The following is a 67427-nucleotide window of genomic DNA, read 5'->3' as shown; positions in this document are numbered from 1 at the left end:
AAGACACTTGCTCAAGGCCACACAGCTATTAAGTAGTGAAGCCAGATTCCAGACTCATGTTCTCAGCATCCTGCCTCCCAGTGTATGATGAGGGAGGGGACCCAAGGGAGGTGATGATGAGGATTTTTTTTTTTTTTTTTTTTTAGTATCATTGAGCGTAATGAGATAACCGGAGGAGGCAGTACTCATTCATTCAGAATTTATTTTTTGTCTAATAGTCAGTGAGTGCCTACTGTGTGCTAGATCCAGTGATGGGTACTATCGATAGCCGTAACCAATAAAAGAGTAGTACTTAGAATATATAGTATTAGTGTCCAGAATATATAAAGAGTTCCCACAAATCAATAAGAAAAAAGATAGGACATGCAATTTTTTTAAATGAGCGAAGACTTAAACAGGCAAGTCACAAAAGGGCAAATCAAAATGGTTAGTAAATGTGTTAAAAGGTTTTCAGCATCATTGATTCTCAGGAATGAAAAATAAAACCACAGTGAAAGGTGAGAGAGATACAGTCCCTGTCTCCGTGGCTGGACGAAGTACCAGCCCTGTGCCCAGCAGGGATAAGGGACCACAGAGGTGGGGCTTGTGCTTTTGCTGGGGAGACGAGACCCTCTTGAGGGCAGAGACTACAGGGACTGGTGGGACGGTCAATATTAGGCTCCTTCCTTCATCCATTCATCATTCAACAAGTATTTATTGAGCACCATTCTCTGCACTGAGAATATAGGTACAAATAAGACAGACAAAATTCCCTGAACTTTCAGAAAACGATGAACAGGATAAATGAATGAAATATATTTTCCACCTGAAAGAGGTGAAAGAGTGAGTTGTGTAGATACCAGGGAGCATAGCCAGTGCAAAGACCCTGAGGCTGGACTGTGCCTAGTATATTGGAGAAACAGGGATGGGGCCAGGCCTGTGTGACTGGAGGGAGTGAATGAAAGGGAGAGTGGCAGGAGAGGAGGACAGGGAGATGACGGGGGCAAATCTGTAGGGGCCTGTGAGCCGAGGGGAGCACCTTGGCTTTTACTGCGAGTGAGTTACGAGCCCTGGGAGGGGTTGGAACAGAGGATAGATGTGACATGGCTTCTGTTTTACAGGATCACTCTGGCTGCTGTGTTGACAAGAGAACGTGGGGGGCGAGGGCGGAAGCCAGAAGACTGGGAGGAGGCAACTGCATTAGTCTAGGTGAGTGATGCTGGGGCTGGACCAGGTGATACCAGAGGAGGTGTTGGAGAATAGAGGAATGAATGAATGAACAAATGAACAGATGCATGACGATGGGTGCAGCCCACTGAACTACTGAATCCAGAATAACCCCTGGAAGAGGCAATCCGAAGGGAGGGAGCAGGAAGTCCCCTTGACACAGAAAAATGTAATTTGGCATAATTTGATCCTCATCACAACCTGGCCAGGTGGATAGAATGTCCCCATTTGCAGATCAAGCATCTGAAGTCCAGGAAAATGGAGTTGCTTAGGGGATTGAGCTTTTTGGTTATGAACTTGGGCTTGGGAGTCAGACCTGAGTGTGCAGCCAGTCTCTGTGACTTTGCATGTGTTACTGAAAAATGAAATCCAAATTCTTTCCCCATCTATAAGGCCCTGCACAGTTGACCAGTGTCACCTCTTTTACCTTCCCACTTCATGTTCTCCCATCGCTCATTCCACTCCAGCCACACTGGTCTCCAGCTGATCTGTGAGCCTGAGTCTGCAAGTCTACTCAGAGCCTTCCGTGGCTGCCACCTTAGTCAAAACAAAAGCTCAAGTGCTCCCTGCAGCCCACAAAGCCATGCTCCATTTGCTTGTCACCTCCCTGCTCTCACCTCCTCCTGCTGACCCCGTTATTCACTCTGTTCCAACCACACGGGCCTCCTTGCTGTTCTTCAAACATGCCAAGCATCTCAGGGACTTTTGTACTGGCTGTTCCCTCTGCCCGGAACACTCTTGCCTCACATCCTCATGTGGATGCTTTTTCCTGTCATTCAGGTCTCAGATTCAGCTGCACCTGCTCAGCGAGGCCCTCAATAAAACTTTTCTTGTTTTATTGTCTTCATGGGACTATTAGAAGTTATATTAGATACTTACACCTTTTCCTCTGGATGGTGTGCTTCTGGACAGCACCGACAGAACCCCAGCTAGCCAATAGAGCACCTAGGAGTGAATTAGGAAAAAGCAGCCCTTCCTCCCAGCTCATGCATCACCATACGAGGGTCTGATGCTTTTGCACAGGGAAAAACCTGTGTAACTGCACACGTGGCACGAGTCAGGGACCTTGCTTGTCTTATTGAAAGCAGGACCTAAAACAATGTATGGACTATTTAAACACCCCAGAGATATTTGTTTGATGGGAGGGAGAGAGTGAAAAAGAGAGCAAGAGTGTGGGGGAGAGGAAAGAAAAAAAGGTATCAGTCTGGATAGGTTTTGCTGCAGGAACAACCCCTAAAATTTTAGTGGCTGAACTCAACAAAGGTTTAATTTTCTTTTCTGCTCCATGTCCATTGCAGCGAGGTGAGAAGTTCTGTTCGTTGTAGTCACTCAGGGCCTGTCCTGATGGAGCTACCACCACATCAAATGTGGCTGGTCACCCTGCCAGGGAGCAATAGACCTCTGGAGGGTCTTGCTCTAGTAATTAAATGCTGCAGTCCAGAAATGTCATGTGTTACTTCCTCTTGCAACTCATTGTCCAGAACTAGTGACATGTCTGCCCAGTGATGAGGTCAATAAATGCCATCTGCCTATGTACTTTGAAGGGAGAGTCAGAAATATTTTGCTCACAGCACTAATGACTGCAACCTATAGAAAAAGAAACTTAACCACTCTGATCTCCATTTTCTCGTCTGTTAAATGGGTGTAATTGTAGCATAATATGATCCCTCCATCACGATGTGGTATGGGGATTAAGTAAGGCCATGGAGCAGTTAGCACAGGGTTGTAATAGATATGAGCTGCTATTACTTCTGTACGAGTGAGTGTAAAAGTGTGGGAACTGGGATTTGAACCGAGGCTAGTCTGTTCTCTGAATATGTCATGGGGCCTGTAGGGTGCTAATGGTGGGGGAAAGGGAGCCTGGGGCCAATGCCCAGGCCCTGAGCCCACTTTTCTGCCCTGCAGATCTCCTGGGCGCACCCCCTCTTTCCGCTGCTCATGCCGCTGGGACTGGGGCGGCGGAAAAAAGCGCCGCCTCTGGTGGAAAATGAGGAAGCTGAGCCAGGCCGCGGTGGGCTGGGCGTGGGGGAGCCAGGGCCCCTGGGTGGAGGTGGAGCAGGAGGGCCCCAAGTGGGCTTGCCCCCTCCTCCCCCAGCCCTGCGGCCCCGTCTCGTGTTCCACACCCAGCTGGCCCATGGCAGTCCCACTGGTCGCATCGAGGGCTTTACCAACGTCAAGGAGCTATACAGCAAGATTGCTGAGGCATTCCGGCTGCCAGTTGCTGAGGTACCCACCAGGGAGCACTGGGGCCCTGATGGTGGCCTAGAGACCTGGCTGGGCGTGCCTCCTGGTCCTGAGCTGGGGGCTCAGGTGCTGAAGCTGCAGATGCTGAGGTCTGTGCCCCAGTGAATTATGGGGAACTGGAGGCGACTGGGTGCTGAGTTTCCATCAGGCATTGGGAAGTCTGCTCCCCAGTGGATTATGGGAACTGATGGTCAGGACTGGATGCTACATTCCCACCATGTATTGTTTGCGCCCCAGTGGATTTTGGGGGCTGGAGGTTAGGTGCAAGATTCACTTCTCCATGATGCATAGGGAAGCAAACCCCAAGGACTTTGGGAAATGAAGGGAGGCCAAGAGGGCAACCGTAGGATTGAGCAAGAAGTAGCTACAGGGGTCTCAGTATGCCTGGTGGGTGTCGGTGCCCCTTTATTCATTCCACAAGCATTTACAGAGCACCACAGTGGGCCAGGCTCTGTGCCCTGCAACCAGCAGGGAGTATTTGCTAGGACAAATGCCAGTCCTAGCAGAGCTGACAGTGGAGGCCCTACCTTGGTGTGGAGGAGGTCAAGCACGGGAGTGGGGACCTTCAGGCCTTTCTCTTCTCTCTTCCCCCTCAGGTTGGGGCTGCAAAGGGCAAGGGAGGGAAGGTGAGGGTTGAGTGTCTCCCACCTCTGCAGGTGATGTTCTGCACCCTCAACACCCATAAAGTGGACATGGACAAGCTCCTGGGGGGCCAGATTGGGCTGGAGGACTTCATCTTCGCCCACGTCAAAGGGCAGCGCAAGGAGGTGGAGGTGTTCAAGTCCGAGGAGGCTCTGGGGCTCACCATCACGGACAACGGGGCAGGCTACGCCTTCATCAAGGTGCTTGAGGTTAGGGCGGGCTATAGGACCCAGGGGCGGAGCCACGGGGCTGACAGCTCCTCTCCCCGCAGCGTATCAAGGAGGGCAGCGTCATCGACCATATCCAGCTTATCAGCGTGGGTGACATGATCGAGGCCATCAACGGGCAGAGCCTGCTGGGTTGCCGGCATTACGAGGTGGCCCGGCTGCTCAAGGAGCTGCCCCGAGGCCGTACCTTCACGCTGAAGCTAACAGAGCCCCGCAAGGCTTTTGGTGAGGGTCTGCCACCTTAACCACCATAATCACCCTGTTTACTTGGGTCCAGGCTGCAATTCCAGAGGCCACCAGCAGGTGGCGCCCAAACACAGCTCGCCAAATTAGAAAGGGGCAGCTCCGCCCTACCTTGGGGAGGGGATGCTGGCTCTCCGCCCAGCCTGGGAGGAGGGAGGGGGCAAGGAGGAAGTTGCCCCCACACCCAGCTTCCAGGAGCCATTAGCCCAGCCAAGCGCCCCCAGCCCTGGCCAGCCCCCCACCCCCGAGAAGCCAGGCTTGGCTGCCTGTGCCAGGCCCCCCACTTTTCAGTCTGGCTTCACTAACTCTCAGGAATGAGCTGGAGGCCCCTGGGGTTGGGGTGGGGGTGGGGGACTCTGAAACACTTCCCCAGGCAGACAGGGCTGGTCCTTGGCCCAGCAGCTTATACCCCCTTGGCCTTGGGGAAAGCAGCTAGAGACGGAGGCCCCACCCCCTTCCTGTCCCTCAGGCCCTGGGAGCAGATGTGGCCGCTCCAGTCTCCCCTCCAGCCTTTTTCATTCCCAGCCCCTGGGTGCCCCTTCCCCATCTTTGCCAAGCCTGAGTCAGAAGACCTGACCTCCTAGAGTCACCTTAGCCCCCACCTGCCCCTGGAGCCTGCAGAAGCTTGGAGAAGGTAGAGGGGGGTCTAGAGCCAGGATGCCAGGGTTCCTGCCCAGAGCATGCTGGAATTGGGTTTTCCCCACCCTCACCCCTCCCCTGCCTCCCACAGACATGATCAGTGTGCGTTCAGGGGGTGGCCGCCCGGGCTCTGGCCCCCAGCTGGGCACTGGCCGAGGGACCCTCCGGCTCCGATCCCGGGGCCCTGCCACAGTGGAGGATCTGGTGAGTGTTCCAGCTGGGCCTGAGCCCCCTTCCCTGCACATTCACAGGTGGCAGCGTCAGCTGATAGCTCAGGGGCTCCAGGCACTGGATTCAAATCCACCTCTGCCTCCCCCCAGCTCTGGGACCTTGGGCAAATGGGCCTGTTTCCTCATCTGTAAAATGGGGGGTGGATAATAATACTGACATTGTCAGAGTTGTCGTGAGGATGAACTGTGGGTTAATATACATAAAGTGGCAAAAAGAGACCTGGCACTTAGTGAATACAATTACAGTTACAGTCACGTTATTATAATACCACTGTCTCTTCTCTCCCCTGTCTCTAGCCCTCGGCCTTTGAGGAGAAGGCGATTGAGAAAGTAGATGACCTGCTGGAAAGTTACATGGGCATCAGGGACACGGAGTTGGGTGAGTAGGTGGCACTTCATCTGGGTAGGGATGGGAGTCTGGGGGAGGGGGCTTCTAGGTCCTGTGGGCACCTCTGCATCTGTGCCTCCATTCTGCTCCCTGCCTCACCCTCCAGCGGCCACCATGGTGGAACTTGGGAAGGACAAGAGGAACCCGGATGAGCTGGCCGAGGCCCTGGACGAGCGGCTTGGTGACTTTGCCTTCCCCGATGAGTTCGTTTTTGACGTTTGGGGTGCCATTGGGGATGCCAAGGTCGGCCGTTACTAGGCCTTCTGGTGGACCTTGTGATGACCTGGGCCCGGCCTGGTGGGAGCTCCTGGGGTGGGGACACCAGTATCTGGCTTTGGCCTGGCCCAGCAGCTCCAGGACAATGCAGCTCGGAGGTGGGGCTGAGCCCCTACCCCAGCCCAATTGGTACCACCCCCTCCCTGGTTCCCAGCCTGGCTGGGGTCCCAGCTGCCCCCCACCTCAACCCCCATTCCCCACCTACCTCAGCCGGGTCAGGCGTGGGGAGGGATGAGCCAGATTGGACAGCCAGCTCCCGCCCCTAACACTTTCCACATCAGCTGCCAAACTGGTCCCTCTGTCTCCCTGGGGCCTCAGGTTCTATTTGGGGGTCCTGGCCTCCCTGGTTTCCTGTTGCAGGGAATCTAAAAAGGGGGCTTCCCCTTCAGCAAATGCAATAATACCCTCCCACTATCCCCCTCCAGAGGAGCCCCCTACCTCTGCATTGAAACACAAATCTGCTGTGAACCCCCAACCTCCCCACCCCACGCCTGTGTTTCTTTCAGCCCAGCCTCCAACAGACTGGGCGGGTGGGATGATGGCGGTGGGCTTTTGTATCTGAATTTGCTGTCTGGAACATAAAGACTCTATCTGCTGTTGGACCTGTGTGGTGACTGAGGGGTGGGAGGGCAGGGTGGGCCTGGGCTGGGAAAGAATGTAACAGCTGAAATCCATCCTCCTCTGGCTCCAAATTGAATTAGGAGCTGGCCTGGGCCGCCTGCCCCCTCCCACCCGTTCCAACTGATGAGGCTCCTGGCCGCAGGCCACCAGGCTTCCAGGCAAGGCTGGAGCTCTGGGCCTACTGAGGGTTCAAGTCCTGCTCCCTTTTGAGCAAGGCCTCCAGCCATGTGGCCCTATGTGAACAGTGGGCCTGAAGCTGCTGGCTACAGCCCAGGGTCATGGGAAGCACCAGGGCCAGGAGGTTTGAATGCCTGGCTTGGAGAAAGATGGGGGTGGGGGCAAACAGATCCTTGGGTCTGCTGGGGCAAGTGCTATGGGGAGGAGTCCATCCCTGACACAGAGAGCAGTCGTGATGTGGCCCCCAGCTGATTGGACATGTGGGGTCTGTGGGCACTTATGGCAGGCCATGCTGTATACTGGGTATAAACCCGGCCTGCTTGTTTTGACAACCTACTTCATCCTGGAGAATTAAAGGGGGATCAAGGAAGGAGGGGTGGGACCCTGGCCAGACCTGGAGGGGAGAGCCAGGATTGAAAGGAAGGCAGCCAGCCAGGCCAGAGGTCCCTGCAGGAATGTTTGGGGGTGAGCTGAGAGGAGAAGTGTGAGCCCAGCCCATTCCCCATTTCCACTGGGCCAGCAGTGGGCCTCGGGAGTGGAGGAGGTGGGGGACTGCTGGGTTGGGGGTGGCTGTCTTCTTGGGATAGGGTGGGAGTGGCCGATGTTAGCGTTACTCTGCATCCCTGGGCACCTGTGGTGACTCGTGTCTGTGCCAGGAGATGGCTCCGGTTTGAAGGGTGTGGTATGTGTCTTGATACTGAGAGTAGGACTGTGTTATCAGAGTTTTGATGGTTTGTGACCATGTTGAGGGCTGTAACTATCTGTTGAGGGAATGGGGTGCAACAACTATCTTTGTGTGCCAGGGTGTTTGTGGGTGTAACTGGTAGTGTGCCTGGAATGGTGGCCGTGTGACTGCATGACTGTGAGAGTGTGTGTGTCTAGATGTTCCTGTTTCTAGGGTAGGGGCGTGATCAGCTAGATCTTGGGGTGTCCAGGGATGCCATTCCTTGTGTCTTGGGTGTGTGGAGTCTGCCTGTGGAAGTTGGATTGTTGGGAAGTGTCTCCGGGTGATTTGGATATGGCTGGGAGACTGTCTCAGCAGTAAAGATCTCGGGGGGCTGTATTTCAGGGTGTTGAGAGAAGTGGCCCATGTTAGACTCAGTAACTGGGCGCATCTGGTGCTAGGGGTGTGACTGTCTCAGTGAGTTCAGGGGTTTGACAGTGGCTGACCCCAAGATGTGGCTGGCTGGGGACAGGTTGTAATGGTGGCTGGTATCAGGGTATTAGGGGATACGATCGTGAGACTGTGTGTGTGTGTGTGTGTGTGTGTGTGTGTGTGTGTGTCCCTACTCAGGGCAAGAGGGGAGGCTGCTGCTGTGTGTGGCTGTCTTTGTGGCCTGGCATGTGTGTTGCTCACCACATCCTAAAGCATGATCTAGGAGAGTCCCCTGGTCAGCGGCCTCCTGCTCCCCCCTCCAGGGTATGACTTCTGTTGCCCTGGCCTGGGCTTTAAGCCCCTGTGTAAATAGTGGGCGGATCTCCTGGCTTGCCTGGTCCTGACCCAAGCTGGTCCACCACCCAAGGCACTGCCCATCACCGCCCACCCAACATCCATGAAGGCTCTAGCAGAGTAAGGGGATGCTGCTGCCTCCACAAGGGCTAGACCCCTAACTTCACAGCCCCAGAGGGCCAACAGCACCCCCTGCAGCCACCCCAGCCTTCCCTGGGTGACGCTCACATTTTCCAGTGTTTAGATTTTATCCGCCTTATTAATGAGGCAGGCAAGAGGCCCGCGCCAGGGGGAAAGGGGGTGCTCTGCCCCGCCAGGGCGAGGGGGTCAGGACAACTCCCTGGGAGCTCCCCTTCCTCATAGGGGTAGCTGGGACCAAGAGTGGCCCCCACCTATTGCCAGGAACATAGAGAGGTGGTCTCTGCCACACCAGGCCCCCTGTGGGCTGGCGCTAATTGGAGCGGCCCCTGGAGGCCTGAGCAGGGAGCAGGAGGAGGCAGGGAGCCCAGGAGCCGCCCCTGGAGGAAGGGAGGGAGGGAGCAGCCAGCAGGAGAGCTTGGGCACAGCAGGCGCGGGTGCCGCGGACAGCAGGCGCGGGTGCCTCGGACAGCAGGAGCCAAGAAGCAGGCGATGGGGACTCAGTGTCCCATGGACCACCCGGTAAGGCTAGGGCTCGAGCATATCGGGTGGGGCTGGTGGGGGCTGAAGGATGGGGCCATGGCTCCCTCTTTCCTGTGTTCCTTGACTCTCAGCCCAATCTATCCCTGTTGCTCTTACCATCGGTCCATCCTCCCTTCCTATCTGACCCAGCGGGCAGTTTTGCTCCCTGCCCTCACCACCAGGGTATCAAGCTGGCAGGAGTTCTGGAACTGTGGACAGAGTTCTGGAAACGCAGGGTGAAGCAGCGGTGGTCAGGGGTAGGGCCTGGGTGAGACAGCAATGGAGTTCAGTGATGGGAATGTTGTGGACAGGGATGTGGTTGTGAGGACAGAAATGCAATCATGGGGATAAAGATATGGCCATGGGAACAGAAATGGGACCATTGGGACAGAGACAGTATAATGGGGAAAGAATGGGCCCACAGTGGCAGAAGTGGGGCTCTGTGGGCATCAAGGATGGGACTGAGAACAGGTGACATGACTGTCAGAGATGGGGCATTGGCGTCAGGTGAGGGCCTGGGGTCAGAAATGGTCAGTGAGTATCAGCTGGGGCCCACGACCAGGAATTTGCTGTGGTGTAAACAGCAGGTAGGTCCATGAGGCCCAGAGATTACAACAGATGGCATGGGCTGGAGCCACAGGAGCCACAGTGGGCAGAAAAGTAAGCAGTGAGGACAGAGTGAGTTCAGGAGCAAGAGCTGGGATGGTGAGAGGCAGAGGAGGAGGAGGAGTCAAGAACTGGGCAGCCAGAATCATTGGAATTGCTGTGAGCTAACATGGGCCCTGCTGATCTGAGATGGGACCACCGGCTGGTCTCAGACTGTGGTTGCTAGGTCCCGGGCCAGCTTCATCTTCCCCTCTTCTTCTTCCCAGCCCCACCCCTGGCACCTGACATGAGCCCTTGTGGGCCCCTCAACCTGAGCCTGGTGGACGAGGTGACCACGTGTGCGGCGCCTGGGGCGCCCAACGTGTCGGCTGGGCCGCCGTCGGGCCTCTCAGGCGGGTCACCAGCGCTGCCCATCTTCTCCATGACGCTGGGCGCCTTGTCCAACGTGCTGGCACTGGCGCTGCTGGCTCAGGCTTCGGGCCGCCTACGGCGCCGCCGCTCGGCAGCCACCTTTCTGCTCTTCGTTGCCAGCCTGCTGGCCACCGACCTGGCCGGCCACGTGATCCCGGGGGCGCTGGTGCTGCGCCTGTATGCAGCGGGGCGTTCGCCGTCCGGAGGCGCCTGCCACTTCCTGGGCGGCTGCATGGTCTTCTTCGGCCTGTGCCCGCTGCTGCTGGGCTGCGGCATGGCGGTGGAGCGCTGCGTAGGGGTCACGCGGCCCCTGCTGCACGCTGCCCGTGTCTCGGTAGCCCGCGCGCGCCTTGCTCTGGCCGCACTAGCCGCCGTGGCCTTGGCTGTGGCGCTGCTGCCACTGGCGCGCGTGGGCCACTATGAGCTGCAGTACCCTGGCACGTGGTGCTTCATTGGCCTGGGCCCGGCGGGCGGCTGGCGCCAGGCCCTGCTCGCCGGCCTCTTCGCGGGCCTCGGCCTAGCCGCGCTTCTCGCAGCGCTGGTGTGCAACACTCTCAGCGGCCTGGCCCTGCTGCGCGCCCGGTGGCGCCGCCGCTCTCAACGGCGCCCTCCGACCTCCGGTCCCGACAGCCGCCGGCGCTGGGGGAAGCGCGGACTCCGCTCAGCCTCCGCCACGTCCGTCTCGTCAGTCGCTTCGGCTTCTGCCGCCTTCAGAGGTGCTCTAGGCTGTGGCTCAACGCGCAGAGCCCGCGCCCATGATGTGGAGATGGTGGGCCAGCTAGTGGGCATCATGGTGGTGTCGTGCATATGCTGGAGCCCGCTGCTGGTGAGGGGCACACCCGCCCCGACACACATGCTTCTTCCAGCTCCTGCCTTGGCCTCTCAACCTTTCCATCCTAGGATACCTGGGTCCTCTCTCCCTTCCGTGGCCAGGGTCCCGACCCCTCGATTCCCCCCCACACCCGTCTTTTGCCCTCTCCCTCTGACGTCCCACCTCTGCTCCCGGCCCCTTTATCTTACTCCTCCCAGGGGCGTTTGTAGTTTACCCCAAAGCACATAAGCCTCCTCCCCAGCCTCACCTCTCTAGGCACCGACACTTCATTCCCTGGCTCGCTTTCACCTCTCCCACACCGTTTTTCTTCTCCCCCTCAGCCCCCTGCCTTTCGGGACACCTGGAACTTCTCTCCTTTCTGGCCCAAACCCCTACCCAATGAAGGCCTTTGTTTCTGCCGCACCCTCTAAGGCCGTCTTTCCACAGCTCCTTTTCAGGAAGACCCCATTTATCTCTCTGTGATGCTCCTGCCCCCTTACCCTCCAGCCATGCTCCCGTCCATCCCAGCCATACCCTTCGCCGGTACCCTTCCCTTACACCCACCCCACCGCTCACACCCACTTCTCCGGCAGGTGTTGGTGGTGTTGGCCGTCGGGGGCTGGAGCTCCAGCTCCCTGCAGCGGCCGCTGTTTTTGGCCGTGCGCCTAGCCTCCTGGAACCAGATCCTGGACCCCTGGGTGTACATCCTGCTACGCCAGGCCGTGCTGCGCCAACTGCTTCACCTCCTGCCCCCGAGGGCCTGTGCCAAGGGCAGCCCCACTAGGCTGGGCCTAACCAGGAGCGCCTGGGAGGCCAGCTCGCTGCGCAGCTCTCGGCACAGTGGCCTCAGCCACTTCTAGGTACGCCCGGAAGCCCAACAGCCAGCCAGACCAACCCAAGCCTTGGGGAATAAAGTCATTTTGCGGACAAGTGCTGGGTGGTGCGTCCCGTTGGTGCTGCAGCATCCATTTGACCGCGCGAGGGTGGGAGAGGCACAATGTGCTCCTATGGTGCAGTTCCAAAACTTGCCACTTGGGGGCGCAGGGACGCCCAACGCGGAGGTGGAACCGGAGCCGCAGGAGCTTGCGCTAGCCGGGATCCCCGGGACAGCACCCCTGGGACCCCGGGTCTGCTGGGAGCAGAGTGAGAGGGTTGGGCGCTTCTTGCCCCTCTTGTTGCCAGGACTGACTCCCGCAGCCATTTGCTCATATGGCCCTGAACTCCCCAAACATAGCCCCAAGGTCATACCCTAAACAACAGCCCATCATTGCCTCTGCCGACATCCCTGAACAGTTCCGAAACCCCTCCCACCGTGGCCTGTCCAGCTCCTCACCAAAGAGACAGCCCCAAGTCCCCACCCTCCCTTGACCCTCTTCAAATAACCCCTCCACCATAACCCAAGGCGCCTGCCCAGCACTCCCAACGCCCTCCGCCACTCTCCCCACCCCTGATCACCACCCCTATTCCTGCACACAAGAAGCCGGGGATGCATGGAGCGGGGGGCAAACCCCAAAGGCATTTTTAAAAACTACGAACAGCTGGGCAGGGGCAGGGGCGAAGGCTAGCAGCCCCCAGCCACGAAGTCGAAGTCCCGGAAGGCTGCCTGCTCTGTGGCCGTGAGGGGCCGCGCGTCGCGGGGCGGGCTCAGTGTGGGGGCCTCCCCTGTGAACTCCTCATCAAAGTTGCTGACATCCGTGCGGCCTGACAGCGTGGGCACAAAGGGCGGTGTCAAGCGCCGGGCTAGCAGGGCGTCCCAGCCCAGGGTCTGTAGGGAGAGAAGGGAGAGATCAGGGTGGGGGTTGGGGCACAGACCGCAGGCGGGGCAAGCCCCGTGTGCCCCATCTAGCCTGGGTCTGTGGGGATCAGCCTAACGAGTCACAAGTTAGAGGAGAAAAGTAGGAGACTGGGAGCTCAGGAAGGCTCACGGGGTGAGCATGGGGGCCCTGGTGGTCAGTGGGGGGGAGGGCCTGGGCTCATACAGAAGGCAGTGCTTCCCACCAGGCCAGCCTGGAGTAGATGTCAGTGTAGGAGTGTCAGCAGGGGTGAGCGAAGGAGACAGAAACGGGGTGACAATGTTACAGGTTAAGCAACAAGGTCTTGAGGGGAGGTGGCCAGGCCCTTGGGTGGGGGGAGATCCTCACCCGGAAAAAAGGCTGTTTCTTTACATCCTCCGCATCCCTCTCGCTGGACCCCAGCCTGCGCTCCGGATTCCTCCGCAGCAGCTGGGAGGAAGGGGGCACTGTGTCAGTCTTCCCCTTCTGGGCCCCAGAGGCCCTCCCCAGGCCCACCCCAGCTTGGAGGGTCCTCACCCTGCGCATGATGCCGATGGCTTCCGCTGACAGGAAACGCGGGTAGCGAACCTCATCATTGACGATGCTGTCAAATACTTCTTCCTCATCATCCCCTGGGAATGGGGACTGGGAACAGGGAAAATGCGGGCAGAACCCGAGACCCAGGTGCATTAGGCCCCTCTTCTGGCCACACCACACCCAGCCCCACCTGGGACTTCTGTGGAAGGTAGTACCCCATTTCATAGATTCCAAAATTGAGGACAGGGAGGCAAAGCCACCCGCCCCTGATCACGCATGTGGTGGAGGCAGATTCTGATCCCATCCCTGGGCACACAGAGGTTCCAATGCCAACCCAGGGACAGGCAAGGTGGGGGCAGCCTGGAGCCTCACCTCGCCCACCAGCATCTCATAGAGCAACACGCCCAGTCCCCACCAGTCCACTGCCCGCGTGTACGATGTGTCCGTCAGCACCTCGGGAGCCAGGAACTCGGGGGTTCCACAGAATGTGCTGGTCCGGTCCCCATAGCCCATTCCTGCGACAGCAGGGTCATGTGAGATTATTGGGGGCGGGAGTGTCCCAGCTCTAGCCCAGCTCAAATACTGCGTGGTCCAGCTGGCCCTGTCCCAGGGTCAAGGGTGGGGGTGTGAGATAACCTGGGTAGGGTTGGGGACTCCATTCCTTTCCCCACCCCCTGCCTAATCCCCAGAGGCCAGCCCATCAGATCCCGGCCCCACCCCTCACCCTCCTTGCAGAGGCCAAAGTCTGCGATCTTGACATAGCCCTCGGTGTCCAGGAGCAAATTGTCCAACTTCAGGTCCCTGTGAGGGGTTGGGGGAATGTAAAGATGGATGAGTGGGGATCGGGGCCCTGCCTGAAGCCTGAAGGCCCCGCAGTGGGCAGAGCACGCGTGCAAGAGCATGTGCATGCGCACGCACACACCTGTACACAATCTTGTGTTCATGGAGAAACTGCAGCCCCAGCACCACACAGGCCGAATAGAAGCTGCAGAGAGAAGATGGTGTGAGGAAGTTGGGCCTCCCGACAAGGAAGACCTGGCTGCCACATCCTCAAAAGCTCACCTGTCCCCCCAAACTCCAGGAGCTGGGGGGAGGTGGGGCCTGCAGGGGCAGGAGCGGGCAGGGGGCTGATGCAGCAGGGTGCAGGGGGCAGGGGGGCTGGGCTCACACAGCACGGGGCTCGGAGAAGACGTCGCTGTGGATGTGTAGCATCAGGTCCCCGCCAGCCGAGTACTCCATCACGAAGCACACGTGCTCCGGTGTCTGGAAACAGCCAAACAGGTTCACCAGGAAGGGGTGTCCTGCATTAGTCACTGCTGCCAAGATCCGCTTCTCACACATCAGGCTAGGCAGGATGGGGGGCAGGAGTCAGAGAGCACAGCAGATCCCTACCCCTGACTCTCACACTCCCTAGAATCCTCAATCATCGGATATTTGTTGAGGGCCTCACAAGGCTGTACAACCTTGGACAAACTGCTTAATGTCTCTGAACCTCAGCAGCCTTGTCTGTTAAACAGGCACCTAGAATCCATCATGCCAGTAACATTCCCCCAACTTCCCTTTGGAGAACTGGAAGGAGTGGGCTGATTGAAGCAACCCATATTCCGGGCCAGGAATTGGTTCAGGAGTGAGGAAGCAGAGCAAGTGGGGCTCAATCTCAAGATTCCTGCTGGAATTATTAAAGAATGGCTAAAGTTAGTGGGTGAGCCTTAAACTGCTGGGGTGGGGGGCATCTCTTCCTCAATGAGGGGACTGCAAGCAAAGCCCATACACAGGAAAGCAGAACTGACAGACATCACGTGAGCACTTGGATATAGCCATGCCTGAAGGCAGCCACCCCTGGACTTTTCTGATCCAGAGCAAGAAATTCCTCTATTTGCTTAAGCCTGTCTGAGTCGGGGGCCTGATTAACAAAAGGATGTCAGGAAGCTTGGGGACAATCTCAGTGCCTCTACTGAGCATTTACAGGGGGCAGGCACTGTGCAGACTCTCTAGATGCAGCCTCTCATTTAATCCACCTGATGACCCTACAAGAAAGGCCTTATTATATATTCCCCTTTTATAGATGGGGAGGCTGAGGTTCGGAAGGGCCTCCCCAGGGTTTCTAAGCATATCTGTGGCAGAGGTAGGACTTGATCCGAGGGCCTTGACCCCAAAGCAGAGGCAGTGCAATGGTGCCATTAAGAGCACAAGCTTCAGGGTGGCTGGTTAGCTCAGTTGGTTAGAGTGTGGTGCTATAACACCCTGTAGGGGCCACTGTCAGCTGCGCCCTACTTAAAAAAAAAAAAGAAAGAAAAAAGAGCACAGGCTTCAGAACCTGAGTTCTAGGTTTGAATCCTGGGCCTGCTGCTTACTGGCTGCATGACCTCAGGCAACTTGCTCAACCTCTCTGTGCCATTAGCAGAATGGGAACAATAACAACAGTATTTACTCCATAGGGCTGTCATGGGGAACAAATAAGTTAATGAATGTAAAGTGCAGAGTGGGTGTTTTTTAAGAGTTATTATGTATTGAATACTAGCTTAATAACTGTGAGATGAACTGCTCTGTCTCCCATTTCCCAGAAAAGAAGACTGAGGTTCTCAGAGGATCTGAGCAGAGTCCCCACCTCTCCACCTCGTCTCGGGCCACAATGTCCCCTTTCTTCAGAGCCTTGATGGCAAACAGCTCCCCGCTGGGCCGGAATTCAGAAAGCAGCACCTGGAACCGCAGTGGACAGGGGTGGCCTTAGCAACTAGCCCAGGGACCCAGGGGTGTAGACTGCCAGCCCTCCAAACTCTTGCCCGCATCTCACCTTCCCAAAGTGACCCCGACCCAGCACTGCCAGGAATTTGAAATCCTCTAGGGTCAGGGGTGACTTCCTGAGAGGGCTGTGGAGAAAGGACACTGGTGGGGACAGGGATAGCGGGCACAGGTGGTGGGTGGTGAATGGGGGAGGGGTGTCACCTGCACAGGGCGGGACCTGAGGTCTCTGGGGTCTCTGAAGGCAACACAGGTGTGGTGGTGGTTTCCTGGATTGGGGAACTCTGTGGTGGAGAGAGGGGGTCAGAGTGAGGGAAGTCAGAGCATCCCATAACCAAATAGCCACTAAGACTCCTGTCACCTCTCCAAACCCACCTCCCCTCCCACTCGCCCCCTTGCTCACTCCCCTCCAGCAACAACTCTTCTCATTGTGCCCTGAATACACCAGGCATTTCTCCATGGGCTGTTCCCTCTGCCAGGAACTCTCTTTTCTTGACACCTGCACAGCTCCTCCCTCACCTTCAGGCCTTTATTCAAATGTCATCTTTGCAGGCGGTCAGTTGACTGCCCGATTAAATAACTAACAGGGCCCCCCAATACCAACACTCCCTGTCCCCCTTCTCTGCTTTATTTTTCTCCCCAGCCCATTGCATGCTGTAAACATAATTTATTATTTACCTACTTATTCCCTTTAATGGTATTAGTCCTTTGGAGCCACTTTTATACCACATGTATATGTACTAAAAATAATCAGAATTAATATTTTTATGGGGAAAAAAATCACCTACTGGTCCATCATCCTTCACTATAGACATAGTTCTAAAAATTCAATCAGTGCAAACAGGTTGACACATTTCCCCCCCCAGCTGCCCTCCCCAGAGCCAGCCACTGTGAATGATTTCCTGAGTATCTTTCTAGATATATTTCATACCCACACGAACAAAAGGGCCGGTACAAGCTCCAAGTTTTTCTTGCATCCACTATTGACAATATTCCAATCTTGCCTCTCCCACTGGACAATCTGTCTTGGATCATTCTATGCCAGCACACGAGACCGGACTCATTTTCACAGCTGCATACTATTCCATTTTGTCATTTGTTTAGCTCTGGTTCCCATGGATTGACCCTGAGGTTGTATCCACTCTTTAGCCCACACAAAGCTGCCGCAGTGAACATACTGGTGCATGTGCATGAAGGTCCAGCAGAGATGTCAGCAGTGGGATTTCTGGGTCAATACAGTGTCCATTTTTAACTCATCCAGCTAGGCCCTCCCAAGGGGATGCAGTGATTGGCACCCCCCACACACACACTGGCTGCCTGTTTTCCCACATCCTCTCCACCCATTGGTGTTATTAAACTTTTGGATTTTTTTTTTTTTTTTTTTTTAACAAACTCATCTCATATAATGAGGTATCTCATTTAGTTCAATGCCATGAAGCACACCCCGTTTCCCTGAAAATAAGACCTAGCTGGACAATCAGCTCTAATGCATGTTTTGGAGCAAAAATTAATACAAGACCCGGTATTATTTTACTGTAAGACTGGGTCTATGTAATGTAATGTAATGTAATGTAATGTAATGTAATGTAATGTGACGTGACGTGACGTGACGTGACGTGACGTGACGTAATGTAACGTAATGTAATATAATGTAACGTAATGTAATATAATATAACCTAATGTAATGTAATGTAACGTAATGTAATGTAAGGTAACGTAATGTAATGTAATATAATATAATGTAATATAATATAATGTAACGTAATATAACATAATATAACATAACATAACATAACATACATAACATAATATAATATAATGTAACATAATATAATATAATGTAACATAATATAATATAATGTAACATAATATAATATAACGTAATATAATATAACGTAATATAATATAATATAATATAATGTAACAAATACTAGGTCTTATATTAATTTTGCTCCAAAAGATGTATTAGAGCTGACTGTCTGGCTAGGTCTTATTTTAGGGGAAACACGGTATATTATTTTCATTTTTAAAAAAAGAGATATAAAATGCACTCAGTGATGTAGGTGAAGGGACCAGCTGTCACACATGTGTCCATCCGGGTCCCCATCACCTAGGCAGGGTGGGTAAATGCTGTTTTTTTGTATGGCCTGCAAGCTAAGAATGGTCTTTAAAGGGATGGGAAAACAATCAAAACAATATTTCCTGATCTAGGAAAATGACATGACACTGAAACTTCAGTGTCCATCAGTAAGGTTTTCCCAGAAACAGCCATGCCTATTTGTGTACGTAAGAATCGTGTGGCTTGCTTTCTACAACAGCAGCGTTGAATAGTTATGACTAGAACTGTTGGGCTCACAAAGCCAAAAATATTGATTATATTGCCCTTTCTGGAAAAAGTGTGCTGACCTCTGACCTACGTGCAGTACACTCCCACCACCAGGCAGGCTCCCTGGTGTCTCCCTCCTGTCTATAACCAACCCTTCCCTCTGTGACCAGAGAAAACCACTATCTTGACTTCTATCACCCACATGAGTTTTAAACATACTCGTTTTACAGGGCACTGAGCACAGAGAGGTGAAGCAGCTTGGTTTGGGTCACACAGCTAGGAGGTGGCAGAGCAGGGATGGGGACCCAGGAGGCCTGGCTCTTGAGCTAACATTTTTATCCAGAATACAAAACTGGACCCGGGTTCTCCCAGAGGCGTGCTGTGTGACCCAAAGAAGTTCCTGGCGGTTTCTGGGCCTTGAGCTGGGAACGAGGCCTCTGAGGCTGCCTAGCCAGGCCGAGGGGGAAGGAGGGGGATGCTCACCAGACTCGATGGGCTGAAAGGAGGGCCCAGAGGGCTCTTCTGGGGGGAAGTGTCTGAGTCAGTCCCGAGGTTCAGCTTCTCCATGGATATGTCACTGCGGCACAAAAAAGGAGGGTATGTCTGGGACCTAGCACCCTGGGAAGTGACCCCCAGGACCTGCCCTCCTTACCCTGTGGACCGGGTCTCAGGTCCAGGAGAAGCCCCAGGGCTGAATGTGGCTGTGGTTGTGGCATTGGGGATGAGTCTTCGAAGCAGCCGCACCCACGTGGCCACATCAATGTTCATCTGCCTAGCACGCTGGAACGCCTTCCCTGGGGGACAGGGCAGTGTCACCCTGGCCTCACCCTGGTGAGGAGACCAGGACCCCTGGCCTCTCCCCTGCCGGGACCTATCCGTTCACCTTGCTGCTTGGAGAAGATTTTTTTCTGCCGTCGGAGCCGGGGTATCCTCTCAATGATAGGGTTGCGGAAGGTGACCTGTGGAGAGGGGCCATCAGGTGAGGACCTAAGGGTGGGGAAGCCCTTAGGAGCACAGGTGTGCACAGCCATGGTTGGCGGGTTCCAATCACGGAGGCATCACATTGTATTCAGGGGTTGTAAACCCCACCCATCCCTTGGCAGGGCCACCTCCTAAAGTGCCATCTCGGAAAGATAAGAAGCAGGCACTCAGGCCCTCCTCGAGGGGTGGGAAGGGGATCTGACCCCACAAGATGCACACTCAACTCTAGCAAACCCGAGGGTGGTCCCAGACCAGCAGATCAACATTACCTGGGATCTGCTAGAAATGCAGATCGTCGCGCCGCAACCCCTAGACTCACTGAATCAGAAACACAGCGTGGGGGTGGGGGGAGCCGCAGTCTGTGTTTCAGTAAGCCGTCCAGGTGATGCTGGTGCCCGACCAGGTGGGGTAACCATTGGTCTAGCTCAATTCTCCCAACTCCAACACACCTTCCAGAAGGTGCTGAAGCCACAGAACTGTGTCCTTTTATGTGCATCTATACAATCACTACTAGCCACATGTGGCTATTTAAATGAAGTAAAATTTAAGTAACATTAACGCTTCAGTTCCCCCGTCACACTAGCTACACTACAAGTGGCTGGCAGCTATTATATTGGACAATGTCAACATAAAACATTTCCTTCTACATTAGAACACAACTATGGTCGGTTCATTGCAACAGAACTGCAGAACGTTCTACTGGATGGTGTTTTGGGGAGGCATAAAACAAAATCAAATTCTAGAGATAAACCTAGAAGCCTTCAAAAGTTGCCCCCCAGGGCCACCCACCACCTTCTCGCTTGGTTTTTGACAGTTCCTAATGGAAGAACAATTTCACACCCTGCCACTGAAGTCAGCCCTTCTCTCCCCTTTCTGGCAGCGGTCCTGGATTATGAGATCGCGTAACAATTTCCACACAGGGAGATGGATGTGGGGAGATACGTATATATACATAAAACAGGGCATGTGGATATGTTAGAGGCAAATTTAAAGAGATTTTGAGGATAACTGTGGCTAAATGAAGGGACCAGTGACTGTCTTCTGCCCCTCAGCTGCCTCCCGTCAGCTGTGCATTAGGGTTATTGTGAGGATTAATGAGTTAATTAGCGAAGTCATTAGAACAGGGCGTGGCTCATACTACCAGGGGACAGCTAGGAATGTTGTTCAGACTATGGGCTCCCGAACCGGGGATACTGGCAATGTTTGGAGACATTTTTGGCTGTCAAAACTGGGGGTGTGCTACTGGCATCCCTGGTGGAAACCAGGGACGCTGCTCACCCCACAGTGCACAGGACATCCCTGCAACGGTGAATCATCCAGCCCCCAATGTCTATAGTGCTGAGGGTGATACACCCTGATTTGAACCCTAACACCATTGAGGATGGAATCTTTCTCTACTCGACTGTGGCTCTGGTAGCATATGCTGCCATGTGCCATGACGTGTTGCCAAGTTTTGTTTTCCTTTTCTGGCTTGACAAAATTTTGTGATTTTAATTAATTTTTATTTTTTATTGTTTGAATTTTTATAAGAGTTTATTTGAGCCAAAACTGACGACAATTGCTGGGAGGCAGGATCTCAAATGCTCCGTTTTTTTGTTTGTTTGTTTTGTTTCTTTTATCTTGCATCAGAACAAAACCAATCCCAGCTTAAGTGTCACTGAGGTGTCTAATTATATGTACTTTTCTACCAAGGTTTCGAGACCAATGAAAAACACATCTTCCCTTTCTATGAGAGCAGGAGATGCAGGAACATTTTCTCAGGGTCAGGGGTCGGGCTATACCTCAGCCACCAGGCAGCCCTGGGGTTCCATGTCCAGCTGGACCTCATGCCTCTCGTTGTCCAAGAAATCCTCCAACTTCAGGAATTTGAGGGCGCACAGGCCCCGCTGGTCCCGCCAGAACACAGCCAATTCCAGTTCCCGTGCCTCAAGAGAGAAGAAGAGGGCCATCACTAGGGGTGCCCAAGGCCCAGAACCCCCCTCCCTCCATGCCCCATCATCCCCCAAACTTGCTCACCCTCTCCAGCTCCAGGGAGAAGCTCTGGTCCCAAGCGTTAGGGCCACATGGCTTCCAGGATGTCTGCCCCACCACTGTATTATCCAGCTTGAGCACCGTGCTAACCTCGCCTGGAAGGGGATAGGGGTGGGAAGGTCAGGAAATGCTGGGATCGGGGGATATCTCTGATGTCTTATTACTGAAATCTTCTCCTTTTCTATCATAATATTCTGCTATGCAATCTTGACAAAGCTTTATGGTTCTGCCTTTCACATTAAGGCCTTTAATCTACTTCCAGTTGATTTTTGTGTATGGTGTGAGGTAGGAATCCAAATTCACTTTTATTCTACACGTGAGTTCCAGCAATACACTCCTAAGTATTTACCCTAGAAAAACGCATGCAGGTATACATCGGAAGATTCATAAACATAATGTTTATATTACGACCCCAAACTAGAAACCGCTTACTGTCCACTAACAGGAGAATTAATATATAAACCATAATATAATCTTATTAGCTGAACCATGAAATTGCTAATATTCAACTTTTTTTTTTACCTAGAAAAACAAAAAAGACAACAATTTGATATGGCTCAGTTTAAGACAATGGACTATTAAACAGGAGTAAAAATGAATGAACTACAGTTTCACACAATGATGTGGATTCGTCTCCCAAACAATGTTGAATGAAAGAAGCCACAGCCATGCAATATATTCTGTATGATTCCACATATGTGATGTCTTAAAACCAGGCAAAATTAAACTATATTGATTTGAAATGCATACATGGGTGCTTAAACTACAAAGAAAAGCAAAAAACCATAAAAGTCAGAGGAGTATCTACTTCTGGGACAGACAAGGGGGCTGGAATTGGGAGGGAACCTGAGGGGGCTTCTAGAGAGTACTATTTCTTGACCTCTATCATTATTCAACTTTGATACATACATTTTTGTACATATGTATTAGTTATTTTTTTTATTGTGGTCGACTCACATAAAATTTACCATTATAATCATTTTAAAGCATACAGCTGCATGATATTCAGTATATATACACAGTTATATGACCATCACCACCATCCATCTCCAGAACTCTTTTCATCTGCTCAAATTGAAACTCTAATATATGGTGATGGAAAGAGAAATGACTGGGTGGTGAACACACAATGTGACATATAGATGATGTATTACAGAACTGTACACCTAAAATCTATGTAACTTTACTAACAATTGTCACCCCAATAAACTTTAATAAAAAAAAAAAAAAAAAACCCTGAAACTCTGTCCCCATTAAACACTAACTCCTCATCCCTACCTCCCGGTCACTGGGAACGACTGTTCTTTCCATCTCCATGAATCGGACTACTCTAGATACCTCATATGTGGAATCACACAGTATTTGTCCTTTTGTAATTGGCTTATTTCACTCAGCATAATGTCTTCAAGTTCATCCATGTTGTAGCGGGTGTCAGAACTTCCTTCCTTTTTAAGGCTGAATAAAAAGGTGTATCCATTGTGTGGATACACCACATTGTGTTTATTCATTAATCCATCAATGGACAACTGAGTCGCTTCCACCTTTTGGCTATTGTGAGCCACGCTGCCATGAACATAGATGTGCAAATATTCTTCAAGACCCTCCTTTCAACTCTTTTCGGTAGATATTCAGAAGTGAGATTGCTGGGTCATGTGGGAATTCCATGTTTAATTTTTTGAGGACCTGTCATGCTGTTTTCCACAGCAGTTGTTTCCCGCGAAGAGAGCACAAGGGTTCCAATTTCTCCACAGCCTCCCCAACACCTGTTGTTGTATTTTGTTTCATCTTTCATATCTATCCTAATGGGTGTAATGTACTAATGTTTTTGGTGTCACAAATGTGGGGCATCCCAGGACCCTCCCACCCCACCTCACCCCTCCAGGCCCTTGATGCCCACTCACTGGTGTTCTCAGCTTCTGCTTTGAGGCTGCTCCGACCACTGAGGCTTCCACTTCGGCTGTAAAGACCCCGGGCTGGGCGGCTCAGGAAGGGGGTTCGGCTGTCAGGGGTTCCAGGCCCCCCAGTCGAGGGTAACTGGTTCCAGGGGATAGTCTCTGGAAGGTCCCTGCAGCCTACAACACGCACCTCCAGGGTCCCTGAGGGAGCATCTGGCTCAGAGGGGACCACATTTGGGGCAGGCCAAGGGGAGGCGGCCGCAGGTGAAGTGGGCATGTACAGAAGTAGCCAGCATCAAGTGGGAGTTGGTGAGGAACAACCAGGGTGGGGCAGGGGGTCTGAGGCATGGATGGATGGATGTACCCAGAAATGAGAAATATGGGACAAGGGGGAGGGGGTCAGGCTGAGGCAGGCCAGGCTAGGGAGGGACTCTGGATGCTGGGGTTTAAGGACAGAACAGAGGTTCAGGGCATAGGCCGGAGGTCCAGGCAAGGAGGAGCAGAGTCGAATTCAGAGGCCTGATCTGTGGTCTGAGGCAGGGGCTGAGTCCGGTGAGGTAGTAGCTGAGGGATCTAAGGAGGGTAGGGGGGCTGGCCTGAGGGGGCAGGGTCAGAGGTTCAGGGCTGGGGGTTCTGAGTGAAGGGAGTTCTGAGTGAAAAAGACAGGGCCAGGTGGGGAGAGTGGAGAAAGTGAGAATGGAGGATTGGGGTCAGGAACCCAGAATCAGAGGACAAGATAAGGCGGGAAGTCCAGGTCCAGGGGGGTGTCAGGCCTGGGGAAACGGGGCGCATGCTAGGGGGTTGGAGTGAATGAAGAAGAGAGGGAACAATGGGGTGGGAGTCTGGGTTAGGGAACGCTAAGGGGTCAGAAGTCCAGAGCTATGGGGATGGGTTTGTGTGGGGAAGATCAGCACCCACCTGTGAGCGGCGCGGGCTTGCACAGGGTGCTGTAGTGCGTGGCGGGGAAGGGCCCTGCCAGGCGGGCACTGAAGGCTGCAGACGAGGCAGCAGCGAGCTCCTCGCGCAGCAACCGCCCCTTGGGGTGGTCTGCGGGCAGCTCCCCGAGGCGCCTCTCCAGCGCCTCCCGAAGGAGCCCCAGCTTCTGGTTGGACTCTGTCAGCTTCTCCTGGGCCTGCAGTGGGAGGGGAGGGACCGGGCTGGGGCGCAGATGGGGGTACCCCTCCCCAGACTAAGTCCCACCTGGGATTCCTTCTCCCTGGAGGTCCCAAAGCCCAAACCATCTTGGTCCTACTCCAGAGTTCACGGAAAACTAGGCCCTGCCCCACCGAAGCACTGCCCCTTGGTGAAGCCCCATCCCTCACCATGGCTCTCCCAGGTCAAGGCTCCGCCCCTTCATTGAGCACCCCCAACCCGACCCTCTATGGGGACGACCCACATTTTGCCAAGGGGCACACACGGGCACACACGCCGAGGGCCCGCCCCTCACCTCGCTGACCGCCTTGCGGTCAGGGGCCTTGGCAGCGCTGAGCAGGCGCAGCACGTTCTTGGCGCCCTCTGCCACCGCGTGCTCAACTCGGAAGTGGTGCCGCAGCTCCTCAATGCGCAGCTCCACCGCCCCCAGGTCGGGACTCCCTGTGGGCGCGGGACACGGGGCAGTGAGGCCATTCTGGGACCCAGGTCTCACTACACCAGCCCCAGACACACAGCCATCCACAAGAACAGGCACTGGCCACACACACTCTCACCACCAACACGCATCAAGCTTCTTTCTCCCAAGGTGCGGTCACAGTGACAGTCACACTGTCACCTGCAGGAAGACAGCCACACTTCCACCCAGTCTGTAATCCAAATACTGCACCACAAGGATGGTCCCAGGGACAGAGACTGTCACCCCAGGGCAGTCATGTAATCCACACAGACACGCTGTCAACACAGGCTCAGGGACAGACATGTTGTGAGGGACTGTCACGGGGACACCATGGATAATTGGACAGCCACAAGGATACAGTCACACAGACACTGGGGCACATTCTTTTAAAAAGTAACTTTTATTCATTGCTGATGGGAATACAAGTTACCTTCCAATGGAGGCAATTTGACCATACAGTATCTGTCAAAATCATAAATGTATTTACCCTTTGATCTAGCAATCGCATTTCAGGGACTGTATCCCATAGAAACACCTCAGCAGTTGACATACGAATATAGTTATTCATGGCAGCCTTCTTTCTAAGAGCAGAAGACTAGAAATAACTCGATTTGCTCCAGCAAAGGGACACTGTCACAGGTGCCAAGGGACATGATCACAAAACATAAACACGCGTATGGGACACAGTCACACCATGGCGGGACTCCCAGGACTCTACCTCCAGCCCGGGGAGAATCACAGGAACGTAATCACACTGCCACGCAAAGCACAGAGACAGAGAAAGCACAGAGAGCCATCACACTGTCACACAGACAGGGCAGTGTCACCAATACCCACAGGCATGAAGACCCAATGTCGAAGGGAACTAGGCTGGCTGTCACACCCAGTGTGAAGTCACAGGAACACAATCATAGCCTGACACAAGACACAGCCAGGCACCCAATGGCACAGGGATAGGTACAAGGACATACTGTCAAACAAGTGTAGGAAACTTGTCACCCAGAGGCACGAGATCATGGTCATACTTTTCCATGGCTGTAGGTTCCAGGGACAGTCTCACTGTCCTGAATAATGACCCAGACGCAGGCCCTGGCACTCAGTCACAGAGTCATGCTATCACTCACCACTGTATAGCACTCACCTGGACACCAATAATAGACATAGTGCCAGAGGAACCCTGATATTCACAGGCATGTGTCATCTTACAGACACAGTCATACTCTTGCTTCTAGGCCTGCTGTCACATGGTGCTCAGACAATTCGCTGAGACTTTTACATCACAGGGACCAAGTCACACTACCCCCAAGGTCACGATATCACCCCTAGGCTAATGGATGTGACCATGCCATCACATATCGTCACTGAGAAACCCATGAGGGTATTCCCAATACAGACAATCACATGGACAGTCACACTGACACTTCCCTCCCAAAGACATACACATTGTCTTCCAAGTTACAAGCCTCACTGCTACAGCCTGAATGTTTGTGTCCCCCTCAAATTCACATGCTGAAACCCAACCCCCAGTGTGAGGGTATTAGGAGGGGGGACCTGTGGGGAGTGACTAGATCACGAAGGTAGTGCCCACATGAATGGGATTAGGGCCCTTATAAAAGAGAACCCAGAGAGCTCCCTCGCCCTTTCGCCACATGAGGACACAGTGAGAAGACACAGATGGTCTATGAACCAGGAAGTGAGCCTCACCAGACACTAGAACTGTCAGTGCCTTGATCTTGGATTTCCAGCTTCCAAAACTGTGAGCAATAAATTTCTATTGTTTATAAGCCACCCAGTCTGTGGTGCTGTCATAGCAGCCCAAACACCCTAACACCCACCAACAGCTGACACTCCTCTATCTGTCATGGTAACACAGAAACTACCATAGTTAATACCAGGGCATACACACAACTGCTGGTCCCCACAGCCAATGTCACATTAACACTGACATCGGTAGGACAGACACAGTTACACCTGCACACAATACATCAAGACCCGGTCACAAATTCAGGTTGTCAATTGGGTTGAGACACTCCCAGGCATTCATACAGAGACACACACTCTGTGGACACCCATGGTTCTACACAACGGGAGCCAACATGACAAAGCAACCACTTGGTCCAGGCATCTGCAATATTTTTTTCTACAAAGAGCCAGGGAGTAAATTTTTGGCTTTGCAGATCCCACAGGCTCTGTTGCTACTACTCAGCTCTGCTATCCCAGTGTAAAATCGGCCTTAGATGATAGTAAGTGAATAGGTATGGCTATGTGCCAATAAAACTTTATTTACAAAACCTGTGGGCTGTAGTTTGCCAATACCTGACCTAGCACAAACCATGAGTGGAACAAAATGGGAAACGGAGGCCCCGAGAGGGTTGGGAATAGGTTCCAGTCACAGAGTGAGTGACAGCACCTACTTCCTGCCCCAGAAAGAGATCCCCCCACGGGGCTGGGAGCTAAGTTCTGCAAGGCGGAAGGCAGGCTAGGCTGTCTTAGGGCGAAGGGCTCACCTTGGGTCTCATCTGGGGCTGCTTGGCTTTCCAGCTGGCAGGCCTGCAGTGCCCGGCGGAGCTGCATGCGGATGATGTCAATTTTGGTCTTACTGTCCTGTAGCATCTGCTGGGCTGTCAGCAGCAGCTTCCGGTCCTGGAGGCAGAGATGGGCCATAACGGGAGAGCTGGGGTCCCACCACCAGCCCTGATGTCCACACCCTGCTGGCCCTGAGCAACCAGGTAACAGTGCTTGTATCGGTGTGTTCTGGATGTAGAGGGGTGATGTATCCTTGCTTAAATCCTTGAATCCTTGCTCTGCCACAGCTATGTGACTTCAGGCAAGCCGCTAAACTCTCTGGGCTTATTTCCTCAATCTGCAGGAATAGGATCGGTACTAGGAGCACCGACTCCATTGGGCTGAGGATTGAAGGAGCTGATCTATACGTAGAGCTCAGGGCCATGACTGGCACCAGCGGGCACTGTATTTGCCTCAACTGTCAGCACAATGTGCACATAGGTGAGTGGTCCCATGGCAGGTGTAGCCCTGATTGTAGCCACGTGGGTAAGTCTCCAAGGGTGACTGGGTGGGTGTGTGAGCCAGTCTGCTGTAAGTGTGCAGGGGCGTGCAGGCACGTAGAGGTGCGTCCATGTGCCCTCACCTTGGTGCTATCATTGCTGTATGTCTGGATCGTGTTCCCCGCCCCCTGCTCCAAATGTTTGTGTGCAGTTCAAGGTATGGCAATGACTGGGCATAGCCCAGGACCCTGTGTATGCACAAGTGCTGGAAACTGGTTGTGGATTTTTCCACTACTTTGTGCTGCGTTTCAAAACCAGACAAAGCTAACCTGTGGTGATGGAAGCCTGGGTAATGACTGAAGGGGCAGGAGGGAAATTTCTGGGTGACTGGAAAAGTTCTGGATTTTGATGGGGGTGCTGTGTACATAGGTAAAAATTCACTGGGCTGTACACTTAAGTTTTCTGCATGTCATGTCTATATGTTACAGCTCAATAAAAGGTAGAATAAAATAATCTGTGTGCTCTGTGTCCTCACACGAAAAGCCGTGTCTGTGCACACACACGAGCATGGTTGCTCTTCCAATAGTGTGAGAAAGTGTCTCTAGCAGCAGGTCTGACTGTGCTTGTCTGTGTGAGCATCTCTGGGTGTCGGTGCAGACCTGTGACGTCCCCGGTGGTGGTATGACTGGGCTGTGTGTCCGTACGACAACTCCAATCTTTGGGTGTGAATTTAATGACTGTGCGGACACGTGCCAGAGACGCCACCACAATGAGTGGCTGCATGCTGCCCTTAAGTCTCCAGGGGATGACTAAGTGTGGGGAGACAGTCTCTGCTATGTCTGTCTGACAGCACCCCCAGTCACCCCATTCCCATACACCCCCAGGAGCTGCCCACACCCCAGTCCTGCCTCCCAGCCCCGTCAACCTCTCCTCCCCCGCCGCCGGCTCGTGACCTGCTCATGGGCGTGCCTGCATGTGCCCTCACCTTGGTGCTGCCGTTGCTGTACGTCTGGATCATGTTTTCTGCCCCCTGCTTCACCTTTAGTTCAATGGCCAGCTGCTTCTCCAGGCCGGCCACACGGCTCAGGTTGGTGGCTGAGCAGGCCGGGCCACCTTCACCAGGGAACTTGGGGGCATCTGGAGAAGGTGGGTGAGACAGAGTCACCAGGGCTCTCCCCTCCATCTGCCCGGGAGGTCGGCCCAGCTGAGAGGATCTGCCCTCTGCCCAGCCTGGATTCTGCCCCCGGACCAGGGTCCCAAAGGTCCAACCACTCTTTCCCTCACAGGGAACCCCCTCGGGACACCCCCTCAGGGCTGGGGCAGGATGAGCAGGAATAGGCGTGGGCAAGTGTCCAGGCGTGTGTGAGTCCTTGGTGTTGATAGGACTGTGGACAGAAGCTCCTAATTCTTATGTGGAGCTCATGGGTGTGGGTGTGGTTATATCTGCAAACCACAGGGTGTTGGCATGGCAAAGCGCGTGTGTGTCTCCCTAGGTGCTTGTGTAACTATGTGAGATGCCAGGTGTTAGAAGGACTGTGTGAGATTCTGGGTGCCGGGGCAACCCTATGCATGCATTTCCAACTATGTGTTCAGATCTCGAGCACTGGCGTGACTGTACCTGAGTGTCTGGGTGTGGGTATAGCCAGACCTTTATGTCTCTGGATGCTGGCGCGACTCTATGCAACTCTCTGGAGAGTGGTGTGACTATGGAGGCGACGCCAGGTGGAGATGTGACTGTATGAGATTCTGGATGTTGGCTGAACTCTCTCACTATCTCAGAGTGTTGACATGGTAGCGTAGGTCTCTAGCTGTTGATATGCCTATGTGGACGGAAGGGCTGGGTGATGGTGTAAGTGGTGTTGCATCTTCAGGCCTTGTCCCATGGTAGGTATAAGTCTTTGGCTATCGATGGGATAGGATACATCTGGAAGAGCTGGGCAGCTGCGTGTGTGTAAATCTCTGAGGGGCTAGTGTGACTATGTATGAGAGTGGGTGCTGTCTGTATACTGGTGTGACTGTGTATTTCTCAGGGTGCTCGGTGGCAGTATGGAAGTCTCTGGGTGTGGTGGTGACTCTTGAGTCTCTGGGTGTTCGGATGGGTCTTAGTGTCTAAGACCCTGGGTGTTTTCCAGGTATCGGTGTGACTGACTGTGTGTCTGGGTACTTGTGTGACACTGTCAGCCTCTGGATGTTGTCTGGGTATTGGTGTGACCATGTCTACCTTTGTCTGGGTGTTGGTTTCGATGTTTGCTCTCGTGTGTTGAAGCCAGAGGCTGTCTGACTGAGCGTGTCTCTCTGGGGATCAGTAGAAACAGGCTTGGCCTCGTTCTGGGAGCCCGTGGGTGAGCCCCCAGGCTGTGGCATCCCCGAAATCTCACCTCCCCCGGGGAAGGCCCTGCTCACCGTGGGCAGTGGCCGCAGGGTCAGGCAGCACCACGTGGGCATGTAGCTCCTGCAGCTGCTGGTGCAGCAAGTCGAGCCGGCGCGAGGAGCCACGCAGCAGCAGTTCCACCGGCCCGAGGCTACGGCCCAGGTCAGTAGTAGCCCGACGCAGGTTCTCAGCCCCCTCCTTCAGCTTCAGCTCCTTGCGGATCTCTCGCCGAAGTCGCTCCCGCTCCAGCTCCAGCTGCTGTTGCACACTGGGGGCCGCCAGGTCTGCTCCCGCCAGGCCAAGCTGCTCCAACAAGGACCAGCTGCGGGGCTCGCTCTGCAGGGGACAGAGCATGGTCAGGAGGACACAAGATGCAGGCTGCACTCGGCCAGCCAGGCCTGGCCTCCTCATGGCCTGGGACTCCTGAGAGAGGAGCTGCTCCACGTCCACTGACCCCCAAAACTGGGAGGTGCGATATGGCCCTGTCCCTGTCTCCTCAGACCCAGGGATCCCATAGGTACAGTCTTATCTCCCTTCATCTCTTTCTTACACAGTGGGATTCTGGAGAACAGGCCCCACTGTCCCACCACTGTGCCCCTCAAACAAGATAGGGCCCCATAGGATAGGCCCTATCTCCCTTCCACTGTCCCCCCAAACTATGGGGTCCCAAGGATAGGCCCTTGTCTCTCTTCGATTGACCCCCCAAATAACAAGGTCCTGAGGGCAGACCCCACCTTTCCCCTGCTGCTCCCCAAACAAGGAAGTATCAAGGGCAGGCCTCTGCTGCCCCCAAAACTACGGGGTTAGGGTCCTGAGAACCGAGTCCTTCTCCTCTTTGCTGTGCCTCAAATTAGTAGGTGCTGAGGGCAGGTCACATCTTCCTGTGCTCTACTCCCAAACCAAGAGGTCTCAGGGACAGGCCCAATCTTTCTCCTGCTATACCCCCAATCTAGGAGGTCCCGGGGACAGGCCCTGTCTCCCCTCCTCTCATCCTCTACAAAAGGAACGCTAAGGATCAGAGCTTTGTCTCCTTCTTCCTCTATCTCTCTGACGTGGGAGCCCCAAAAGGACACAGATAGTTTCATCTTCCAAACAAAAAACCCCAACCCATCTCCTCCCCTCCGTCCAAAACTGAGGGTACCGAGGGGAGGACCTCAGGCCTTTGCTGCTTGGGGTCCTTCTGCCCTCCCCCCACAGGGTCCCCAGCTCCCACCTCCAGCTCCTGGTCCAAAGGGGGATCAGCCTCCGCCATCCTGGGTCCTGGCTGAGCACCCCGCCCTCTTCCTGAACCTCGGCCCTGCCAGGGCCTCTCACCCGCCACTTCCTCTTTCCTGCTAGCTCCCAGCAACCCCTGCGCCAGGCCAGCTCCAGGGCTCTCAGGCATCTAGGGGACCTTTCCCTTCAGCCTCCGTCTCAGTGGACTTGAAGGCAGGCTCCCCCAAGTGTATACAAGCTCCTGGGGCTGACTCAGGGGTAAGCACACGCTCATACACCTACAAGCGTGTGCACAGAACATAGGTGTACACAAATATGCAAATGCCCAGGAGTGTTTACATGGGCCAGCCCCTGCCTGCAGACGCAGGCCGTCCCAACTTCCGGCTTCTTCTCTGGGTGCCACTGCTTCTGACCACAGCTTGGGGACCTAGGGTGCCAGGCTGGCCTAGGGACCTCCTTGAGACCCACACCATGACCCACAGCACTGGAGACCAGCAAACTAGCAGCTCTCTAAACCTCAAGTATGACTAGTAATAACAGCAGTTACTCCAAACTGCATCCAGGTCAACTAATTAAGTCCACGAGGCGAGTGCTATTATCACCCCATTTTCAAGATGAGGAAACTGAGGCCCAGAACAGTGTCATAACTTGCCCCAAGGTCCCACAGCCAGCAAGAAGCAGAACCAGGATTTAAACAGGAGTGCCCAGAATCCTAGTGCAGGCTAGGTTGTCAGGCACTCTCCTCAAATTGCAAGAACCCATTTCACAGATGAAGTAAGTCTTTCTTGGCTCCCGAACCAACCTTGAAGGCAGCTGCCCCCAGGGAGGGTTTACTGCAGGCCAAGGGCCTCACCTCCCCCAATCCTACCAACCCCTTACTTTTATGGTGAGCAGCTGTCATTATTCTCCCCTACTTTACAGGTGAGGAAACTGAGACTCAGAGAGGTAAAATAAGCAATTTTCAACACCTGCTCACCTCTGGGGACATTTGGCAAGATAAAGAAACATTTTTTGTTGTCACAACTGGGGGTGGGGAGGGGGTGCTATTGGCATCTAGGGGGTTGAGACCAGGGATGCTGCTCAAAAATCTACAGTGCACAGGACAGTCCCCACCTCAAAGAATGATTCAGCCCTGAATGTCAATAGTGCTGAGAAACCCTGAGTTGTGAGGACACAAACTCACACCCTAGGCTGCTGACCATGACCACCAGTAAAGATTTCATGGCAGTCCTGCCTGCAGAGCATTTGCCGGGTCTACATCCTCCCGACCATGAACACCCTCTTAGTCCCATTCTTTTGCTGTCAGAACTGAGGCTCAGAGAGGCAAAGGCACCTGGCCCAGGACACACAGTGAGGAAGTGACACACAGTGAGGAAGTGACAGCGCTAGAATTTAAACCCAGGGTCTTCTAATACTACTTGCTCCCAACCAGCCCTGCCCACTGCCCAGCCCCACCCCATCCCCAGCAGGCAGAGCAGGGGTGTACAGCCAGGAGCAGGGCCAGCTCAAATGGGGGTCCAGGCAGAGAGGAGGAGCAGGCGCCCTTGGCTGCATCTCTAGCAGCTGAGGCCTGAGAATATGCCGAACACAGGATGGAGGGAAGCCTGGCCTCCTGGGTTTTCCTCCCTGGAGTGACTCACTCCTACCCAGGGGGCAGGGGTCACCAGTGGGCCAGCAGGATGAACCTATGAATCAGGGGTCTGGTCCAGCCTTGGAGAATCCCTGCTCCCCCCCACCTCTCACTGTGGAGCAGGAGACCCAGGTTCAGAGGGTCCACCTCCCAGAAACCCCCTCTTCCAAGTGCAGCCAGGGATCTAGACCCCCATGTCCGGAGATTTCAATGCTTTGGGCGTTTCCGGAATCTGGACAGGACATCCGCTTGCCGGACACAGAACAGACAGGCACACGTTGGGACAGAGGGACAGAGTGGCAAGCCCAAGCAGCCACAAGAAAGGAATGACCAGGAGGGGGGAAGGGAGGGAAAAGGGTAAGGGATGGGAAGGAGAACCAGGGCACAAGTCCAGCCTCGTTCCAGGAATCACAGCCTCCATCCGGGTCAGGTCTGGTACACACCAAGCACATGCATGCACTGGGGGATTCCTACAAAGCCCTCCCATGGCTGGGGGGAGAGAAAGGAACCCTGGCCCTCCCCAGCCCCAAGGTCTGACCTTGTGTGATCTGCAACACCAGATACGCCCAGCTCCTCGGCAAGGCTGGCAGGCCATCAGCAGGACTGGGGTGGGGTACAGGGGGACATGGGGGAGACAGAGGGGATGGAGAGCAGGTGCAGAAGGAGATGAGATCCCGGTTACACAGCACCACAGGACAATGGAGGGATAGTGAGGTACTAAGTGGGCACAGGACATGTATCAGATTTGGGTCACTGAACCATAGGTCAGAAGTCACCCTAGCCCTGCTTGTCATAGCCGGGGGAGATGAGTTCAGGACCGTGATGTCCACAAGGTGGCACAGGGAGCATCTGGCTGGGAGGCAGGTTTGCACCAGTCACCTGTGCCTGTGTGTGTGCATATGTGTGTGGGGGAGCGGAGGGCTGACCCCGCGTGCCACCCGTGCCCAGGTAGGATTCCAGGTCCGAGAGAATCCCCAGCCTATTGACCCAGACACTCCCCACCTGGGATCGGGTTCCACCTGACAGCCCGGAGGGTGGCCGTGTGGATCCCCCGTCCCCAGACCTAATGAGGTGACTCTGGCACTTCCGCCAACAGGTGCCAATCTGGGTGGCGTCGGGACCCTCATAAAGCTCAGTCTGGAGGCGGGGACCGCTGGAGCTTTGTTGTGAGGGGGAAGGGCACGGGCCGGGCGGCCTCCTCGCCTCCTGAGGCACCGTGCCAGGCACCTGCACCAGGTGGAACGGCACCTGCTGGGAACCGAACGCTGAGGGGGGGGCGAGTGTCGGGGGCAACAGGCACCGGGACGCACAACTAGCCTCAGACACCCGAAGTCGCGCCTCCGCTGCGTCCCCTCGAATTCTCGGGGAGGGGCGGAGCTTCAGGGTGCGGGGGGGCTTCCGGGACCTCCCCGCTCCCCACCGTGAGTACCTCCACCTGCCGAGAAGCGGGCCGTGCTGGGGCTCCAGGTACCGGCCCGGGGAAGGAGTACAGGGCGCTCCTGAGGCCCCCCGCCCTGGCCTCTGGGGACCACAGTAGCGCGCGGGCGGGGTTCCCCGGTGACGGGCGGCCATGGAGCTCTGCGGACGCAGGTGCACCTACCTGCACAGCGTCGCTGGCCATGTCCTCTCGCCACCCGCCAGGGGTCCCCGCGCGGAGGGAGGGGCGGCTGGAGGAGCGCGCGTGCGCCCCGTGTGGGGCGTGAAGGGAGGGAAGGGGGCGGGCACGGCGAGACCCAGGCCCGGCGTGCGGGCCGCTCCGGCCTGCTAGGCTCCGACCCTGCCTGGCCTGGCCGCCGCGCCCGCGCGCCTCGCCCTCCGGCCCCAGCGGCCGCCGGGCCCGTCACGTGACCGCCGAGGTCGGCGCCCGGGGAGGGGGCGGGGCCAAGGGGCGGGTCTCCCAGCGGCCCCCGGGGCTGCGGGGTCCCGCCTGCCGGGCGTCCCCTCTCCGCAGCCACGGGTACCTTGTTTGCTTCCCGCGCCCTTCTGGATCCGCACTCTGTACAGAAGTACCCCATTTGAGAGCGCGGGAACCCGAAAAGAGTGAGCCCCGTTAAAGCAGGGAGTAGCGGAGGCATTTGGGCCTCCTGGGACCCCTCACAACCCAATTTATCCCTCTGTGTTTGGAAACTCAGGCCTCCTAGACCCATTCGGCCTACGGGGCCCGGGTTAAAGGGCACGGGAACTTCCCCATTGCCTATAGACAAGCTCTGGGTAGATCTGGGTTCAAATCCCAGCGCCTCATGCCTTGGGGGGAAGCCCCAAACCCCTAAGAGCGCCTCGTCTATGAAACAGAATTTACCCACTCACCCCTCAAGTGTTGATAAAATAAGATATTGCGGACCTAGTGCTCGATACAGTAAGCGCTCGATCAGTGTTAGCTGTCATTTTTATTATTGCCGTTGTTATGAAAAGGGGGTTGAATAGCAACTCCATCACTGACTCGCTGTGGGCCACATGGGTCCTGTGGCTGCCGAGCCTCAGTTTTCCCCGCTGTAAAATGGGGATCAGCCTCTTCTTTGGGCTGCTGTATGCAAATAGCGCTCCATAAATGCAGACTCCTGCTCAAGAGGAAGCAGAGGGTGGAGGCCTCGGCGGCGACTCTCCAGGGTCTCCGGGAGTCTGGAGTGTGCAGCTTGGCTCGTGGCCCACCTCAGACTCCCTTTCAAGCGGGTGACTGGACCAAACCGCAGTCCCTGGCGCGGGGCGGGAAGCGCTCCCTTGCGGTGGTGCCTGCACTCTGGCGCCCTCCTGGGACCCACCAAAGTGCAGAGAGCTGCGGGTTCCTTGGTGTCTCACGGCTGTGCGTGGTTTGCGTTGTCCCAGAGACCAGGGCACGATGTTTTCTCTTTCCCTTTTTTCTTTGGGCGACTCTTGGGGGAGGGGGTTAACAGAGAAATAAAGAGAAGGAGAAGGAGAAATTATACCAATCCAGAATCTGCCAATTTCTCTCCCCTCCCAGGGCCCCCACGGGGTCCAGTCTCAGTCTTCCCTCACCTGGACCAGTGCAGTCGCCTCCTCCCAGGTCTTTCAGCTCTGCCCTCAACCTCATAGTCTGTTTTCCCCCACAACGGGCCAAGTGTCCCTGTGAACACCTGTGTCGACTCACATCCCTCCTCTGCCTAGAACCCTCTATGGCTCCCACCTTATTCAGAGTAAAAACCAAAGTCCTAAGCGCGACCCCCTTCAACTTTCCCCTCTCCTCTCCTCCCACCTCCCACTTACTTGCTCACTTCCTCCAGCCACATTGGCCTCCTGGCTGTTCCTTGAATATTTATCGATTGAATGAAATAACCCTTTTGACCTAGTTCTTTTGCTCCAAATTTACAGGTGAGGAAACTGAGGCTCAAAGAAAATACCCAAATCCCAGTTATGGAGCCAGGATGTTTATGGCCCTTACCCTGAGGAATAGGGTGTCTTCCTCTAATTCTAGCCTTACCCATTTTACAGATGGGAGGATGTGGCAGAGTAAGGATCTGAGCCAGCCCAGGACTGGGCCACCCAGTCCAGGGATGGGCCCTCTGCTGCCTGCTAGGTTCCAGGCTGTCTTCCCGGATGGAGCGGGGGAAACCTGCCAAATTCTCACTTCAACCTTCCGGCATTCGTTTACTCAGCGATTATTTATCAATGCCCGCTGGGGACATTGATGGCACTGGAAACAGAGTCACACTCCAGGCTTGAAACTTGGAAACCAAGGACTAATTGTACAATTTCAACCAGATATGATAACTGCAGCTGCTCTGGCTCCTCTCCAATCTGCTCTGGGGCCTTGGAAACCCTAAATCATACCCCGTCTCCTACCTCTACCTGCTGGAAAACCTGTTCCCAGCTGTCTGGAGCTGTTAGGAAAAACTTCCGACCCCTCACCTGGTCTACAAGGTGGTCCTGTCAGCTCTCTGCCTACCTGTCCAGCCACATCCCCCGCCACACCCCACACCCCCATTCAGCAACACTGGCCTTCTCTCTCTTCCCCAAACATTCTTACCTTCCAAACTCAGGGCCTTTGCACTGGCTGTTCCCTGGTTTGGAATGCCCTGCCATCACATCCTCAAGGCTGGCCTCTTTTTATCATTTAGCTTTCTGTTTAAATGTCACCTCCTCTGAGAACTTCCCAGAGTACCTCCATGCCCTGTCATATCTGGCTCGTGGCCCTGTTTTATTTGTTTTAAATATAACTTTCTGAAATTGCCCAGTGTCTGGCCTATGCTCATTCAATCTTTGTGGAATGAGTGAGTGGACACAGTGTAAGATGTCAGGAGAAAGGTATTCCAGGCCTGTGGTGGCTTTGAGGAGGCAGCCACCCTACTGTGGAGGAGGCAGAAAGGATGGCAATAAAGTTGAGTTGTGAAAGACAAATTGGGAAATTTCAAAGTGGGTAAAGAGGAAAAGGGCGTCTGGTGGAAGGAACAGCAGGAGCAAAGGCCTAGAGGTGAGGGAGAACCTGGCATGTCCTGATTCCTCTGCCCTCATCAGCCCTCGCTCACTCCACTCTGGCCTCACAGCCTTGTCACTGCTCCTCAAACATGCTTATTCCTGCCTTAGGGCCTCTGTGCTGGCCGTTTCCGCAATGCTTCTCATCTTGGCATTCTCTCCCTCCCTTCCTTTCTATGTTTACTCAAATGTCTTCCCTGACTGCATCTCCACCTAAAACAAGCCCTACCCTCTCCCTACCAAACGCTACCCCTCGCATAACTTGATTTTCGTTGCAAATTTGACTCTAGTATTTTCTTTCTGATTTGTCTTGACCAGGAAGATGTCAGCTCCCAGAGGATAGGGATCATCTGTCTTGTTTACTGCTGGGTCTCTGGCTCCTAGTACAGAAAAGATGCTCAATAAAGAGCGGCTGGATGAACAAATGGGTGAATAAACCTGGCATCATAGGCATGGCTAGGGTTTCTGGTGCTGATGAACCTGGAGTGGAGGGCAGACTCCAGATGTTGCAGATGGTGGGGATGGAGTTCAGACGTGACCCTGAGAACTGTGGGAGCCACTGATAGATTCTTAGCAGGGGAGAAACTGAAAGAGGATTGTTTTTCCAAAGATAAAGCTCTTTGCAAACCAAGTCTCCACCAGTAGGGGCCAAAGAAAGAAATGGGAGTAGATTTATCTGACACCAGAAGAACTAAATGTGTCAACAAAGTCAAAAAAACCTCCTTGAGTAGGATAAAAAAGCAGGTAGAAAAAATGATAGAGTTTGAAACTGTTGATATCAATTACTAAAAAAACAGAATGTGAAACTATCAAGTCTGTGGTAATGTATGGAGTAGTGTGATTGTAGTGTGCCTGGCATCCCGGCTGAGGAGGGTCAGGCTACCTGGGTTCAAATCCTGGCACTACCACACACTAACAGTGAGACCCAGAACTAGTTACTTCACTGCTCTCTGCCTCAGTTTCTTCATCTGTAAAAGGGGATGATAATAGCAGCACCTACCGTGTTTCCCTGAAAATAAGACCTAGCCAGCCATCAGCTCAAATGCGTCTTTTGGAGCAAAAATTGTTTTATAAAATAAGACTGGGTCTTATATTAATTTTTGCTCCAAAAGCCGCATTAGAGCTGATGGTCTGGCTAGGTCTTATTTTCGGGAAAACACGATACCTCAGAGGGTTGCTGAGAAGCTTAAATGAATTCTTATAAATCACAGAATTGGGGTGCTGTCATTGTTCACTCTCATTTTTATTGAGGATGTTTCTGCGATTTGGGAGGGGAATGGAGTTGGGGAGATGAACACAGGTGATTTCCACTTTAACTATAATGTGTTATGTCTTTTATTTTAATTATTATTTTGATTGAGGTACAGTTTACCTATGGTAAAGTACACAGATATTTTGGTGTGAGGCTCCGTGAATTTTTATATACGAGCAATACACCCGTGGCCATGACCTAGTCCACTCCCCAGCTACGTAAATTTTACTTGTGTCCTTTCTCAGGCAACCTTGTCCTGTGGATTCTACCATATCACCATAGATTAATTTTGCCTCTTCTTGAACTTCACACTGCATGGAATCATTTTACGATTTTCTTATGTCTGGATTTTTCATGTCTGGATTCTTTCAACATGTTTTGTTTTCTATTGAAATAAAATTCACATACCATATAAATCACTCTTTTTAAGTGTGCCATCTAGTGATTTTTAGTAATTCACAATGAACATGATGTTTTTGAGATTTGTCCATCATGTCGTGTGTATCATTAGCTTATTCCTTTTTATTTCTAGTGGTATCCTAGGGTGTGGATGGACCACAGTTTCTTTCTCCATTCCCTTGTTGATGGACATTTGGGTTGTTTGCAGTTTGGGGCTATTATGCATAAAGAATATTCATTGCTCGTTATTTTTTTGTGGGCAAAAAGTATTTCATGTACTGTCAGATCTATACCTAGGATTGCTTAATCAATAGGTGCGTGCCTATTTAACCCAATGGGTCTCATCTGGAGTGATTTTGTCCCTTTCTCCAGGAGGGACGTTAGCAATGTCTGGAGACATTTTTGGTTGTCACGACTGGGTGTGGGGTGGGTGCTACTGGCATCTATGCGGTGGAGACCAAGGATGCTGCTCAACGCCCTACAATGCATGGGACAGCCCCCACCACACAGAATGATTGGCCCAAAAAATAGCAAGTGTGCTGAGGTTGAGCAACCTGGTTAACTGTATAACAAACTGCTGAATCATTTTCCAAAGTGACTTTTGCATTCTACGTGCCCACCAGAACTTCTCCAACCCCTGGTCTTTTTCTTTTTAGCCATCTGGGTGGGTGTGTTTTAAATCTTTTATATGTTAAAATTATTCTGAACTGAATCGAGCCAATATGAAAAAATGTTAATGTTTGTTAATCTTGTGTTGTTGGGTGGTGGGTGTACTTTAGGAGACTGATCTTTTCCTTTTCTGGATTTAAAATTTGTGGAGGGTTTTGTTTGTTTTTTCAATAGTAGAAGCTACCCCTGGCTGCACGGGTGGTAGGTGTGCTGGAGTGTCTTCCTGTTTTCCCAGACTTCTCAACTGGACTCAGTTGGCTTCAGTGGCCTCCTTCACAACTCATCTCAGATGATCTAATTATTCCAAGCTGTTTCCCACCTGCTTTCCTAGGGCCCCTCCTCTCTCCCCGGAGACTGTTTTTTCCCAGGCTTTGGTCTCTGTCTCTACCTTCAGAGAATGCTGGCCCAGTCTAAGGGAGGGTGATGGCCTGGGCTTGAATCCCTGGCAACAGGGATTGACCTAAAGCCTGGGATTAACACTCTTTGGATGTCAGGTCACCCACCTGACAATGGATATGCTAAAACACACCTCTTTGTGGGCTGGGAATTCAATCTGTAGATATATTTAGATTTCTCAGAATAAGGCTGAGCACCAGAGCAGGGGTCTAGGGTGAGGAGAGTGAGGCAATTGCTTCAGGCACAAAATTGAAGGGGGTGCCACAAAACTGAAGATACACAATGTTCTAATGCAATAATTTTTTAAAAAATCAAAATTAATGCAAAAAATCCAAATAAAGACAGGATCAGTAATCTTGATCTTGTCCTTCTGCCTCAGGCGTCAACATGGCTTGGCACCATGTAGCACTGTTACTGAGTCTTGTCTTTACTTAAATTTTTGATATTCTATCATAGATTTTAAATCAGTTTTGATTTTAAAATAGTGCATTCAAATATTATTTATCTTGATGACTTGAGGTTTTTTGTTTTGGCTGCCCCCTTAAATTCTGCATGCCTCACCCTCATCTTGGCCCTGCTGGGCACACAGAAGGTACATGTTATGGTATAATATATACAATACCTATTTTTTTAATTAAAGTTTATTGGGGTGACAATTGTTAGTAAAGTTACATAGCTTTCAGGTGTACAATTCTGTATTACATCATCTATAAATCCCATTGTGTGTTCACCACCCAGAGTCAGTTCTCCTTCCATCACCATATATTTTACAATATCTATCTTATAGTATGTAAGCCTCCCTCTGGATTGACTGATTTCTCTTCATTGGGCTTTTTGGCTGAAATTGTACCTCTAGTGCTTCAGCTTTGAATTCATTGTCTAGAATATGGACCCCAAGATAGCCTACACTAAATGAAATTGAAATGCTTGAACCTCCTTGGAAAACTGGTGGAAGGTTTAACGGCGTCAGGGACTTAGGGAGACGGGAATGCTGGAGCAGGCTTATTGTTCTGACCTGCTTACTTCCTCTCCTTGCATTGCCCCCCCCCAAAAAAAATCCCCCAATCAAAACATAGCTGAGAAAAAACTGATTATACCAGGTGTAGGGAGGGACCGGGAGTAACTGGAACTTTCACAGGATGCTAGTGGGAGTGTGAAGTGGAACAACCGCTTAGGAAAACTGTCAGGATCTATTAAAGATACACACATGACTTGTGGTCCACCATTCCACTCCCACGTATTTACCTTGGAGAAGTGAACTTATGTTCACAAAAATACCTGTACAAGCTTTACTCGTAATGGCCAAACTTTGGAAACAACCAAATGTCCATCAATAAGTGAATGGAAAAATTATATTGCTTATATTGTGATAGAGCCAAACAGTGGAATACTATGCAGCAATGAAAAAGAATTAAGTATTGATATATGCAACAATATGGACAAATCTCAAAACATCCTGTTGAGCAAAAGAAGCCAGACACAAAAGACAATCTATTGCATGATTCCATTTATATGAAATTCAAGAACTGATAAAACCAGTGATAGAAATCCACATAGCGGTTGCCTGGCGGGGGCAGGGGGGTAAGGAGTGTGTTTGACTTGAGGGGCACAACAGAACTTTCTGGGAAGAAGGAAATGTTCCTTATGTTCACTGGGCAACAGTCGCTCCGCTAACAGTCTGTTCCTTTTACTGTAAACTTTACCTCAGTAAAGTACTGGGGGAAAACATCTGGGTTTTGGCTTTTGTCCTGAACCTGCATGGCTACTAGTACAGCGGCTAACCCAGGACATGACTCTCATCAAACCAGCACCGTTGCTATGACCATTTCTCTCACTCCCACAGCCTGAGGAGCCCCTTCCCCCACTGCCGGCACAAAATCCTCTCCATACCTTCTAAGCTCCCAATCCTACTCAGAACCTTTTCAGAGCTTCCCCCTGGAGGATCGGGTGGCGGCGATTGATGCCACTACAAGAGCCCAGGGTAGAGGCCACCAGGGTGAAAAACTAGCCACGGTTCACCCATTCCAGCTTCGATTGCCAGTACTGAATATGGCGGCGCCCGCCCAGGGCAAACCCAGTCACGTGACAGGGCGCAGGCCGACGCTGGCCCAGCCCCCTCGGGCTCCTACTTTTAGATTGACCAATGAGCCCGAGGCAAGAGGCACGCCCTCTTTCCTCTGTCCACCAATAGCCTTCCGACGCCTCCCTCAGGACCCAATCACCGCTCCCGTCTCTCTTGACTGAAAAGCCAGCAGACCAGTGAGCACAGCCTCAGTCGGACTCAGGAGGCAGGAAGAGTCATAACTCGTGTCGGGGCGCGGGACCGGTAACCGGAGTCGGGCGGCTTTCTTCGCTGCACGCGGAGGCGAACGGGGAACCAGGTGAGCGGCAGGTCCGGGCTGTGGGCCTGCGGTGCGGGGACGTTGGACCTGCGGGTGAGCGGGCAAGCGGAGATGCCCGGGGTTGAGAGGAGGTAGAAGGGAGCGCGAGACAAGGGGTACGGGGCGGTTGGGGCGGGGGTGCGCGCGACTGCAGCCGTTGATCACCCGGGCGCATGCGCCAGGGGTGGGCCGGCTGTTGGCGCGCGGGTCGCGGAGCCCGTTTCCGGATGGGTTGTCATGGCGGCCCGCAGGGGACTTGGGGAGAGAGGCTGCTTGTTGGAGGAGACTTTGAGGCGACCCACGACTGTGCAGGGAGGGATTCGGAGGGCGACACCAGAGTCTGGGGCCGTGGTGGGAGAAGCCGGAGCTTGTAGACGTGAAGGGCTTCTCCGAGCCCGAGGGCCTCCCCCGCCCCCACTAGGCTCTCTTCTTGCTCTGCGGTTAGCTGAGATTCGTGGTTCCAGGGATTTAGGGCAAAAAAAAAAAATGTCCCAGTGAGGAACAAACTGAAGTGGATATCCTTCCCGGGATTTGAGGGTGAAAGGGTACGCGTTGTCACTTACGGTGTCAGTTTCCACGTTCATCCGCTTCTGGGGCCTCGGCAGTCACTGTCACCCCTTCTGGGCGGGGCAAATCCCGCCAAATCCTCTCCTGATCAAATTTGTTTTGAGTTTTATATCCTGGCTAGGCACTTCCTAGAAAATTTTGTGCCTCAAATTCAGTATGCTCCTAAATCTGTCTCTCTGTCAAAATAAATCGACATCGTTTGACCTCCTTATTTCTTTGAAACACACCATCTCCTCCTGGTGAGCCAGGTTTGAAGCCCAGTGTAGCTGACTGGCTCTCTTATGCCCACGGAACACCCAGGGCATGGTCCCACCCTGTGTTCCACCTTCTTCCCCATTTAACATCTCTACCTTGGTTAATCTTTTTTCCCTTGGTGACTAGTTTTCCCTGCTGCTAGTCTCATTCCCCACTCCTACTCCGAGTAACTTGCTCTTGGGCAAATCAAGGGCAAAAACTGAGTCACTGAACTCTAAAACCTAATCAGAGACTCCTGTACGAGCATCCTGGACCTAACCAGCTCCTGCAGCTTTGTCTTCTGCCAGTGTCAACCCACTCCTATACTTCGTTCCCCAAAAGGGTCTGGTGCTTTTGGGACAGACCTTTTCTGGCTCCTGCTGTTCCCCCTGCTCCCTAGGAAATGACCTCTTCCTGTCTTTGCCAGTCTGAATCAGACAACCTCTTTCAAGAATCAGATGAGAATACATGATTACTTTATTCTCTAAATTCCACCTGAGGCCTTGATTCTGGTTCCATTTACTCAACCATTACTGCTGAGTGCTTACCTGGTGTATGCCAGGTCCTCCCTGTTCTAGGCTCTTGGCTGGGCAATGGGGCTGGCATGACTGGAGAGGTTCTTTTTTGGTCGGGACCAGCAGGAAATACTCTTCTGCAGCAACAGTCCTGAGGGAAGTGGGATTTGTGAGCATTCTGGGCAGCAGGAGCAGCAAGTGCAAAGGTGCTCAGGTGTGTTTGAGACGCAGCAGTAGACCAGTGAATGAGGGCGGTGGGAGAAGTGAGGTCTGACTGTAGAGGGGATCGGGTTGTGTAGGGTCTGGTAGGATGGTGAGGACTCTTGAATTTTATTCTGAGCACAGTGGGAGCCTGTGGAGGGTTTTGAGCAGGAGTCATTAGCTTCTGTGGGCTCCTTATGGCTGCTGTGAGGGGCGTGGCTCGAGGGTCCTGGGGATGGAAAACAGGGAGACCAATGAGGAGGCTTTTGGCATAATCCAGGCCGGACAGGATGGCATTGTCGATTGATGATGCCCATCAACTGACAATGGATAAACAAACTGGTACTGTATCTGTATACAATAGAACATTATTCAGCCATGAAAAGGAATGAAGTACTGATACACGTTACAATGTGGATGAATCTTGAAAATGTACTGAAAGAAGCCAGACACAAAGGAACACAGTATATAATTCCGTTTTATGAAATATCCAAAATAGGCATCTTCATAGAAAAGAAAGTAGATGAGTGTCAAGGGGGTTGGGCATATAGGATGGTAGCTACAGGGTACATGGTTTGTTTGCAGTGGTGAGACGTTCTAAACCTGACTGGTAATGATTGCATATATCTATGACTACCTAAAAACTCGTGAATTATACACTTTAAATAGTGAGCTGTGAAGCACGTGAATATCTCAATAAAGCTGTTCTGACTTAAGAAAGATGATGGTAGCTTGGGACCAGCAAGGTAGGTAGCAGGGGTGAGAAGTGGCTTCATCTTCCTGATGGGACTTATTGGGTGATTGGACAGGAAGGGAGAGAGAGACAGAGAGAGAGAGAGAGAGAACACAGAGCCATTGAGAATACGGAATTGCTTTTTCTGAGATGGGGAAGCAAGCCTGTGGGAAGAAATGGAGGATTTTGCTCTGGCATTTTGAGTGCAACTTCCAAAGGGAGATGTGGAAGAGGCGGCCCGTAACTGAGTCTGGAGTTGAGGGGAGTCTTTACTGTTAAGAGAGACAAGTTTGGGAGGCCTCAGCATGGAGGGGGTGAAAGCCTTAGGGCTGGATGAAGTCACGGAGAGAATGAGTGTCGGGAGGGCCAGAAACTGGGCCCAGGACCCACTGCACCCAGCTCAGGAAGAGCTTCTGCCCCCTAGACTGGAGGCTGGGGTGGGGCCGGGGTGACGAAAGACAGTATTGTCATGTTTGGATCCCTGTAGCACCGCTTGCACCCAGTAGGTCCTCTGTATGTATTGGGATAAATAAAGCCAGGAGATGAGCAGAGCTTTGTATTAATTCCGTTTACCATCTCGGCTTCGATTGTATTGGCTTGGGTCCATTGGGAGGCCTTGTTGTGAGCACACTTAATTATTCCCCAGTGCAGACCACAGAGAGTGGGAGGAGAAAGGTCTGGGCAGACGCTGCTCTCATAAACTCAGGTTGGGTGGAGTCCCTGGGGAGTGATGGGGAGTGATGGGGCTCCTTTAGACTAGGTGGTCTGAGGTGGTTCACTAGAACAGAGACCGGAATGCTGAGACCTAGGAGCAGCCCCTTCTGGCGGTGTCAGTGGACTGTAAAAGCTTGGGGTATGGGGTTTGATGAGTGAACAGCGAAGCAAGTCTAGGGATGATTTGAAAGGGGTGGTATGGAACGAAGTGTTCAGGGGCCAAGGAGGAGGGTTGGGAGGGCCATGGGGAGGAATTGGGCTATCGCTCTGAGAGCAAGTGAAGCCTTTGTTGGTTGAGGGTGTATGTGCGTACGTGGGTATGGCTGGCCGGGCGCAGGGAGAGCTGAGGGGTTTGGAGGAAGGTGGTGGAAATGTGGCCACACAGGCTGAAATCGGGGGACCTGCTGCTGGAGTCAGTGTGGGGTGAGGGAAAAGAGTGACCACTGAGCTGCATGGGCTGGGTGGCTTTCCGGGCGAATGCTAAGATCTGACCCCGGCACATTGCCCCCTTTGACCTGTCAACAGCCCATAGCTGCGTGTAGCCTTCTCCCTCGCTGCTGTGTTTTCCTGTTTGTGTCTCAGTTGCTCCTCTGGGCCCTTCCTCCCTCCTCTGTTCTCAGCATCATGGCGGAACAGGATGTCGAAAATGAGCTTCTGGATTACGAGGAAGATGAAGAGCCCCAGGCTCCTGCAGAGAGTACCCCAGCACCCCCTAAGAAAGATGTCAAGGGGTCCTACGTTTCCATCCACAGCTCTGGCTTCCGGGACTTTCTGCTGAAGCCCGAGCTCCTGAGGGCCATAGTGGACTGTGGCTTTGAGCATCCATCTGAGGGTATGCCTCCCCGGTCCTGTCTACCACGACCTTCCTCTGAGTGCGCTCCCCATGGTCCCCTCAGCCACCTGGTGAGGGGCCCACACAGGGAGCATCTGGTTTCCAATTGCTCACGTGCACTCTCTCTCCCTCAGTCCAGCATGAGTGTATTCCCCAGGCCATCCTGGGCATGGACGTCCTGTGCCAGGCCAAGTCTGGGATGGGCAAGACGGCAGTCTTCGTGCTGGCCACCCTGCAGCAGATTGAGCCCGTCAACGGACAGGTGGGTGGGTGCCCTCCGTCCCAGGCCTGAGCTTCCTGAGGCACCATGGCTCCTCCTGTTAAAAACTCCTGCTGCCAGATTCTTTTTGTGGGCTTTTAAAATAAAGTACAGTATTTAGTTGTAACAAAATTTTCCCCAAAATGATGAGCCAAGAGAAAAAACTGTAAAGTGCCCACAATTTTACCATCCAGAGACATGGCTGTTATTTCACTGTGTACTTTCTAAATTGTGGCTGTTTCTGGGTGGGGGTTATGCTGCACATGGCTTTGTTATTGATGTTGCTGACAGGCCATAGCTGTCTTCTCATATCCGGAACATTGTGCTCCACTCTCTTGGGGGATAATTGAACTGAACAATGGTATTCTGCTCTTACCATGCTGGGGAAACATCCTTGGGCTGTGTGGGGGTGCACAAGCCCTCGTTTCCGTAGAGTAGATGGTTAAGGATGGTGGTGGAGTGGGAGGTGTGGTTGCAGTGCGTGGTGGTGTGGGCTGGAAGGCCAGGCCAGGGCCGCTGGAGAGCAGACTCAGCACGGGCCCTCCTGCCGGCCAGGCCGGGCTGCACCACCCTCCAGTCCGCACTGGGTCCCAGTGTTGGGAGACAGGCCTCTGTAGCTCTGAGGATGCAGGGCATGAGGTGGGTGAAGGGCTGTGAGAGGCGTTTGGACTGGGCCTTCTCGTGGCCCAGGTGTGGGGAGCAGGTGGTGTGTACCCTTAGATGGGGGCCTGGTGGGTGTGGGCTGTCCTGGGAGAGAGCAGCAGTGTGGGCTCTGGCCAGGAAGAATTTAGGATACCGCTTTGAGTGAGTGTGTCCTGCCCACCCCATAGGTGACGGTCCTGGTCATGTGCCACACGCGGGAGCTGGCCTTTCAGATCAGCAAGGAGTATGAGCGTTTCTCCAAGTACATGCCCAGTGTCAAGGTGAGCCCCCTGGGCCGGGTCTGGTGCCATGTGGTCCTCTGCAGCTTGGCTGGCCTTGGCTCTGGCCCAACCAGCGTTTACCAAGCTTGGCTGCAGTGGCTGCCTTTGAGGTTTTTGGTGGTTTATGCTCCTTAAAAGCCTGGTGAATTATGCATGCCCCCCAGAGGCCTGTGCCAGTCCCAGCCCTGGGCTGCTTTTCAGTGGAGCTGTGCCCAGGGTCTCAGGCCTCCGAGGCAGGGCTGGCAGGGCTGCGGGCTTGGTAGCCATTGGCATGGAGTGCGGTGCAAGCTTCCAGCCCCTAGACAGGCAAAAGTGACTTCCTCTCCACCTGAATAGGTGTCTGTGTTCTTCGGGGGCCTCTCCATCAAGAAGGACGAAGAAGTGCTGAAGAAGAACTGTCCCCATGTGGTAGTGGGGACCCCAGGCCGGATCCTGGCTCTCGTGCGGAACAGGAGCCTCAACCTGAGGAACGTGAAGCATTTTGTGCTGGACGAGTGTGACAAGATGCTGGAGCAGCTGGGTGAGTGTCCTTGCCCGGTCGGTGGGAGTTGCCAGAGACCCACCCAGCTGCACCCTCCCCCCTCGCGGCCCCCTGGGCTTCAGAGCCAGGTGGGCCCTGACAGGGCAGGCTGAAGGTTGCCTCAAAGGGGGGTCACATGGGTGGTCGGCGCATGGGTCTCCTGTAAACAGTTTTAGGGGAAGTTCTTGTGTTGGCTGAGTATGACCTGCCACTTCTGAGCCCAAGCCGAGCAGGACCGTAGGGCCCAAATGAGCCACTGTCCAGCACACGTACACATCAGCCCTAGGCTTGCTGTGGCCTCACCACCTGCTGGGTTAGTTCTAGGCCCCTGCCTGCCCTCAGTGAGCCCCGACAGGGCTGGTGGGAGATGGGGCTTGTGTCCTGGGAGGCAGCTGCAGCTCTCACCCCAGCGGCTATCTCTGCCTCAGGCTACCCTCCCTGAAGCGTGGCTCGAGGCGCGCTGGCACGGCTGCTCCGCTCTGGCAGCGTGTAAGTGGATTGCAGCTCCTCCCGGGCCTGCACTCACCCCAAGTCCAGCCCCTCAGGCACCAGGCCATGGGGACTCGCCCCTCCCTCCACTCCTTGATGACACTGCCCTTATCATGGTGCCAGGTTGGGAGGGGCTGGGTCTGGTCTTGGGTTGGGGGTCGTGGTCTGCCACGTGTTCACGCCCACCTGTTTCTTGCCCTCCCCACCCAGACATGCGGCGGGACGTGCAGGAGATCTTCCGCCTGACACCCCACGAGAAGCAGTGCATGATGTTCAGTGCCACTCTGAGCAAGGAGATCCGCCCCGTCTGCAGGAAGTTCATGCAAGACGTGAGTAGGTCAAGGCAGTGGCCAAGACCTCAGTGCAGCAGCCTTGGCCCTTGGTCCTGGGGCCTGAGCTGTCACTGCTGCAGGACACCCACACTGCCCTCACGGCACAGTGCTGGGGGGCCGTGGAGCTCTCCCTTCTCTGTCTTGTGAGATTGGGAGCTGAGCTTGGTCCACACCTGAGCCAGACCACAGCTTAGATCCAGCTGTTGGGAGAGACATGTTTACTGGGTATAGCAGCCCCTCTGGGAAACACTAGATAGAGTTACTCCTGGAAAGTTCTGGGCAGGCGTGGTGCCCAGGAGTTAAGCCCTGCCTGCCCCTTGCCGCTCCCCTTCCCTCAGCCCATGGAAGTGTTTGTGGACGATGAGACCAAGCTCACGCTGCACGGTCTGCAGCAGTACTACGTCAAGCTCAAGGACAGCGAGAAGAACCGCAAGCTCTTTGATCTCCTGGATGTGCTGGAGTTTAACCAGGTGACATCGCTGTCGCCTGTCGTGGGGTTCTGGGCCTTCGGGAGGCCAGTGCGTGGGGCCTCTGGCCCTGACCGCTGCCTCCCTCTGGCAGGTGGTGATCTTTGTGAAGTCTGTGCAGCGGTGCATGGCCCTGGCCCAGCTGCTTGTGGAGCAGAACTTCCCAGCCATCGCCATCCATAGGGGCATGGCCCAGGAGGAGCGGTGAGTTGAGTGCACGCCACCCTGAAGGCTCGAGGCAGGCCCCTCCGAGGGAGCGCCGCCCAGGAACCCTGTACCTGATGGCCGCCTCTTGTTCCTCCTGACCCAGCCTGTCACGCTATCAGCAGTTCAAGGACTTCCAGCGGCGGATCCTGGTGGCCACCAATCTGTTTGGCCGAGGGATGGACATTGAACGAGTCAACATCGTTTTCAACTATGACATGCCTGAGGACTCAGATACCTACCTCCACCGGGTGAGTGGCCCCCCTCGAGGTGTCACCTCCCTGACGGCCCCCTCCTGGGGTGGGGACGTGGCCCAGCTTGTCCTTAGATTCCCCAGGTTGTGTCTCTGTGGCTTGACCCATGTTCCTGTCTCTGCAGGTGGCCCGTGCGGGTCGCTTTGGCACCAAGGGCCTGGCTATCACTTTTGTGTCTGATGAGAATGATGCCAAAATCCTCAATGACGTTCAGGACAGGTTTGAAGTGAATGTGGCAGAGCTTCCTGAGGAAATTGACATCTCCACATACAGTGAGTAGCTCGGGCAGGCGTGGGGGTGGGAGGGGCTTTCCTCTCCTCCCACTAACGTGTGTGTGTCTTAACAGTTGAGCAGAGCCGGTAACCACGCGCCTGACGGCCTGAGCGACCATGGCTTCCCACGTGCTGCTTCAAGTCCTCTTTCTAGGCGACAGTGGGCCTTTCTTTTTACTGTTTGAAAGCTGTAGATTTGTGTAAGAATAAATTTTTATTATGGAAGCCTGGCTCCCACCCATCTGTTCTTAATTGTTCTACATTTCACACACACAATGGACCTGGCTAGGAAGCTCCCAGCCAGCCAGCAAAACCACTTTCTGTATCAGTGAGATTTTATTTTAAGTGTCAACATTGAAAAGTTTATACAGATAAAAAAAAAATACTACACAACATCCACACTTCAAAACAGTGAGAACCGTCTGCCCCAGTGTGGGGCAGATAGGCCTCTGTACCGTGAACCACAGGCAGTGCAGCTGGGAAGGGCTCTGCCCTTTTCCCATTCCTGACCCCAGTCTTAGCTTAACAGGAAAAGGAACCCCAGCACTCTTGCCTTTTGTTCTGTAGCAAAGAGATGAGAGGGAGGCCAGGCGGGCACAGGAGCCCTCAGTCTGTCCGGGTGTTGTGTACCCGGGCAAGGGGCTGCAGCCCTGGGCCAGCTACAGCCCACCCTAGATCCCAGCTGGGGTACAGCAGAAGCAGGCCCGTCAGGTCTGACTTTCCACCCTGGCTGTGTGCTCCAGGGTTTGGTGCGCGGCAACAACTGTCAACTCCTTCTCCCCGAGGCACATACGGGGGCAGGACGGCAGAGGGAGCAGAGTGGTGGGAGAAAAGGGGACAGTCTTCCGCATGTGTGAAAGCTGCTGAGGCCACAGGCATTGCTGGCCTGGCCAGAGCTGCAGGGTCACATGCCCGACTCTGATGGCCTGAGGACCTGGAGAGAGAGGAGCCCCATGAGCACTGAGCCCAGCCCAGGCTGCCTTCTGGTCTGACACCCCCACCCCAGGGTCAGCCCTTACCCGAGTCTGATTTTGGCTGGAGCCCGATGTGGACGTGGCAAACTCCGAATACTTGTTCCCGACGACCATGCAGGCCCATTTCCGGTACTCCTCTCTCACCTGCAGGGCCCAGGATGCCAGGTCAGGGGAAGGGCAGCCCTGGGAAAGGGAAAGGGGGGAGGGGGTCCCGGCCCAACCCCGGCTTGGCCCAAAGCCCACCTTCTTGTTGAGCAGGCAGTGCAGCAGGAAAAGGAAGAAGCCCTGCAGGCAGTTGAGGATGGTGAAGGTGTAGGACTGCACCTGGCTCCTCAGGTCCAAGAGGAACAGGCCAAAGACCCATGTACAGCCCAGCAGGAAGAGCTGCGCCAGGGCGGTGATGGTCAGCACCCTAGGGAGGAGAGAGAGCAGCTGCAGCAGGGGCCAACCCCCACACACTCCCTCTCCTGGCCTTCACCTCGAGGTGAGCCCCAACCCTCACCTCGCCTTCTTTAATTTCTTCATGTCTGGGTTGATCTCAGAGAACTTCTGAGTGAGCTTCCAGACAGTTGTCACGAAGATGACAGCATTGCACTGGGTGAGGGACAGAGTAGGATTAGTTAGGGGTTGTCCTTGGAACTCGAAGGCAGAGAGGTGGTCTGTGAGACTCAGGGAGGCGCCAGGCGGCTCAAGTCTGAGTTTGAGGGTGGTGTGTGTGTGGGCGGGGGAGCGGTTAGTTACCAAAATGATGAAAGCCACGGGTCCGTTGAAGCTCCAGATGAGACCGCCTTCGTAGTCCAGCCAGCAGCTGGGCAAGAAGGGAGGGGTCCGTCAGCGGGAGGGGAGCAGGGCACTGTGCACCGGGCAGACCCCACACCCTGGGCCAGCATCATCACCAACCCACCCCCCATCCCGACCCCGTACCCCAGTCTCCTCGCCTCCCGTGGCTCCACCACCCGGCACTTACTAGGACACGGACCCTTTGACACGGCCGTAGCCCTCGCTTTTGACGGCCGCCGAGACAGCCACGATGAGCCCGGGCACGCCATAGCCGATCAGGTAGAGCCAGCGCTTCCCAAGTCCCTGGCCCTGGAACACGCGCACCACGAGGAAGTAGAGCTCCAGGCCTTCAAGGCTCATCCAGCAGAAGGCGGCCAGAAACCAGTAGTGCAGTAGCCCGGCCACTAGGCGACAGCCTAGCCCCACCTGCGGGCAGGGGTGGGTGGGGCGACATCAGTGTGGGGTGGGGCCACGCACTGTTGGAGCCAGAGCCCTTGGGGTGGGCGGGGGGTTGAGGTGTGGCCAGGCTGCTCTAGAAGGCATGTGGGCGGAGACACCGTCTCCCCCAACGAGCCCCGGGAGTGGGCGGAGCTACCCCTCTCCTGGGCATCGCTGGCCTACTGGGCGGGGTCTCACCTTGTCGCCTTCGTTTTCGATGCCCAACAGGAAAATGGCGGAGCCCACAAAGAGGCAGATGCAAAGGTGCAGGTGCACGGTAGTGCGCGAGCCCTGTATGGGCCGCACTAGCAAGAAGGTGAGGATGCACAGCAGCAGGCAGACCAGTGACAGCGACAGTCCCACCTTGGTGATCAGGGCCAGCTTCAGGTCCTAGATTCAGGATGGAGATTCAGGTCTCCATCAGTACCCTGAGGCCTTCTGCCCTCCTTGTGAGCCCCACCGCCGAGACCCGCCTGGGACCTGGCCAGAACTCACATCAGGCTGCTCACCTTCCCCCACTTCCTCTGCCTTCAACATCTGAATAAACCTGCTGTCTCTGTCATCCTAATTACCCCCTACACACACACACACACACACACACACACACACACACACACACACACACACACGAGGGTGCAAGCAGGGATCCCATTATGTACCTAGACTGCTCTCCCAAAAAAGGTCCTCAGTGAAGCCTTGACGGCCACAACCTTTTTCAAGATTGATGGGTCCCCTTCTCTAACCTCATCTCATGCCCCTTCCACACCCAGCCGCACCTATCAGCTCACAAATCCCACACTTCGGTACTCCCTGGGCCTTTGGCCCGGACCACCGACCTCCCCTACTTTGCCAGGCTCATTCCAATTATCCACATGGCCCAGTTTATGGATCACCTGAGGCCTCATACAGAAAGCTGTGGTCTTCCCAGCTTTTAGAGATATTAACAATTGGATGTGGGTGGGTAGTCAGAGGGGCACTGCCCAGAGCAGGGCCTGCAGTGCCAGGCTATACTCTTTAGTTGCTGAATCATGGGGAGGTCTGGGGGTTCCAGGGAAGGGGCTGGGGGACATGGCATGGGGCCACCTGGGCTGTGCAAACATACAGAAGCAGTTGGTCCTCATCAAGAACCAGCTTCCTGTCTCACCTAAGCCAGCCTTGCTATGTGTGGGCTTTTGAGGATGGCCCCAGGGCTGCTCACCTCAATGTCATAGTGGGCCATGAGGATGGCAAAGCTGCTCAGGTGGCTGCATTGACAGGTGATGCTGCCATTCCAGCCGCCCAGCTTCCAGCAGCCAGTGGTGTCCCAGTACCCGCCACTCTTATTGTCACCCTTCCAAAAGGCACAGATCAGCTCCTGCCGTGTCTCAAGTTTACGCATTACCTGTGGGCAGATGGGATGGTTGGAGAGGTTAGCCTAGAGGCCACTCTTGGGTTCTGAGCTTAGGTTGGGTCTGAGGAAGGCTGCTTTTCATTGACAGATATTTACGAAGCACCTACTGTGTGTCCCCGGCCAAGAGCAGACACAAGTCCCTGCCCTTGTGGGGCTGATATGCTCACGGGGAAGACAGATAGTAAATAAGAAACCTAAATATGTAAACTAGAGAGTGTATTAGAAGGTGAGAAGTGCTATTAAAAAAAAAAGAGGGGTGTCCGGTTAGCTCAGTTGGTGAGAGCGTGGTGCTAATAACACCAAGGTTACCGGTTCAATCCCCGCATGGGCCACTGTGAGCTGCACCCTCCTTAAAAAAAAAAAGAAAGAAAGAAACAGGATAGGAGGTGGGTCATGATTTATTACAGATTATCGTTGTAAATAAGGTCGTGGAAGGCCTTAAAGAGAAAGTGACATTTGAACAAAGACTGGAAACACATCAAGAACTGAGTCATGTGGGGAAAAATTGTCCCAAGCAGAGACCAAAGCAAGCGCAATGTCTCTGAGCTATGTTTAAGGAAGAAACAGAATGGGTGGAGGTGGGGAAATGAAGGCTGCAGAGGGACCACTGTGACTTTGACTTTGGCTGTGGGGTGAGTAGTGGGGCTGATCCCCCCTCCCCACCCAAAGACTCACAGAGTGGGAGAAGGCGAAGGTGACAGGGGAGTCTAGTTTCTCTGTCTTCGTGTTGCTCAGAAAGACCGAGTTGACAGCTGAGACGAGGCTGTGCTGGGCAACCCTGACTGAACTTTCATGTGTCTTTTCCAGCTCGGCTTTCTTCTCAGGGTCCAGATCGAAGGCAGCGTTTTTCAGCAATTGACCCATGCTTGGGCTGGAGAGCATTCCTGCTACGGAGGGGCCTGGGGGACAAACACACTGGCTACCTTCACCTGCCCTCCCTCCTCCCTCCTAAGACGTCTAAATCAGGCTTGGCCAGTCCACTGTGATCCCTGGAGTCCCTCAAGATGGCTCAATTTCCAACTGTTTCATATTTGGAACCTCACCTCTAATTCCATCCCAGCTCCTTCTTCTTCCTCCCACTGGTGCCCCTCCAGCTCCGGGCTGTTACCTGAGTCCTTGCTTCCAGCTGCCATAGACCAGTTCAGCAGCATGCGTGCATGGCTCTGGCCCATGGTGACATTTCCATTCCCTTGCTTCTGGATCATCAGGGACAGCTCTGAGGGGAGAGAGACAGTGATTGGGGGCTCCGGGTGGAGAATGGGGCCCAGGGCTGGGATCGGGGGCAGGACGAGGCCTTACCTGTGTTTTTGGGGGAATGGTAGGTGAAGGGGGCTTCAGGCATGGCCAAGGCCAGGGCCCTCAGGAAGTTTTCAAGGCCTGACAGCAGGTTGGTGGCTATGCGGAGTCGGGCCCACGAGTCCAGGGTCTCCAGGTCCCCGGGTTCTTCCAGTAGCTCCTCCAATGACTTGATGAGATTCTGGGGGTGATGGGTGACAGCTGCTGGGTCATTGCACCACAGGGCCCGCTCGAAGAACCCTGATCTCACCCCCTTACTAGAGGACACACTGGAGAACCACCCAGGTTCCTGGGGGACAGGCACAGGGGAATCGAGACACTGTAGTTGCCAGAAGACGACTAGGGGAATCGAGTATATGCCTGTGTACACATACGTATTGTAACAATGGCCCTTACATTTATCGGCCAGGTTCTATTGTAAGTCTGCACTACCCAGAACTGTTGCCACAAGCCACTTGAAATGTGGCTCCATGTTGAAAAGGTAATATTTTGGATCTATTGGGTTAAATGCAATCTTCATATTAATTTCATTTGTTTACATTTTTTTTTCTTTTCTTTTTTTTTTTTTTAGCAAAGCTACTGGAAATTTTTAAATTGCATAAGAAGCTTATATATTTCTACCAGGCTAAGCACATATACTAAAACATATATTATGCTTACTGTGTACCAGGCACTATTCTTTGAGCCTTGCTTCTCTTAGTTCATTTAAACCTTCACAACCACTGTATGAAGCAGGCACTATTTTCAGAGGAGGTGATGGAGGCCCAGAGACCAGGAGTCACTTGCCTGAGGTCACACAGCAGGAAATGTGGCGGGGGTGTTTGAACCTTTGTGGCCCAGCTCCAGAGGCAAAATTTTTAATTGCTCCATTCTGTTGCCATCATATCCCTCTTGATCATGAGGGTGTGTGTGTGTGTGCAGGCCCTGCTCTGGCCATTGGGGGACTCAGGAATTAGGGTGTACATGAACGTCTGTGTTTGTGTATTGGGATTACATATGCTATATATATTGTGCATACGGCCACATGTGTTTCTCTGAGCAGAGGCCCCTGCTTGGCCTGTCTCCCCTCACACTGAAGCATTCCCCAGCCACCCCCACACTGTCCTGGGGTCCCCCCCAGGTCCTGCCCTTACATGGATGGTGACCTGAGGCGAGTCAGAGTTGTCGTTTCTGCTCAGATTTTCGACCTTTTCAAAGAAATGGGAGAGACTCTGGGGAGAGAAGAGATGAGAGGTCAGAGAGCTTCACGCATGAGTAGGGGCGCTTGGGAACAATGGGTGGACACAGTGGGCTATGCAAAGGGATCCCTGCCTTCTAGGGCACGTGTGGGGGGATCCCCTGCTGGGGCCACTCACCTGGCTCTTGATTCCATGGGGCGGGGTCCAGGTGGGGAAGGAGATCACTGCTGAAAACAGAATGGCGGTTCATTAGGTGTGAGTGTTTGTGTGTGTTGGAGGCGGGTCTGGGGTCAGGTCAGGCTAGGTACCTTCACATTTGGTGGTATTTTTGAAGCACGGCCCAGTTGGGACCACTTGCAAAGTCCCCGGCCTCACTTTTCCTTGACCCTAGCTTAACGATAGATCATCCCCCTGTGGCTTGAGCTGAGAATGTCCCCTGTCCCAGTTCCCAGCTTAGAAATTGCCCTGAAACTTATGATCAATACCCTTAGGCTTATTGATCACAATCTCTATGGTCTAGCATTCTTTCCAGGCTACTCCCCTCATTGTTCCTGGGTTGCTGATGCCACCAGAGAATCACGTTGGCAGAAGGAAGGCTCCATCTCCAAACCACGTAGCCTCTGGAGGACCTCCCAGATTTTCCCTTAAATATCCCAGGCTAGTCTGAGAAAGTGAAGGCAGTTTTTGGAGGTGTTAACCCGCTGCCTTCTCAGACCACCGGTGCTCTGATAATAAACGCTTATTCTATGGCCCAACTCCTGTGTCAGTCTACTGGCTGAGCGGCGCAGGCAGCTCACGCTCCAGACTCAGTTGCCCTCCAGTTTCATTTTGTCTATTCAGGAATCCGGGTGTGGGTACCTAGCCTCGGAGGCAGTGACATGTGTATGAGCCCAGAGTGTTGACACAGCAGGTGGAGTTGTCACACTGATGCCCCCAGAATAGCACTCATCCACATCTGGGGACACGAAGAACAGGCCCGGTCCCACCCAATCAGGCCCCTCTCCTCTCCATGCCCTGCCCCCTTCCCCATATTAGTGCCCACCACCCCCCTTGGCTGGAGGTGATGCCATCTGATGACTGCACGTCACTGAGTGGTGGACGCTGGGGTTACAGGAGGTGTGCAGAGGCCTGACACATAGCAAGTGAGCCCCGTGCAGGTGTAAGGTTGGGAAATACCTTCCTCCTGGGTAGTAATTGGCTGCTGCCTGTGGTGCCCCAGGAGCCTTTCTCTTGGTACCTCAGCTTCTTCCCTTGGACCCCCAGATCTGTGCCCATTTAGCGTCAAAGGAACTAACACCTGGCACAGCAGGGCACCCCCAGCATTCATTCTGCTTGGTTTGTGTGAGTGCCACTGAATACGTGATCAGATGGTTTGAGTGTGGGAGTGTGGGATCTGAGCTCCAGACCTTTGCAGACCGTGGTGTTTAGGCCATTGGGGGACCCAGGCATTGGCTTCCAGCCAGGGCGGCAGCAGCACTTATAACCGCCCACATTGTTGAGGCAGTGGGTGGATTTGTGGCATGGTTTTGGCTCCGAAGTACATTCATTCACATCTGAGGACAAAGCCAGAGTGTCAGGCCCTTCCTCCTCCACTCACTACACCCACTTCTCACTGCCCAGCACTAAGGACTCTACCATTAGTACATGTGCCACTAACTGGTGACCTTCAACTTCACCCTCAAAACACCTTATGGCAGTTTCCCTGCAAGATGAGCACAGCATAAACCATAGTCTCCAGTTTATAGGTGGCAAAGTCAGGAGGAAAACTAAGTCATGGGGGCTGAACTTCCTGACCAATGACTCTTACCTGCTCCTTCCTGGGCCCTAGGCCTGGTTCCCCTTCTGGGAACTGGAAGTGACACCTCCCTCTGCTCACATGTGACAGATGAGGAAGGGGCGGAGCCTGGGCGAGCTCACAGGGGCTCCACAAGGGAACCCCAGGCCCCAAAGGCCCTGCCACATCCCTGCTCTGTGGCAGGACCTTTCGAGGAGACAACTACCTGGGCAGGGCCTTGGTAGGCCCTTGGCATTTTGGGAACCTGAGACGCTTTTCCCTCCTCCTTGGGCTGCAGGACCTGCCTCGGCTCCTTCCCCAGCCCCAGTCCAGCCTCACAGCGTTTTCCCGGGGCCCGTACCTTTGCACAGGTTTGGGTCCTGCTGGTCGAACTCGAAGCCAGGCGGGCACACGCAGGTGTAGCTGCCTGCAGTGTTGACACAGATGCTGCGGCTCTTACAGACTCTGGGTTTCAGCTGACATTCGTCTATGTCTGCAAGGGGAAAGAGAGGGTGACGGACGCCAGCAGCCATGGGCAGCCTTCGGGGCTGGGTGTCAGCCACATTTCCTGGCATGGAAGCATCTGGAAGGCCCCACTGTCTCCTCCCAGGAGAGTGGCCTATGGGTGAATGTGGTGGCAAAGGTGCTCTGTTGTCCAGATGGGGCCAGAAGCAGCCCAAGTCCTCCCAATCTGCCAGCTCTGGCTCCCTTAGCGTCTTTGGGCATCTCCCAGGGGGGCAGGGACATCACAGCCACCTGTGTCCCAGCCTGAACATTTGGACAAAGGCCAGGTGGGCCTTCCTGGGAACCGAGTGCAGGGGAAATGCTGCGTTCCCTGAGCAGGCCTGTCCTGACTCCCCCGGAGTGGGTGCTGCTGGCTGAGCTCTCCTTGGAATCCTGGTGACAGAGCCCTCTTGTCCTTGCTAATTCTGAGACTCCAGCTCCATGGAGATGGGCCAAGACCCACCCCTGGGCCTGGACCCTCAAGGATGAGGCTTTCAGGCAGGGGCTTGGAAAATGAGAATGATGCTTGACAGGCCAGGGCCACCCCAAGAGCACCAGATTGTGGTGGACGGGGGGGCTCATGGCTAGCCATGCAGCCTTGGGGCGACGCAGGTGCCTTTTCTGATTCCCATGACGGCATCCCCTGGACTGGCAGGAAGTGGTGAGAATGCACGTGGGCACGGCCAACAGTGGGCAAGGGCTGCATGGCCTGAAGGGGGAGCAGGTGCTGATGGGCGAGGGGTGACGTGTTTCTGTCATCTGGCCCCTTGGCCTCCCACAGAGATGTAGACCTGGGGGTCTTGAGTGGGACTCAGCCTCCATCTTCCGTCCCTCAGTGACCTGGGCCCCCAGGGGGTCTGGGTTGACATCCTCAGGAGAGGGCCGGGCCTGGGGCTGTGGTCCCCAATGATGCCCTCTCTTGTCATATGGTCCACACGGGAGCCTCTTCTTTCATCCAACTCTCTGAGTTTGAGGTGGAGGGTCAATGTCGCCCTGCCTACCCAACATGACATCCTTCTAAGTCCCGGTCTTCTGAGCTGTCTTCAGGCCTGTACAATGAAGTTATTGGGGAGGGTGAGGGCGGAGCTTTGCTCGTGGAAATAGACGGAGGCTGAGTGGCTGAGAATTGGGGTCAGAGTACCAGGAGGCATCTTCTCCAGGTGGGGATGTTGGCCAGAGGCAGGGCCAGTTGGGGAAGGTGGGCCTGAATCTCTCTTCTCCCAAGTTTCTTGACCGGGTCCCCACATCCATCATGGCCCAGGGGCTCTGAGACGGCTCTTGGTGTTGCCGAGCCTGTATGGGCTCCGGTGGAGGCAGGTATCATCCTGGCAGTCACCGACGGTGGCAAAGAGGATGGATATTGAATGCACTGCACCATGAGCTCCTGAAGTATTTTGCATGCCACCTCCCACTTTTGTTTTATGCAAATAAGATGCCAGGTGGGCAGGGGGATGTTCCAAACTTCTGGAAGTAGCCTCTGCAGACGGTTCTGAGCCTTGGGGTTCAGAGAGGGTCAGCAGAATAGGTGGGTGCCTGGGATGGCCCTCTGATGCCTGGAGAAAGTGGGGCAAGGAGCCAAGGGAGTGGCCTGGTCTCTTGCTCATAGCAGACCCCGTGGGCTATAACACTCGTAGACATGTCCTTAGGTGCGGCAAAGGCTGGAATGCTGAGGTGGGCGGGTACACAGATGGCCCAGCTGAGCCCATCACAAGCTAGGTCTTTAGGTGGCAGGTCTTGATCCAAACCAGCAGGCTGCTCTCTCCCCATTACCCACGTTGAAGTCCCACATCTCCCACCTCACTCTTGTTCATCCATGTCTCTGCCCAGCAGTTTGTGCCCCTTCTCTCAGCCCTGGCCTGTTTCTGACACAGTAGCACATCTCCTCAATAACCACAGCCACCACCTGCGCCGCGGGGCCCACAGTAGTCCAGGCACACTGAGTGGGATTCATGACTACCATGCAGTTGTGCAGGTTGCTCACTGCACAAGGGGGTCCAGCCAAAGAGGCAAGTTGGGGCTGAAAACCAGCTCACTCTCCATGCCCCAAACACACTGTATTTCACCTGAAGATGAGGGACCTTTTCCCAATTCACATAAAGTCTTGGTCCTCTGGCCAGACCACATGTTTGGGGCACAACATCCACCCACAGAGGTCCCTATGGACTAGCAGTGAGGTGGATGGAGCCCTCCCGCTGGGCTCTAACCAGATGCAGGTATCCCCTTCCCTCCCACCAGGGAGGCTCTGCCATCCTCTGAACGCAGGGCAGGGACCCAAGCTGTGGGCTCTTCTCTTTGCACCAGAGTAGGTCTGCAGACCCTGCTCTGAGTCCTCTGGGATCCTCGGCCCAACCTCCTCCTCTCCTCTCTATATTTGGCACTAACCCCCTCTCTCTGGGTAAGCCATGGCTCCTGCCAGCCCAAAGCTGGCTCCATCTGTCCCTGCAGCTGCTTCAAGGTCCATTGCTGCCCATCTGCTCCCCTGGAAAGGGGCAATGCCTGGTGATGCATGGAGACCTGGCTCCTTGTGGGCCCCTGGTGAGGGGATGGACTGGGCCAGCTACTCTCAGAGCACCCATGTAGGGCACAGTCCCCTGGGATGCCCATCCTGGAGAGGGTGCATGAGGTCATAATGATTATAATCTGAAAACCCAACAGCCACCTCTGGGGTGTGCTCTGTGATCTCATATACCTTCATGGCAATTCTATGAGGTAAACACTACTGTCACCCCCTTTTAAAGATAGGTAAATTGAGATACAGAGAGGTGAAATCACATGTCCAAAGTCATACAGTTAACAAAAGGCAAAGCTACTTTTGTTTTGCTTTTTCCTATAAAAGATAGGAGCTCTTTTTAAAAATACATACACGCACAAAATCACAGTATTTTTACATCTCACACATTACCAGTGATTTCTGAATAAATGTCCTGGTTGGTGTCACACATACAACCATCAGGTGACAAAGCCAGGATTTGGACCCTCGGCTCTCACACCACCCTGTCTCTCTGTGCTGTTGGTACAGGCACAGGCACACCTGTCCCCACTCAGACCTGGGCGCTGTACTGCTGTAGGAATGGCTCTGGTGACCCCAATCATGGATTGGGAAACGGAAGATGTGGGGTCATTCTTACCTTGACACGTGTTCTCACTCTCATTTCTGAACGTTTTTGCCGCAGAAACAAGCTCGTATCCCGGGTAGCATGCGCAGTAGTAGCTCCCCTCGGTGTTCTGACAGTCTGCGAATTTTCCACAGGACACTATCGGGGGTGGTCCACACTCGATGATGTCTGGAACACAACAGGGTAAAGGGTCACCTCCCAAAAGCATGAGCTAGCTCAGGGCATTGATCTTCATCCCCTACCTGACCCCCCAGCATGGGGCCTGATGCATAAGCTGTGTCTTTTTGGGGAAGAATTAGACTCTCCGGCAACACTGCTGGAGCTGGGCTACGGCTGGAGCAAGGCATTGCTGAAGTCCACTCAATCAGCTCGGCTCTTCTCGGCTCTCTGGCTGGCACCATGGATTAGGATATGGGAAAAATGCTGAAGAGGGGTGGGTAGGTGAAAGCTCTGCATCCCCCTCCCCAGTCCTGGAAGGGCAAACTGAGGCACAAATTCCAGACTCCTGGGGACCCAGTTCTTCTCTCCAGGAAGCCATGTTTATTCACTCCTTATTTTTCACCTTCATATCTTTTCCTTTCTCTTTTTTCTGTCCTTGATGACAGTCCAAGAACAAAGGCTGAGGTCCCCAACCACCACCCGTATCCCTGTCAGCATTGGGCTGCGCCCCACAATCTCCATGTGCCCTCCACCACCCCAAAGCCTCTGTACCATCACATGTCTCTGAGGAGCTGGTGAAGATCTCCCCAGATGAAGAATTGAATCCTGGAGAACAGCGACAGGCGGTGGCATTGACACATTTGGAGTTCGGAGGGCACCAGCGAGCACAGTCTGTGGAGACAGAGGCTGTGGGGACGGAGACCACGGTCAGAAGGTGAGGGCTGAGTCAGGGGCTGGGGAAGGGATCTGGAGAGGGGCAGCCCTGAGCTTCCCTCTACAACAGGGCTCTCTACTCCCTGTGCTGAGAGGTGCAGCTAGGGGTCCGGGGCCCCTTTCCCAGGCTCCAGCTGTGGACAGTGTTACTTTCAGCAGACTCACCAGTGGTGTTCCCAGATTCAATTTCCAACAGAATCAGCAAGACACCCAGCACTGGAACAGAGAGAGGGAGGGTCAGAGGGGCACAGAGCAGGGAAGGGTTGACAGAGGCCTAAGGGTGACGCATCTGAGGGAAGGGGGCTGCTCACCCCTGCCAGGCTCGGGCTCTGCCCATTGCTCAGAGAGAGAGCTGGCAGGTGGCACCTCCTTGGCCTCTGAAGCCCACAGCTCTAGAGGTGGCACCCATCGATAAAACTAAAGGACGGGGAAGGACCTGAGCCCAGCGGGGGTCTTGGCTCCTGCTGACCTGCGGGCAGTAGTTCAGAAAATAGACTGGAGCCAGGTGGCCCTGCTTCTAATCCCAGACCTTGGTGAGATTATCTCACCTTTCAGTGCCTCAGTTTCCCCTTTTGTGAAATGGGGATGGAGAGAGGACCCACTTTCTAGAGTATTGGGAGAGTTAAGCACATGAGTACTGCCTGGTATGTCAAAGTGTTTACTGTCATATCATTTCTTTATGTGAAAATGAAAGGGTTGGACCAGGTGTTCTCTCAGATCCCCCCAAATCTAAGGTGTTCTGCTGTTCCCCCACCGTACCCTCCCTCAGGGACACAGGTGCAAGTACACCACACCCATACCTGTCAGCCCCAATGACCAGCTTGGGACCCAGTAGTGATATTTCACCCCTGGCTCTCTGAACACCGGAAGACGCTGTGGGCTCACCTTGGGGATGGGGCTGAACGACCTTCCCTATCCTGCTATTCCTGCCACTCGGGGCAACCCCCGCCCCCAGGGCATGTCCTAAGGGTCCTCCTCAAGTCAGCAGCGGGTCTGGAGATGGGGACCTTGTTACCATTCACCAGACAGACAAACGAGGAAGACAGAGATGGAGGGAAAATAAAGAGACACAGAGAGAGAAGAACAGAGAGGGAGCTAGAGACAGAGAGAGGTGAAAGAGGGAGAAAGGAGACAGAGAGGCGAAGAGAAAATTGAGATGAGAGAGACAGACAGACACAAATAGACACAGACAGATGGAGAGAGAGAAACAGAGAAAGAAACAGAAGTTAAGACAGTGATAGAGAGAGGTGGACAGAGAAATAGGGAACTCCTAGAAAGGGAGGGACAGAGATTAGACAGAAAGACAGAGAGGTGGAGAGCGAGCTAGAGAGAGAAACAATTATAAACAGAGAAGGGGAAGGTAGAGAGGAGGGTGCCTGAGCAGCAGGTGGAGGCATGGGGAGGGCTTGGGAAGACATCCAGTCCCTACCTATCTGGAAATGTTGAGGAGGAAGCCCAGACCCCCAGAAATCAGGGAGACCTGAAGAGAGGTCAAGGAATTGTGGCTTGAAGGGAGTGCGGGTGTGAGTCACTTCCTGGGCCGAGAGAAAGGATGACACATGGCTCCATAACCCCTGGAGGGGCTCCCAGGGGAATTCTGGGGTCGGTCATTGTGAACACAGCTGTGGGGGGTACAGACTACAGAGTTCCCTGAGCACTCAGCCCCAAAGTCCAAACTTGATACCCCTCAGGCCGGGGGCGGGTAGAAACCCCCTTCCAAAAACCCTCTTAGCCGGGGTAAATTGAGGCCAGAAATCCCTTCTCCTTCCTCGAGGGATTCTCTCTTCCTCCTCTCTGGCCACAGGGTTTGACCAGTTTCCTCTTGGGCCAGGACCCAGTTCCTCTGTGCAGGACAAACCACACAATGACCACAGTAGCAACTTTCATGCTCACAAGTGCCCGAGGAGGCAGAGACTCTGTTTATGTCCACCCTACAGATGGACAAACTGAAGCTTAGAGCCCAGAAAAGGCTCAGGGAGAATCTGGTGAACAGAGGGGGCTAGGGAAAGTGGAATTGAGGGGTTAAGGTCTCCAGACCCTTCAGGGAAGGGCTCTTTGTGCCTGTCCCCTCCCTTCAGCCTGGGCTGGGCTTGGCTCTCCTCCCTCACCACGGAGGCTGCTGGGCCAGACCTTCTCCATCTGGGGCCTTGGAAGTCAACCAAACAGGAGCTGGAAGAGGAGCTACTGGTCGTCTGCTCCCAGTCTCGTCTGGTTTGCATTCCCCTAGCTGAGCACTGAACAGTCAGATTCCTGCTTAGGGACCCTGGGGTGGGGGCAGGGCAGTCATTCTCTCCTTGCTGCCCCTGCTAAGGACCACCCCCCAGGCCATCCGCCAGGCCCACCAGTGAAATAACAATAATAACAACAACAACAACAAATACTGTTTACTTAATTCTCACTGTGAACCAGGACTCACTCAGCCCTTAGCACAACCATATAAAGTGGAGACAGGTCTTGCCTCATTTTACAGATGTGGAAAGTGAAAATCAGGGGCTCTGTGACTTGGCCCGGGGGACACACCACCTCCCATCAGGTGTGTTCCACACGGATTCCGTAAATTTACTAAAAATCATTTAATTGTATGCATGCAACAGGCAAATTATATGCTATGTAAATCACACCGCGATAAAACTTTAAAAAAGCTCATGCCTGTCACCCTGGGCCAGCATGGGGAACCCCATCCCTGTGGCTCAGGGAAGTTCCGATTAATGCCCCAAAAGTCATTTCTTCACTCTCTTTGTTGCCTGGTTACCCAGGTAACGAACTGCCGCAAAAGAAACCGTTAGAGCCACCCTGGGTGGGGTGGGAAGGAAAGCACGAGGGAAGTCACCGCAAAACTTAAGTCCAACCCACAGCTGACAAATCCCTTCAACCCACAGCTGAGTCCCAGCCAGGCCTGGGGGAGCAAGAACGGGGGTCTCTGGGCTGCTCCTGTCACTGAGACACTGGGGGACATATTGGGGACATCCCATGGTGGAGAGGTCCCTGACCCTAGCTTCCCAGCAACCCTTATGCCATCTATTAAGAGTGAATTCCTGAGGCGGACCTCAGTACTCACTTATTTCCCCCTTTCCTTCCCCTCTGCCTCAGTTTCCCCTCTTAAGGAGTAGCCTCCAAAGTGGACCCAGTAGGGAGCTCAGAGATTCCTCTGGGGGGGGGGGGTGTCAGGCTCTTAGAGTACGCGGGGATTCCTGCCAGGATGTAAGGGGCCTGGGCTCTGCCAGCCACTCTCCCCATGTGCTTGTGGTGCCTGCCTGACCATGTGGCTTCCTCCGCCACAGGCCCCAGAGCTGCCAGCTGAGCCTACCATTTCTCCACGGGAAAGAGGAGGCCACAGCACCGAAACGGTACTGCCAGGAGCTCCCTTGCCCCCTTTAGCAGGGCCCCCAAATTCTCACCATGTAGAACGAGAAATACTCTGCAGCGGGAGCCTCCCATGGTCTGAGCTGCCAGCAGGGGAAGAAGAGGTTGGGGCAGGGCCATCCAGTGTTCCCAGGCTGGGCAGCTGTGTAGCTGTGCAGCGTCCCTTAGCCTCCCAGGCCTTTATGAAGTGGGGGGTGGGGCGAGCCACTGGCCCAGGTCCCTCCCCGGAACTGGCAGGGCAGCTGGAAGCCAACAGGAAAGTGCCATAAAAACACAGACCCAGGGGTGTTGCCTGTACTAACAGACACACACACACATACATGCAGGCACACACACACATACACACACACTTTGGAAGTGCAAATTTGAGCATTTGACAAACTTTCTGACTCCTGTTCGCTCACTGTGGTATCCCAGGGAGAAGTTGGGGCAGTGAGGAGAGGGGTGGCAGGTGTCTTGCCCAGGGGGTTGTTTAAGTTGGGGAGGGCCCACTCAGAAACAGCTCAGGGTTGCCACATGGGCACCCCACTGTGCTCACTGCCTTGACAAGCCCTGGTCTCCAGGGCCAGCCCCTGAGATAACAGTAGCTTCTCCCTCATTTTCAGGTGAAGAAATTGAAGCACAGAGAGCCCAGAGTCCAAATAGGAGCTGGAGGGGCGTAAAGAGGCCCCTCAGGGATACCAGGAAGGCAGCAAGAAGAGAAACTTCAGGCCACCAAGGGGCAACCATATGGGAGCTGGACTATCTGGACCAGCGTTTCCCAGCGTGTGAAACTTACATTTTAGGGGCACGTGGGCACTGCGTTAATCAAGAGAATCACATGATAGGAAAGTTGTTTCCTTTTTGAAATATCACATGTTGGCTTACCTCCAGGGCCATTTAGTAATTTTTAAAATATGCTCTTATTTATAAAGCCCTTACTCGGAGCCAGGTCTGACTCTAGGTGCTTTGTCCATTTCAACTCATTGACTCCGCCAAACAGCTATGGAGGCAGGTGCTGCTCTGACTGCCATTTACAGAGGGGGGAAGCTGAGGCCCAACTAACAAGTGGCCCAACAGAGACCCACAGGCAGGAGGCCTGATCCCTGGGGTCCGTGAAGAACCTAAGGTCCAGGAAAAAGTCTCCACTGGATGCTGTGTCCTTAACAGCTTGGTGGCCCTGAGGTTTTTCCAGCTAGCCTCCATGGTTTTATGTTCCTTATGTTGTTATTTATTTTTAAGTTTATGGACTCTTCAGGGCAATGAGAAGGGTTTTCCAATTAGAACATCAATATAGAGTTTCCTTTTTAAATGAATAGATTCAAGGATGCGAAAGTGTAGAGAATCAAAGAAAATATTAAGTCCGTCATAATTCAAAAGGGGAGGACTATGGTCATGGAAAAATAAGGTCACCAAGGGCTGAAAGCAGAGATGCATTATCCCAGGGGTGGTGGAGCACCCCCACCCCCCAGAATTAACCCCTTTCTGCCCACTGTCATTTGACCTGAATGGGGCATGGGAAGGGGGTCACACCATGGTGCCAATGGGCCTGGGGTGGGGGAGTGGACACTGCAGGAGGCTGGGACAGACAGTAGGGGGCCAGACCAGGTCCAGAGTGCCTTTTGACTTTTTTCCCAGAAATCTGGAAACCCCAGGGTTGGACGTCCTGTCCTATAAGCCACTGGTCTGACAGCTGGTACCTGAAGAAGCTGAAGGGTAAGGGTTCCAGCCTGGAGAAGGTGGGAGGCTTGGCTTCAGAGTGTTATCCACACACCC

At 54.0% G+C, this 67427-nt stretch overlaps 5 protein-coding genes across 20 annotated transcripts in view; 3 read left to right on the top strand and 2 right to left on the bottom strand.

The window, feature by feature from the left end:
• GIPC1 (GIPC PDZ domain containing family member 1) overlaps positions 1 to 6694 on the top strand; it is a 9457-nt gene extending 2763 nt beyond the window's left edge. For 5 of the 9 annotated variants that reach the window (XM_019746156.2, XM_019746155.2, XM_074338111.1 and 2 more), the window contains 7 exons: positions 1101 to 1188; positions 3112 to 3432; positions 4107 to 4292; positions 4364 to 4544; positions 5293 to 5405; positions 5729 to 5810; positions 5926 to 6694. In XM_019746156.2, the coding sequence (XP_019601715.1) occupies positions 3145 to 3432; positions 4107 to 4292; positions 4364 to 4544; positions 5293 to 5405; positions 5729 to 5810; positions 5926 to 6077 (1002 nt within the window). In that variant the 5' untranslated portion in view covers positions 1101 to 1188; positions 3112 to 3144 and the 3' untranslated portion in view covers positions 6078 to 6694. Of the gene's footprint in view, positions 1 to 1100; positions 1189 to 3111; positions 3540 to 4106; positions 4293 to 4363; positions 4545 to 5292; positions 5406 to 5728; positions 5811 to 5925 lie in introns of all 9 variants that reach the window. The other 4 variants (XM_019746160.2, XM_074338113.1, XM_074338112.1 and 1 more) reach the window with 3 other exon arrangements.
• Positions 6695 to 7475: 781 nt separating this feature from the next.
• Positions 7476 to 11761, top strand: PTGER1 (prostaglandin E receptor 1). Its single transcript, XM_019746143.2, has 3 exons — positions 7476 to 9003; positions 9876 to 10846; positions 11425 to 11761. Exons 2-3 carry the CDS (start codon positions 9896 to 9898, stop codon positions 11689 to 11691), a joined length of 1218 nt encoding a protein of 405 aa, XP_019601702.2. The 5' UTR covers positions 7476 to 9003; positions 9876 to 9895; the 3' UTR covers positions 11692 to 11761.
• A 557-nt stretch (positions 11762 to 12318) lies between these two features.
• Positions 12319 to 34975, bottom strand: PKN1 (protein kinase N1). Of its 4 annotated transcripts, none has more exons than XM_019746115.2 (23): positions 34546 to 34975; positions 33484 to 33548; positions 30133 to 30436; positions 28715 to 28866; positions 27232 to 27367; positions 24563 to 24708; positions 24034 to 24247; positions 23122 to 23316; positions 21206 to 21315; positions 20971 to 21114; positions 19092 to 19167; positions 18861 to 19002; positions 18692 to 18785; positions 16087 to 16166; positions 15935 to 16010; positions 15749 to 15840; positions 14309 to 14485; positions 14063 to 14125; positions 13865 to 13941; positions 13513 to 13655; positions 13141 to 13248; positions 12973 to 13053; positions 12319 to 12596 (listed from the first exon to the last, which is right to left on the bottom strand). In XM_019746115.2, exons 1-23 carry the CDS (start codon positions 34958 to 34960, stop codon positions 12393 to 12395), a joined length of 3294 nt encoding a protein of 1097 aa, XP_019601674.2. In that variant the 5' UTR covers positions 34961 to 34975; the 3' UTR covers positions 12319 to 12392. The 4 variants fall into 4 exon arrangements, with proteins under 4 accessions (XP_019601674.2, XP_074194196.1, XP_019601676.2 ...); XM_074338095.1 differs by having other exon boundaries at positions 18870 to 19002; XM_019746117.2 differs by lacking the exon at positions 33484 to 33548 and having other exon boundaries at positions 34546 to 34785.
• A 7336-nt stretch (positions 34976 to 42311) lies between these two features.
• Positions 42312 to 50211, top strand: DDX39A (DExD-box helicase 39A). Its single transcript, XM_019746142.2, has 11 exons — positions 42312 to 42470; positions 46055 to 46266; positions 46401 to 46528; positions 47356 to 47448; positions 47785 to 47968; positions 48668 to 48786; positions 49128 to 49259; positions 49351 to 49460; positions 49567 to 49711; positions 49839 to 49986; positions 50061 to 50211. The coding sequence occupies exons 2-11, from the start codon at positions 46059 to 46061 to the stop codon at positions 50075 to 50077; spliced, it is 1284 nt and encodes a 427-aa protein (XP_019601701.1). The 5' UTR covers positions 42312 to 42470; positions 46055 to 46058; the 3' UTR covers positions 50078 to 50211.
• A 92-nt stretch (positions 50212 to 50303) lies between these two features.
• Positions 50304 to 65865, bottom strand: ADGRE5 (adhesion G protein-coupled receptor E5). 5 transcript variants are annotated; one of them, XM_019746125.2, is made up of 19 exons: positions 65708 to 65865; positions 62475 to 62525; positions 62148 to 62282; positions 61449 to 61604; positions 58178 to 58309; positions 57449 to 57595; positions 56220 to 56269; positions 55998 to 56075; positions 54868 to 55045; positions 54677 to 54784; positions 54244 to 54467; positions 53377 to 53559; positions 52377 to 52568; positions 51928 to 52166; positions 51702 to 51768; positions 51463 to 51554; positions 51204 to 51372; positions 51006 to 51104; positions 50304 to 50920 (listed from the first exon to the last, which is right to left on the bottom strand). In XM_019746125.2, exons 1-19 carry the CDS (start codon positions 65790 to 65792, stop codon positions 50891 to 50893), a joined length of 2415 nt encoding a protein of 804 aa, XP_019601684.2. In that variant the 5' UTR covers positions 65793 to 65865; the 3' UTR covers positions 50304 to 50890. The 5 variants fall into 5 exon arrangements, with proteins under 5 accessions (XP_019601684.2, XP_019601685.2, XP_074194197.1 ...); XM_019746126.2 differs by having other exon boundaries at positions 56220 to 56266; XM_074338096.1 differs by having other exon boundaries at positions 62148 to 62267.
• Positions 65866 to 67427: the final 1562 nt, after the last annotated feature.

Source organism: Rhinolophus sinicus, linkage group LG07, assembly GCF_036562045.2.
Source record: "Rhinolophus sinicus isolate RSC01 linkage group LG07, ASM3656204v1, whole genome shotgun sequence".
In the NCBI taxonomy this organism is placed as follows: Eukaryota; Metazoa; Chordata; class Mammalia; order Chiroptera; family Rhinolophidae; genus Rhinolophus; species Rhinolophus sinicus.
Note: the sequence above shows the minus strand (reverse complement) of the source record. Positions and strands in the feature narration are given on the sequence as shown.

Coding starts and splice junctions, on each gene's coding strand:
- PTGER1 (XM_019746143.2), top strand. CDS start 9,896: ATGAGCCCTTGTGGGCCCCTCAACCTGAGCCTGGTGGACGAGGTGACC. Junction 10,847..11,424: donor TATGCTGGAGCCCGCTGCTG/GTGAGGGGCACA, acceptor CTTCTCCGGCAG/GTGTTGGTGGTGTTGGCCGT.
- ADGRE5 (XM_019746125.2), bottom strand. CDS start 65,792: ATGGCCCTGCCCCAACCTCTTCTTCCCCTGCTGGCAGCTCAGACCATG. Junction 56,270..57,448: donor AAACACCACGGTCTGCAAAG/GTCTGGAGCTCA, acceptor TTCTGTTTTCAG/CAGTGATCTCCTTCCCCACC. Junction 52,167..52,376: donor TCGAAAACGAAGGCGACAAG/GTGAGACCCCGC, acceptor CCCTGCCCGCAG/GTGGGGCTAGGCTGTCGCCT.
- PKN1 (XM_019746115.2), bottom strand. CDS start 34,960: ATGGGGTACTTCTGTACAGAGTGCGGATCCAGAAGGGCGCGGGAAGCA. Junction 23,317..24,033: donor CAAGCCCGCGCCGCTCACAG/GTGGGTGCTGAT, acceptor ATGCTCCCTCAG/GGACCCTGGAGGTGCGTGTT. Junction 13,656..13,864: donor CTTTGGCCTCTGCAAGGAGG/GTGAGGGGTGGG, acceptor CTGCTGTCGCAG/GAATGGGCTATGGGGACCGG.
- DDX39A (XM_019746142.2), top strand. CDS start 46,059: ATGGCGGAACAGGATGTCGAAAATGAGCTTCTGGATTACGAGGAAGAT. Junction 47,969..48,667: donor CAAGATGCTGGAGCAGCTGG/GTGAGTGTCCTT, acceptor CTCCCCACCCAG/ACATGCGGCGGGACGTGCAG. Junction 49,461..49,566: donor GGCATGGCCCAGGAGGAGCG/GTGAGTTGAGTG, acceptor CTCCTGACCCAG/CCTGTCACGCTATCAGCAGT.